The following is a 72089-nucleotide window of genomic DNA, read 5'->3' as shown; positions in this document are numbered from 1 at the left end:
GGATTTAATTGGGACTCATTTGTTGTTGCATTGAGAGGAAAGTTTTATCCTCCTTTTATAAGAAAACAAAAAGCAGAGGAATTCATAAACCTTAGGATGGGGAATATGACCATCACTGAATACTATAGCAAATTTATAGCTCTGTCGAGGTTTGCACCCGAGGTTGTAGCCATAGAGGAGCTAAAGGATCAGAGGTTTGAGCAAGGGTTGACCGATGAGATGCAGTTGGGATCAGGTGGAGAAACCTTTACATCTTTAGATATTGTGTATGGGAGAACCACCCATATTAATGGTTTGCAGTCCAGAAGGGACAAGAAAAATGTTGTTGGAGAGAAAAGAAAAGACTTTAATGCTGGTGAAAACCAATGGAATTTCAAGAGGAATATGAATGAGAATAGGAATGGGAATGGAAATAGAAGTTTTCAAGGAGGAACAATCAGGGGCACAACAATAGTAACCAATCTGAGAGAATGCATCACTGTAAGATGTGCAGTAACAACCATCCTGGTAGAAACTGCAAGGGAGAACTAGTGACCTGCAACTATTGTCCAAAAAGGGGGCATAGGGAGTATGAGTGCTTCACTAAGCAGAAAAAGGAACAAAATAACAATGGGAGTGGTAACCAAGGAAATTCAGGGTATAACCAATCCGGAAATCAGAGTTCGAAGCCCGTAGGGTCGCAGAATAACCAGGGGAACCACAATAAGTCTGCCAATGAGAACAACAACCATAATAAGGCTCCGGGCAAACTGTTCGTGATGAGTAGGAATGAAGCTGAACATTCTACAGATGTAGGTCATGGCACTCTTTCTATTAACTTCGTGCTAGTTAAAGCATTATTTGATTCGGGGGCAACTTATTCTTTCGTTTTGTCATCTGTTATTAAGAGTCTGAAGTTAGTAGATTTTGAATGATTGATTTACCTGTTAGTATACCTACTGGTGTAACCATAAGGCGTACCAAGTTGTTTAAGAACTTGCCTTTGAAGATAAAAGATTACGTTCTCCTTCTGATTTGATAGAGTTTAATCTGAAAACTTAGATGTAATTCTGGGGATGAATTGGCTAAGTTTGTACAAGGCTAAGATAGACTGGGAAATTCAGAAAGTAAGTTTAGGGAACCCTATTGGAAGGTTGACCTCATGTAGATGTTTTGAGAAGTCCAAAAACCTTTAGTTATTTCTATAATGCAAGTGAGGAAATTGATGAATAGGGAGTGTGAATATTTTTTTTGTAGTGTGCTAGAGGTGAGTAAAAAAAAGTTGGAGTGAAAATCGAGGATGTTGCCATTGTGAGTGGATTCGTTGATGTGTTTCCGAGTGAAATTGCGAGTATGTCACCAGCTAGAGCCTTTGAGTTCACTATAGATTTAAATCAACGACACATATATCCAAGGCACCTTATAGCATGGCACCTCCTGAAATGAGCGAATTAAGACACAATTGCAAGAGTTGTTTCGCTAAGGGTATATTACGCCTAGTGCATCACCGTGGGGAGCTCCTGTGTTGTTTGTTAAGAAAGAAAGATAAGAGTATGGAATTATGCATCGATTTTAGGGAACTAAACACCATCAAGAACAAGTATCCTTTTTCCTAGGATAGATGACATATTTGATCAATTGAATTGGGCGAGGGTGTTCTCGAAGACTGATTTGTGTTTGAAGTACCACCAATTGAGGATAGCTGATAAGGGCCTAAGACCTCATTAGGACTCCTTATTGTCATTGTGAGTTTATAGTAATGTCTTTTGGGTTAACTAATTCACTTGCCATATTTATGGATTTGATGAATAGGATTTTCCACGAATTCCTAGATAAGTTTGTCGTTGTATTTAATGATGGTATCATGATCTATCCAAAGAATGAGAAAGAGCATGACAAACACTTGAGGATTATATCGGAAATGCTTAGGAAGAATCTAGGTTTAAGTAAATGAAGTATACAAAACTTGAGGTCATGTGTGTAGAGTGACACCGACGAAAAGGGGTTTTAGGACTAAATTGATTGAAAACTATATTACGTAAGGGAATAATTTAAGAGAAGATTTGAATGGTCCAAGATCGTTAGAAATCATTTGTTGTCTTGAAAAGATGGGAGGAAATATATGAGATTGGTGAAAGAGTTAAAATCTAAGCCCAAAATTTATACATAAATGAAAGGCGTAATGAGGTCGGTGAAAAGGGAAATTTGACCATAAGGAGTCTCTATAGATCCTGCTAAGATTCAAGCTGTGAGTGAGTGACCTACTCCAAAGAATGTATCTGATAACGAAAGTTTCCTAGGTCTAGATGACTATTATAGGAGGTTGTGAAAGACTTTTCGAAGAAAGCAAAACAAGTGACCAACTTGTTCGAAATTCGAGTGGAGTGAGAAATGTGAGAAAGCTTTCTATATTTTAAAAGAGCGATTGACCTCCGCACCTGTTGTCGCGTCAATTGAAACCTTACAAAACCAATACCCTATCCATGACCTAGAGCTAGTTGTAATTGTGATTCGCTTTGAAGATTTGGAGACATTATCTTTATGGGGCAACATGTAAGATCCTTACCGACCATAAGAGTCTGAAACTTTGGCAAGAGGTCTAGTTGAATCTTGGGGACAACATTGAAAATGAGTATTGTTTTCCACCCTGCAACCGATTGTCAGCCTGAGAGGACTAACCAAACAATTGAAGAGATGTTGGGAGCATGTGCTATTGACTTTAAGGGTAATTGGGAAGACGAACTAGATTCGATTGAACTTCTTGCAACAATAGTTACCATGCGAGCATTAAGATGTCACATGTTGAGGCATTGTATGGAAAGAAGTGTAGAAGTCTCACTTGCTGGAATGATTTGAGTGAAAATATAGTATAGGGGGCGGAATTCGTTGAAGGGGATATATCAAGGGTTATTTTCTGAGGTGAGTTACGAGGGCGTAACTCGTTTTCTTTAAAGGGGGTAGAATGTGATAGAAATTCGCGCTTTTACCTACTTTTATGGCAATTTTATGCATTTTATGCTCATTTTTAGCAACTTATGCATGTTGATGCAAAGTATATAGATTCTCCGCACAAGAAAAATGTGTTCATGAGTAACACAAGCAACTTTAAGTTGGAAAAAGAGTGCACATGAGTGGCACAAGTACTTTTACAGTAAGAATAAGTTGAAAACTTTTGAAAAATGTGGGAATTTTGTGTCAAGTTTTGGGACGAAACTTCTTTTAAGAGGGGTAGATTGTAATCCCCCGTAAATTTATAAATTTTATTAATATATTTTAACGTATAATTATTTATATTTTAATAGAATTTATGAATTTTAGTAATAAATATATAATTAACGTATATTTATTTTATTTTATTACATTCTAAATATTTTAACGATTTATGAAATCAAAAATAATTTTAGAATTTTATGTAAAAGAATTTGAATTACGAAAACAGGTTTGAACTTGGAAAACAATCCTAACCGGTTTTGGATTAAAACAAACTCAATTCTAGTCCTAGCCGAAATTGATAAAGCCCAAAACAAATAACCCATGATTCTTCATTCTTGTTTCAATATTCACGTGAAACACAATCTCAAACTCTCCTTCAACTTCACGTGGAAAAACAACTCTCAAACCCTCCTCTTTCACGTCTGCTTCACCTCTTGTTGTTGCGCCTCCCTTGCTTGCTACTTCTTCAACTGCCGCACCAGCCTCCGCTTCGCCGCCGGCGTTGCTACGCCACCATCCTCCTCCCCTCGGTAATTTCTTCTCCTCCTCTCCCCTCTAATCTTTATTCTCTCTATTTTTTTTAATCTAATCCTTAATCCGGTTGTGTTCTGTTGCGGGTGTCAGCCACCACCACACGCACCACCGAGCTGCAACCACCACCGCCCACCGTGCAGCGCCAGCCGTGCCACCACCCACGCCCAACATCGCTGCCCAGCCGCCGGTAATTTCCCTCTTTCTCTCACCTCTTGCTTCGTCCTTCCCTTTCGTTTTACCCCTCCTTAACCGTGTTCTTGCACAGCACCACAAACAACCACCGTCCGCCGCTCAGTACTGCTTCGTGCCGCGCCGCCTGTTCTCCGCCGGCCAGCCACTCTCTTCTTCTTTTTGGTTAATTCTCAAACCCTAAACTAAATTATGTTTTAATTATGTTTTATTAATTATGTTTTAATTATGTTTTATTAATTATGTTTTAATTATGTTTTATTAATTTAATTCATGTTTCTTGAATTAAATTATAGTTTTTATTATTAAGTTATGAATTTCAGATTATATACTTTGCATAATTAATAATTTAATTTTCAGATTTATATAATTGAATTAAAATATGGGTTTTAATAATTAAAACATGAATTTTTAAGGTTTTAATAGTTTTGTAATCATGGTAGCTAGGATGATTATAAATTATTAAAGTTATTATTTTTATGATTTCAAACATGATAATTATGTTTTGGAGTAGTTGAAATTAGTTTATGTTGCTGGAAATTGCAAAAGGCGTGTGATGTTGGAGTTTATGATAAATTGTGATTATTAGTGAAGAAATCACTATGCTAGGAGGTTAGTATTTGAGTTTCGATGTTGGGAAATGTTCTAAATATGTGTAGGATGTATTTAGAATGCTTGATTATGGTTGTGAATAATTAGAAGTTGATTGGGAATCTTTATTGGTTGTTTTAGGCAGAGAATTCTCTGTAGGCGACTTTTGAATTATTAAAGTGGTCTCGCAGTTTGTTTACACAAGGTACGTATATACCTGTGTGCTTGGGGATGTGTGCTTATGTTGAAACCATGTTGTTATGTCTTTGAAACTTGGTTATGTTATGCCTTCGAACTTGGTTATGTTGAAATTTACATGTTTAATGTTGTTGGATGAACGTGTTGAACATGGATTTTATTATGAGAATTATAACATGTTAGCGTGGATGATTGATGCAAGCATGTTGGTTGGGAACAGTATATTATTTCATATATATTGGTTTAGATCGATTGATCGTTGTTCCCTTTTTAAGCATTTCACTACTTTATTAGGGCCGAGGACCTTGTTCAGTAAGTTTATCCTTTACACCTATATAGAGGTGGTTAACCATTGGTAAAGGAAAGGTTGAATTAATTGGAATGGGTTCTTGATTGATAACTTTGTGATCGCTTACCTAATTCCAAGATAAAAACAGTTGTGAATGCTTGTTTATTTTATGATTTATGTGATTGTCGAGTCATAACAAAGTATTAATTGGTAAATCATGTAAAGTGAAACTGAATAGCAATAGCTTTAGACTGTGCACGTCTGAAGTGACAGACAAACAGGAGTTGGGGTTCATGGTGGTAGCCCATGGCCTTTTCTGGGACCGGATTGATCACCGTGTTCTATTTTATTCAAAAGTTCCTCGATATCGCATGTCACTAAGGTTATGGAGTCGCGCCCGTACCTCGTCTTCCTTAGTGGAGACTTCTGGTTGGACAACTCGGTCCATTAACTATTTCAAATAAAATAATATTAATGTTATAAAAGTCTAGTCCAGTTTAGTCTAGTCTAGTCAAGTGTGGTCTTCAAGTTAATATGTTTTGGTTGTCCTTACTTAAGTTTTTTTAGTATCATGTTAGGATTGTTCGTTTAATGGTATCATGCTAGGATTGTTCGTTTGATAGAATCATGTTAGGATTACTATTGATTTAGTATGTAGTACTCAGCTTTGCTGATTACGTGCTTTGTTTGTGTATGTTGATCATGGCTATGCCTTATTGATCCTGTGATGACCCATTTTTGGTGAGCAATCTCTAAGGATCAATAAGCGTTGCCCATCTACAGGTTTGAAGATGATGCATCATTGGGATCAGGATTAGAGAGCTTATATTTATTTTGATTTGCTAAGTGACTTGGGTTTGTTAAATTGGATTTTAAACTTGTCGTACTATCTACATCACTTTATTTTCCTTAGTTGGTTTTGGAATTAACTCTGTAATTGATTATTTATAAACCTAAAGTTAGTTTTATGTTTTCCGCTGCAAAATTCTGAATAAGCCGTTACGTTTTCACACGAGCGATAATGCCTTAATAATTCTCTTTATTTATATTAAAAAGGTTATATTAGAAAAGATAGAATTGTCGGGGTGTTACATGCTACCTAGCAAATAAATGATCTACAGCTCCAAAATCTGGGAGGAAGAGAGTCTTTTTATCCACAGGGTTCCTTCACGTTGATATTGGACGAAAACGAGGGGGTGAAAATTTAATCAGTATCCAAGTAGACGGGGCATGGAATAAAGAAACACAAAGAGTAGGTATGAGTTGGGCGTTGAATCGACACGACCTTAGCAGTACGAATGTAATGGACGGCTGCGCCTAGGGGTGCAAATGAGCCGAGCCGGTCAATAAACTACTCGGGCTCGGGCTAGTTTAAAGCTCGTTCATTTTCGTTCATTTATTAAACGAGCCGAGCTTGAACAACTTTTGAAGCTCGCTTAATAAACGAGCTTGAACATGAACATAGGTACGCTCGTTCATTTAAGTTCATGAACAATCGTTCATTTATGTTCATGAACAACTCGTTCATTTATGTTCATGAACAAGTTCGTCTAGTTATGTTATGTATCATATTTTACCATATATACGTTTTTCAAATATAAATAAAAATCATGTTTTTGACTTTTGAAATCTATAATAGAATAAAAATATTTTGAAATAAAATTTTAATTGCTAAATTAGTTCTCTTTGACTCTTTCTAAATTATTAGTTTGTTTATCAAATAAAGTAATGTACTTTAATCTTTATTATTAGATATGATTATAATTTGTTAGATTTTCAAGTGGTTATACTCTAAAGCTCGTTTTAAAAAGCTCATTCATGAAAAAAGCTCGTTTATAAACTCGGCTCGATTAGTAAATGAGCCGTTCGCGAACATAAAATATTTTAAACGAACCGAGCTTGAACATATTTTTGAGCTCGATTAAATGCTCGGGCTCGGGCTCGAGCTCGCATAAGTTAAATGAACATGAACATGGTAAAGCTCGGCTCGGCTCGACTCGGCTCGTTTGCACCCCTAGATGCGCCCTAGGAATAACTTATTCAAAAATTCAAGCAGAAGATTTAGCATGTTTGAAAGCGATGGAATGGGCTAACACATGCTCACTTGCGAATATTCACATTTTCAATGACTCTGTCAACCTTATAACCAGTCTTCAGCATAGTGACTCCACAGAAACAGTCTTCAGCATAGTGACTCCACAGAAATTCTATTGTACTGGACGTTGTCTACTATTCTCCAACAAGGGAAGAGGTTTAATTACCGTGACATTCGTAAGGTGGATCCTCAACAGGTAAGCTTAGCGCATGACTTAGCTCAGATTGCGAAAACTAGAGCTGCTACCTTTGCTACTTTTTCCCTGGAGTCGTATTAGAATACCTTTTGTTTCTCTTTCCTTATATATTTTTACTGTATGTCAAAAAAAAAATTTATTCAAGTTAGGTCTATGTACAAAATAAGTTTCAAATTTTTGTTTAAAACATATATTTACCTAATCATGGAGTTATAACCAAAAATTGACTTTACAACCGTATCGACTCATGGACTACATCCATGGCCAATCGCCACATTCGCCAGGCGTATAACTTTCAATCGGTCTTGTGCGCAACAGGTGTACGCTAATATTAACGTACACCACAATTTCACACGTGCGAACTTTTTTCACCCATTTCCTTCCATTTCCACGCAACTCGAGAAGAGAAAGAAAGAAAGAAAAACACAAAAACCAGAGGAGAGGAAAGTCGCAGAGAAATCGAATTAGCGATGCAACAATGGAGGATCGAAATTCTGCAATTGTGAAGGAGAAAAGGCAAAAAAATATGTGAATTGGAGCTTCTCCTCATGCGATTGATCCTCGTGTAGGTATGCATTCAACCTCTTTGAATTTAATTCCTTTTTTTATATAGATTGAGGAATTTAGGTATATATTCAAAATCTCTGGATTTAGTTATTGTTTTTCTAGAGTGATAGGGAAAAGTTCGTTGATCTATTTGTATGCGTGGTTGATTTGATTTTGATTGATTTTCATAGCAGTTGTTGTCTTGATTATGATTATTTTATTAAATTTGTGGCTGTGAGGATCGTTGTTCCTGGTCTTACTGTTTCTTCTGTTTTGGTTTTGGTGATCTGATATTCTGTTTTGGTTTGATGATCTGATTGAGATTGCTAAATTGCATTAAGGAGATGACTGAGAAACAAGTAAGGCAACTTCACTTTGATCTCGAGTCGTTTAATGAAAGGGTGTACAGTAAATTCATTGAGGCAGCTTCACTTTGATATTCTACTCTTGTTACCAGGAGATTGCTGGTTTGTTTATTTGATAATCTGCAAATTTAAAAGATTTGTTGAGGGATTATCAACATTGGCTCTTGTTTAAAAGGCTTAAATCAGTTGTTTCCTTCAAATGGATTTCATGATGTTGGTGGCCGTGTGTAGGAGATAATGTTTTGTACACTTTGCTCCCTGTTCTGATCTATGTCTTTCTGAAAGTTACAGCAGTCCGATTTAAATTGGTGTTATCCTGCTGTTGTTAGCATTGTGGTTACTTATTCTTTGCAAGTGTTGCAAGACTGAACTCAAATTTTTATTCTGAATTGCTTAGAAATGATGCAGGTGTTGCAGTAGCTACCACTAGTGATTTCATCATTAGATGCATATATGGAAAATGGTTTACATAGGTATTGTATCTCATGATTTTTTATACCAAATTTGCAGTGAAAATTAGGGAATTTCCTTTTAAATAGGTCATTGGTTTCTAACCCTCATCTTGTTGGATTGAATGTATGCAACATTCCTCATTTAAAGACCGTGACTCGGCATCTCACAAACATGAAAAGCTCCCAGCTCAAGTCATCCTCTCAACTTAATCCCAGTCACTAAGATCCCCTTTCCCCTTGGTAACCACTAAGGAACTTAGTCTTGTATCATGCTTTAGAATTGCTTCATCACTTTTGGTTTGAAATTATGCTGTTGGGTTTGGCTTCGATATTCATACATGCCTTTTCTAATGAATCGGATTCAACTTTTCTCAAAGATTTGTCATGTATCAGCCTGTAAACTTCTAGAGCATTGATGACATTTCTTTCAAAAGTGCATCAGAAAGTTTGAAAACCTACCTAGGTGGAGAAAACAAAAGAACACTCACTTGGCTTTGCAACTTTAGACTAGCTTATGCAGTTGTCCCTGATCCTGTGTGTTTTTATTTTTATAAGCCTATTAGCTCAACTGGTCGAGCACCGTGCAACTTGCGCGGAGATGTAGGTTCAAATCCTACATAGGCTATTGGTTTTATTTAAAAAGTAAGTCGGCATTTTGGGTAACTTTTACCAATTTAAGGATAACTTTAATTATATTGTTAGTCGTTTCTCGGTATATCAAAACACAACCCAATAGTATGTAGGTTATATGGGACTTGAACCCACACCATGTACGTAAATGCACATTGCTCTACCATTTGAGCTAATAGCCTTAGTGTTCAAACATTTGCATACTGAGTAGACTGGTACAAAACTTTTCTTAACTTTTAACAATTTCCATAACTTTAACCTATAAAACTACAACTTTAACACAGAAAAGTACAATGGTGTGAAATAAAAAGAATGCATGACTCACATTAGCTGAAGAAAGGTAAAAATATAAAAGTCGGACTTTTAGCAGTTAAAGTTAAGTTATTAAAAGTAAAGGTTACATTTGAGATGACAGAAGACTGTCTTAACTTTTAGAACAATTTCCATAACTTTAACCTACAGAACTACAACTTTAACACATAAAACTACAAGGTGGTGAATAAAAAGATTGCATGACTTACATTAGCTGAATAAAGGTAAAAATGTAAAACTAAAGACTTTTAGCATTTAAAGTTAAAAGTTAAGTTTGAGATGACGGAAGACTGTCTTAACTTTTAGAATAATTTATTTAACTTTAACCTACAGAACTACAACTTTAACACAAAAAACTACAATGTCTGCAATAAATAGATTGGATGACTCAGAGTAGCCGAAGAAAGGTAGAAATATAAAAGTCAGACTTTTAGCAGTTAAAGTTAAGTTATTAAAAGTAAAAGTTAGGTTTGAGATGACGGAAGACTGTCTTAACTTTTAGAACATTTTCTTTAACTTTAACCTACAAAACTACAACTTTAACACAGAAAACTACAATGTCTGCAATAAATATATTGGATGACTCATAGTAGCTGAAGAAAGGTAGAAATATAAAAGTCAGACTTTTAGCAGTTAAAGTTAAGTTATTTAAAGTAAAAGTTAGGCTTGAGATGACGGAAGACTGTCTTAACTTTTAGAACAATTTCTTTAACTTTAACCTACTGAACTACAACTTTAACACAGAAAACTATAATGTCTGCAATATATAGATTGGATGACTCACAGTAGTTGAAGAAATGTAGAAATATAAAAGTCAGACTTTTAGCAGTTAAAGTTAAGTTATTAAAAGTAAAAGTTAGGTTTGAGATGACGGAAGACCGTCTTAACTTTTAGAACAATTTCATAACTTTAATCTAAAACACTACAACTTTAACACATAAAACTACAATGTGTGCAATCAATAGATGGGATAACTCAGAGTAGTTGAATAAATGTAGAAATATAAAAGTCAGACTTTTAGCAGTTAAAGTTAAGTTATTAAAAGTAAAAGTTAGGTTTGAGATGACGGAAGACTGTCTTAACTTTTAGAACAATTTCTTTAACCTACAGATCTACAACTTTAACACAGAAAACTACAATGTCTGCAATAAATAGATTGGATGACTCACAGTAGCTGAAGAAAGGTAGAAATATAAAAGTCGGACTTTTAGCAGTTAAAGTTGAGTTATTAAAAATAAAAGTTAGGTTTGAGACGACGGAAGACTGTCTTAACTTTTAGAACAATTTCTATAACTTTAACCTACATAACCACAAATTTAACACATAAAATTACAAAGTGTAGAATAAAACAGATTGTATGACTCACATCAGTTGAATAAAGGTAAAAATGTAAACAGATTGCATGTTCAGGTATAACATGCGAAGTTTGGCAGCCCTCAAGTGTAAAGGTGTTATAGTCGACAATACTCTATTTGTAAAATAGTTTTCATATCAGGAAGGAGAAATACTCCAAAAAAGACCTCCCATCAATAATTCAAACGTCAGCTTAGAAAACAATCACAAATTAGACAATTGAAATCCACAACTAGACAACATCGATTTGCTGCTAGGACTCCTCTTACGGATCAAATTAGTCATGAGTTTAGTTTTGTTTGCAATTGCTTCATAGTTACTCCCTAGGGCTTCGACAAAACCTTATGAAAATAATTGGATACTCCATAGCATCTACAGAGTAATTCATAAATCCAAGCTTTGTCTTCTGTTCTGGTTATAATACCATCGTGAAATCACAGTATGAAGCCCCAATGAGTACTATATCCGATGTGTTATTTAACTTCAGAACAATCAGTATTTTTAAAACAAAATTTCAACATAATCCGCAGAATAAAATCCTAAAAATCGCAACAATCGATAAAACCTACTTCCTCCATTTTTTTTTATTATTGCACCATCTACCTTGGGCACAAGAATTAAGAAAGGGGGTAAAATGTGAGAGATTGACAAAAATACCCATGTGATTAAGTACAAGTTTTTATGTAAAGAACAAGTGGGGTTTGGTCCCCACCACCCATATAAGGATACAAATGTCATTTCATGTAGGTAAACTTGCTAAAAAAGGAAATGGTGCAATTAATATGCAACTTCCATAAAAGGAAAATGGTGCAATAATAAAAAAATGGAGGAAGTATTAGAAAACCTAAATCGAAACATAACATTGAAAAATTATCCACAATGAAGAACAATCGCAAAGAATCAAGTAGAAAACCTAAAATATGAAAACATAAATATCAAAAAACGAAAAGACGAAGTAAACTAACCTTGAAGAACAATCTAGGTAAACGAAGCCAAATCGCATAAGAAATTGCGAAGAAATCGCAGAAGAATGCAAGAGATTCGATCACATAAGAGAGAGGAGAGAAAACAGGGGAACATGGTTGAAGAGAGAGAAAGAGCGAACGACAGAGAAGCGTTCTTGATTTTGCGAAATAAAAGAATTAAAAAAAAATTGACTCACGCGTGTGAGTTTATGCTGATTGTCTAAAATGGGCTTGGTGTACAATAATTTATTGTACACCCATTGTAAATAAGATTTTGTGTATAACTTTAGGCTATCCAATTTGCATATCACAAATTCACAACCCCAGATAGAATTCTGCGAATAGTCCTACTTCCTCCATCCAAATCAAAGCACAGACCCACAGTCTTACCAGTCAATAACTCCATACCAACTTCATCACCATTCACCATCATCGTCATTGGTAAGCGTGGGAGATCGACATCCATAAAATGCCTGTTCTATATCGTTCAATTCTCTCTCCTCAACTCCAGTCTTCCTTAACATGTAGACAAATAACCCATTTCACCTTCAACCAAACCAAAGTCACCTTTTCTTCTTTTCCAAATTATACCAAAATTAGCTGCTCAATGTTCTCAATTATGGAGGATAATCCTCCATTAACACCCACAATTTTGGAGTCAACGGAAGAGAAGTATTCTGCAGAATTGGATGTTGCTGTTAAAGCTGTTCAAATGGCTTGTTCTCTGTGTCAAAGGGTGCAAGAGGGTTTAATTTCTAAGTCCAATTCTCTTGTTCAATCCAAAGATGATAAATCTCTTGTCACAATTGCAGGTAATTTGATCAATTTATTTGAGTTTTCTTTCAATTTTGTGAGATGGGTTTCAATTTTTTTTGCTGCTTTTTAATGGGTTATAATGATATGTTCTTCGATTTTATTGTTGGATTTGAATTTATTGCTTTAATTTTAGAGGTAGGAGATGATTACAGAAGGAACTCTGGTGATTGTCTGGCTTAGTTTGGTTGAAATTTGTGGTTTATTATAGAAAGTGATGTAGAATTGTGGGAGGAGGAGAATATAACAAATTTAGGAGGGAAAAGAATGACCCCATGTGCAATCACCCGAGTGTAGTATACAGATTAACAGGGCACATCAATTGTCCTCCTCAGTGAATGATATCAAATGATGATTTGGGAAAAACAGAAGGACTATGTAACAATGATGATAATTGACATGTGATTGTGTTCAGAACTCCGAATTTGAGACTATTTTAGGATTTGAAATTTGATACTAGTAAATAAATCTTAGGGCTATGTTCAACAAGTCCCAAGAAACATTTAAGTGGTTCTATGTGAATTTTTCTTTGACGAAGGATGAAATTTTAGTGGGAAGTGAAAACTCTAAGGGCATGCTTGGATTGAGGGTAATACATTAAGAGGGTAATAAAAGTCAAACTAAAAAATATAAGGTAATTGAAGGTGATGATAAAAGGAATGAAGTGGTGGTAAAGAGAATAAGCTAGTGTTGGCAAGAAGAAAATAAAAGGAAAGGGGGAACAAATACCCTCGTTATGGGGGGAATAGTTACCCACTGAAGAAAATAAGATCAAAGATGTTTCAGCAAGATTGCTGTTTTCATTTCTTGTTTAGCAAGGCACAAAATTTGTGCTGCTCATTCTCTCTCAGCTGCGCTCCTCATACATCCCATATATATATGGCTAACTACATTCCCTAGGAAGATTCTAACCTAGGAAAGCAAACCAATACAAAAAGGACAGCACATACTACAAGACAACCAATAGAAGGCTGCCATACACAACCATACAGCTCACATAGTACACACACCATGTGACACTATTTTCTACACCCCCTCCTCAAGTTGGAGCTGGGGATCAGAAACAAGACCCAACTTGGAAGAGAGAAAATTGTGTTGCTGCTGAGTGAGCGACTTAGTCATTATGTCTGCAAGTTGCAAGCTTGATTCAACATGTGCTGTGTCTAGAAAACCTTCTTGCACATGATCTCTCACATAGTGACAGTCAATGTTGAGGTGTTTTGTCCTTTCATGAAAGATGGGATTTTGAGCCAAATGCTCAGCTGACTTGTTGTCACAATGAAGGATGATCGGTTTTGGGACTGTCATGTTGACAGATTTTAAAATGTCATCAACCCACACTAGTTCACTTGTAGTGTGAGACATACTTCTATACTCTGCCTCAGTGGAAGACTTGGATACTGTTTTCTGCTTCTTTGTTTTCCAAGAGATGAGGCATTTTCCAAGGAAAATGCAGTAGCCAGTGAGTGATCTTGCACTGAAAGCACAACTACCCCAGTCTGCATCTGAGTATCCTTTCACAACCAATTCTGACTTTTTTGGATAGAACAGTCCCCAATGAACTGTACCCTTAAGGTATCGTACAACATGTAAAGCAGCTTGGAGATGAGGTTTTCTAGGACATTGCATAAATTGAGAGAGCTGTTGAACTGAAAAGGAAATATCAGGTCTGGTGATATTCAAGTACAACAACCTCCCAATTATTCTTCTGTAAGTCTCTGGGTTAGCCAAGACTTCTCCACTGTCAATAGACAATTTCATTCCCTTGGGAAAAGGAAACTTTGCTACTTTGCAATTCTCCACACTACTATCCTTCAAAATGTCAATGATGTACTTCCTTTGATTCAAAAAAGTTCCTTGATCATTCCTGTCAATTTCAATTCCAAGAAAGAAACTCAGTTCCCCTAAGTCTTTAATAGTGAATTCATCATCTAAGCTTTTCTTCAATTGATCTATTGCTTCCAAATCATTTCCAGTGATAAGCAAATCATCTACATATGCTAGAATGATTGCTTGTTTTCCATTCTCTTCTTTTATGAAAAGAGAATAATCTTTCTTTGACTGCTTGTATCCTAACTTCATTAGGAAATTCTTCAAGGCTGAGTTCCAAGCCCTAGATGCTTGTTTTAGACCATAAATGCTTCTTATTAGTCTACAAACTTCTCCTGTTTTCCCTTTCTTGTATCCCTTAGGGGGCTTCATGTAAATTTCTTCCTCAATGTAACCATGCAGAAAAGCATTGTTCACATCCAGATGTTGCAGCTTCCAATCCTTGATAGTTGCAAGAGCTATCAAGATCCTTACAGTGCTAAATTTAGCTGTAGGAGAGAAAGTATCTTTGTAATCTTTCCCTTTTATCTGCTTGTCACCCCTTGCTACTATTCTTGCCTTGAGTCTTACTATTTTCCTATCCCTGTCACATTTCACTTTGTACACCCACTTGGAATCAATGGCTTTCTTTCCTTCTGGAAGGGTTACCATCTTCCAAGTTCCATTCTTCTCCATTGCTTGGAATTCCTCTTCCATTGCAGCTTCCCATCCTGGATCACCTTGAGCTTGCTCATATCTTTCTGGTTCTTTTATGCCCATCACTTTCCCTATGCAAGCCATGAAATCAGCAGAGTGATTCTTCATTTCTTTCATTGTTTGGACTGTGAATGAAGTGGACTGGTCTGATTGGGTTTCAACACCAGGAATCTTGTACACAAAATCTTTGTACTTGTTTGGAACAGTTCTTGGTCTTTCTGATCTTCTAGTTTCAAGAGGTTGTTCTGTTGGGATGATGACTTGAGTGTTCTCTTCTGAACTTACTTCTAAAGTTGGTGAATTCTCACCAGTTTCAGAAACTTGAGGAGAGCTTTCAACTGGAGTTTGTCCTGTTCCATTCAGGTTAAGAGAATCAAAATTCCCTATGCTTTCACCATTGCTTCCATCATCAAAAAAATCATTTTCTTCTATTTCATCAAACACCAAGAGAGGGAAAATTCCATGTTGTTGTGAGGTTTGTAACACAGGCTGTTTTGGATTGAGGAAAGGAAAGATGTCTTCTTTGAACACCACATCTCTACACATGTACATTTTTCTTTTCTGCAAGTCAAACAACTTGTATCCTTTCTGACCATAGGGGTACCCTAGTAACACTGATCTGATTCCCTTTTCCTCAAACTTGTCAGTTTTCCTCAATGTGGGGGAGCCATAACACAAACACCCAATTATTCTAAGATGTTCATATTCTGGCTTTCTCTTGTTTAATCTTTCAAAAGGAGTTTTCCATCCAAGAACTGAACTAGGTAAAAGGTTTATCAAATAGGTTGCTGAGAGAATACATTCTCCCCAGAAGTACTTGGGGAGACCTGCATGAAGTCTAATTGCTCTTGCAGTCTCTAAGAGGAATCTGTGTTTCCTCTCCACTCTACCATTCTGTTGAGGAACTCCTGCTATGCTTCTCTGATGCAAAATCCCCTTTTCTGCAAGCATCTTTCCACATTCTGACTGAAGAATTTCAGTACCATTATCACTTCTCAGTGTTTTCACCTTGGTATCATATTGAGTTTCAACAGAACAGAAGAAGTTGCAAAGAATGCTTCTTACCTGTTCCTTGTTAGATAATAGTTGATTCCATGTGGCTCTACTAAAATCATCTACTATGGTTAGAAAATATCTAGCACCTGTGATGTTTTTGACCTTATAAGGCCCCCACAAATCAACATGAATTAGCTCAAAAATACTATTAGCAATTGAACTGCTTGGCTTAAAAGGCAATCTGTGGTGTTTTGCCACACAACAAGTGTCACAAAAATACTCATTTAGGTTCTTACAATGACAAATACTAAAATGCTTCATCTTTGACAAAGAAACATGACCCAACCTAGCATGTAACACACTCAAGTTCTGTTTCATATTCCTAACTGCATTATTGCTACCACTAATACTGCTAATATTGCTATTCTTCTCTTCTGCTTTTCCAAAATCCAGCTTATAGAGACCTTCTTCACCTCTTCCTTCAGCAATTACATCTTTACTGATAGGGTCCTGTATTACACACCCATTTTTGTCAAAAATCACCAAGCAAAGATCATCTTCTATCAGTTTGCTTACTGACATCAAGTTATGTTTGAAATCAGGCAAAAATAACACATTTTTCAGCATCATTTTGGGGCTCAAACTTACTGAACCCATTTCTTTTACAGTTTTGATTTGACCATCAGGAAGTCCCACTTTCACATGAAATCTAAGGGGTTTGATTTCAACAAGTAAATCTCTATTTCCCACCATATGATCAGAAGCACCTGAATCTATTATCCAAGTTCCTGGATCAAAAACTTGAAAATAATGTCCTACATTTGAAGCAAGGAGATTACCTGCAAAGTTTGCTAAATGTTGTTTCTCACTGAGTGCCTTCATCACTTCCTGCACCAGAGTAGAGATAAGGTTTGGATCTGACTTTGCTCCACTTGTTTCACCATGCTCATTGCTTTTCTCAAGTGGTGTGTCACCTGCAAAGTCATTCCCTTGCTTGTTCACATTTGCTGATGTCTTGTGTGTTATCTTTCCCTTCCCAGGGTTCTTAAACCAGTCTGGATAACCCACAAGCTGGAAGCATTCTTCTTTAGTATGCCCTTTCATTGTGCAGTGATCACACTTTTTCTTCATTTTGGCTTCTTTTGATTCTCTTTTCGGCCAGGTGTTCACATATTGCTTCTTCACACTCATTGCACTCATCTCATTGTTGCTACTCATGTTTCCAGTGATTTCCTTTTGTTTCTCTTGCTGCTGAACAAGGTGGAAAGCCCTATTCACAGGAGGCAAAGGTTCCATAGCAAGAATGCTTCCCCTGATGTTCTCAAAACCCTCATTGAGAGCCATTAGAAACTGTATCAGTTTGTTCAGAGATTCTGCATCTGCCAATTTTTTCATCATGTTACAAGTGCATTTACTCATTGCTCCACATGTGCACTCAGGTATACCTTCAATAGAAGATATATGATCCCATAAATTCTTCAGCTTGCAGTAAAAATTCCCAACAGCCTGATTTTCTTGCTTCAAATCACTCAACTCTTTCTTCAGCTGATACAAGAGGGGGGCATTTGTTTGACCATACCTTTCCTTGACTTCGTCCCACAAATCCTTGGAAGTTTCAAGGTATATGAGACTCTCTGCAAGGTTTGTTGTCATTGAAGCCAAAATCCATCCTCTCACAGCATTATCATTTCTGTACCATTTACCAAAATCTGCATGCCCCTGATTTGGCTTCTTGATCTTTCCATCAATATATCCAAGCTTGTTCCTTGAGCCAAGTGCCATCCTAATGCTCCTGGTCCAGTTGAGATAATTTTCACCATTAAAAATGATGATTCCAAGCTGCTGGTTAGAACTGCTATGGTCTGAGTTGGCTAAATAATAAGGATTTGCATATGCATTCCCATTTTGATTTCCACTACTATCTCCATCATCTGGCATCTTGCTTCCTTAAAGATTGAAACTTTCAAAAGAAAATACAATTTTGTTTGAGTTTAGAGCGTTTCCTGCTCTGATACCATGAAGAAAATAAGATCAAAGATGTTTCAGCAAGATTGCTGTTTTCATTTCTTGTTTAGCAAGGCACAAAATTTGTGCTGCTCATTCTCTCTCAGCTGCGTTCCTCATACATCCCATATATATATGGCTAACTACATTCCCTAGGAAGATTCTAACCTAGGAAAGCAAACCAATACAAAAAGGACAGCACATACTACAAGACAACCAATAGAAGGCTGCCATACACAACCATACAGCTCACATAGTACACACACCATGTGACACTATTTTCTACACCCACCTTCCACTACGATGATTATTACCCTCATTTGGGGGGCAATAACTCCCCCCCTTTCTCCCTTCTCCTCACAACACCACCACTACCACAACTTCTCATCACAATACCACCACACCATCCTCCTTGAAAACACCTCAATTCACCTTCATTGTCCTTTTATTAAGGTGGTTTGACTTTTATTACCCACATAATCCGTTACACCCAATCCAAGCATGCCATAAGTATTTAAGTCAAAATTATCTACGAATTGTCTAATGCGTTAGAAGAAAGTTCTCATATCTTTTTAGTGCATTGACATAGTAATGGATTGGTTGGCAAACAAATGGATGGAACAAGAGGAGCTTATTAAGTTCTTTGAAGTCCCACCGCAAAAAGTTAGCTAGGCATATCAATAACGATGTTGTTGGAGTGGCCTTGGTGCCATAGTAGTGAAGTTTTATTTGTTTGTCAAGGCTTGTCCCTTGTTTGCAACAAAAAAAGAACATACTCCGTAGTAACTATGGAAAAAGATTGATATCACCTTTCCAACTTATTTAAAATGTTCACTTGTTAAGAAAGTTTTGGGTGTTGAGGAAAGCTTGTAGTTACCAAGAGATGCTTAGGGACCTGTTAATCTATCTTAGCTAGCCACTTATTTGGCCTTCTTTCTGTGAATTCATGAAGAATAGGATTCATACTTGACCTCACAGGTTGTTCCAAAAAAGACGAGAGATTATAAAATGAGGAATTTTGGTGATTGACTGGTGTAGATAGGTTGAAATTTGTGGTCTATTTTGGGTAGTGATGAGTTGTGGGAGAAGAGGACATAACAAATTCTGGAGAAAGAAAATTATCCTCCATCAGTTGTTCACATCAGGGTTATATTGTAACAGATTAACAGGACATCAGTTGTCCTTGTCCCCGAATAATAATAATAGATGGTTTCATTAATGAAAGAAGGAAAATGCTAAATGTAGCTCTAAGATCTCTATATAAGAGGATCTGAAGAATTCTAATCATGATTAATACTTATCATGATTTTTTCTGGAATTCTGAAGTTGATATTATTTTAGGCCTACGTGTAGCAAAAAATAAGGTAAAAGGTAGTTTCGTTTAAAATTTAAAAATCTACAAGGTGTTTCTTGGAAGAAGTCGTATAGGAGAAGTGATTCTGCATGAATTGTTTTGAAAGTAAGGACCAAGTTTGATGGGAAGATTCTAAATAATTAAGTCAAAATTTAATGCATTAGAAGAAAGTTCTCATATGTTTGTAGTGTTTTGACATATTTCTTTGAGCAATTGAAATGACCAGTCAAATGCCAATATTAACAAAGAAAATGATTGATATCCTTTTAACACATTTGGAGGGAATGCATATGTGTGTTGTAGGGATCTTCTATCCCATTCTATGTTTCATCTTATGCCCACTATCTCTGGTTTTACCACATCATCCGCATTTATCAAAAATATTGATTTTAAGTTGGTGACATGCCAAAATTAGGAAGAAGTAGATACAAGATGGAACATTACATGGACATATGATCCTACCTGAGCATTTGGGCCACCTACTTTCAAAACAAGCATATAAAATCCGTTTGGACTTGCTGTAATGTGGATAAGTTGTTGGTAGTGTGAGTTTGTAGTCATTCAGTTTTCCCTTTCAGCGATGACTAAGTAGTAGCCAAATTTCTTAAATATTGTTACCTCTCCAACTTAGGTACAATCTTTACTTGGTAAGAAAATGTTGTTGTAGTAGGGAAGAGATGCTTGAACGAATTGCAGGGACCCGATGATATAGATATCCACTTATTTGGCTTTCAATCCGTGAATTCATAAAGAAGAGGATTCATACTTAGCTGGGGTTTCCAAACTGTAATCATTGTCCGTTGTTGAACTACATATATATTCTGCTTGTAGTTTTATTTAGCTACCCTATTGGATTTCTTGAAATTTGTCACTGGAACAAACGTTTGGATGATGAAATCTTCAGTATCTTTTAACTGAAGTTATCCATTATAGGGTGGATGAAAACACATTTAAGTTGTGATGTATCCCACACATCATGAATTGAGCTTTTCTGACTTCAATTGAATTTTGACAAATCATTTTGTTCTATAACCTCACTTTCTATAACCGGCTCTTGTGTAATCTAGTTCATTGTGTTATGTAATCAGATTGGAGTGTCCAAGCTACTATCAGCTGGGTACTGTCTGAATCTTTTGCCAGTAAAAGTGTCTCTATTGTAGCTGAGGAAGATGTTGAAGCTCTTTCAAAGCCTGAGGCAACTGTCCTCTTGGATTCCGTAGTACAAACTGTCAATGAGTGTTTAGCTGAAGCACCTCAATTTGGAATTAAAAGTCCAATAAGACCCCTACAGAAAGAAGAAGTTCTTGAGGCAATTAGGCAATGCAATTCCACTGGTGGTCCTAGTGGTAGATTTTGGGTACTGGATCCTGTAGATGGCACGTTAGGTTTCGTGCGTGGGGACCAGTATGCTGTTGCTCTAGCATTGGTTGAGGATGGAGAAGTTGTGCTTGGAGTCCTAGGTTGCCCTAATTACCCGCTAAGGAAGGAATGGTTATCATATCATAACCGTTACTATAGGATCTTATCCAAGCTAACCCCACCAAGACCAGACTCTTGGGATAGAGGTTTTGTATTGTATGCTAAAAAAGGTAGTGGAAAAGCTTGGATGCAGCCTTTACTCCCACAATCTATGAAATTGGTTGAGTCAAAATCTCCCAGACCTGTCTATGTGTCTCTTGTTGAAGACCCTGCCCTGGCTACTTTCTGTGAGCCTGTTGAAAGGGCAAATTCAAGTCATTCTTTCACTGCCGGACTTGCTCACAGTGTCGGAGTTAGGTGCATCTCTCTTTTTTCTACTGAAGTTCTGTAAGCTTGTTCCTAAACCAGAATTGGGCTCTCTTGCTTTCTTGTTTTGTTTGATTGTAATTCAAGAGTTGTCCATTTAACTAAACTGCTACTTGAGCTCCTCTTGTCCAGAGCAGTAAACCTCTGCCCAGATTATTGGGAAAGGTTTTCCCTTTCTGATGTGTGAAATCTGACCTTACTAGGACCATTTCCTGAGACAAGTTCTTCACCGCTGCCTTCTAAAGATGGTTGGAATATTATTAAAGAGAAGAAATGTTAATCCTACACCAGTAGCCTCTTTGTTTTGCCTCTTAGAAGAACCTATCCTAGTGAATATTGTATCCTAAAATGTATTAATCACAAAATGCAATTCCTGATCTGAAAATTAAGTGGTCATCATTTCCCAGCATATGTAGTGAATAATTCAAGGAATATCCAGTTTCTTTTCTTCTCCCTGTCAAGTTAGAAAGAAAAGACTGTTAACCGATATGTTCTACTGTTGCAGAAAAGAACCGTTGCGTGTATACAGCATGGTAAAGTATGCTGCTGTAGCTCGTGGTGATGCAGAGATATTCATGAAGTTTGCAAGGTCTGGTTACAAGGAGAAGATATGGGATCATGCAGCTGGTACTGTTATTATACAAGAGGCTGGTGGTGTGGTCACAGATGCAGGGGGGCAGCCTTTGAACTTCTCAAACGGTATATATTTGGAAGGTCTTGACCGTGGTATAATTGCTTGTGCTGGAGTCCAGTTGCATCAGAAAATTATCCGAGCTGTGGATGCTAGCTGGGATTCTTCTTGCTTGTGATTTACTGACCAACGAAGATCAAAAGAAATTCTGAAATTTTTCCTGGGTAAGCCGTTATTTTTGCTAGTTAGCCTTAGAATGACTATTAAGAATTTTAGAGATAGAAAGGAGTAAAATGTCTGATAACGTTTCTCTTAGCATTAGAATTATGATTACGAGATAGGACTGATAGGCATTTTTATGTCTTTTAATTACAATAGGACTAAAACATAACACTTAGAATCTTAGATATGGTTTTACCAGCAAGCCTTGCTGTCTATTTGTGAAGAAAATCTGCCTATAAATTCAATTCTGAATATATGCATCAAACATATCTGTTAAATGAGGGCCTGCTATAAGCTCTGTTAAGTAATGAGGGCCTGCTATAAGCTCTGTTAAGTAATCAGCTATTAGAGGTGAGAGTAAAAATTCAAGCTAAGATAGTAGTATCCTGCATCATTGAATAGGGTAGCATGCAATATTATACCACTACCCAAGCACTAGGAATGTCATGAAGTAGAAGCCCATGAAACTGATTGTTGGTTATGATTGATTGATTGGATACTGATTGTGAATCAAGCATAAATTACTTCAGATTTGATGTTTGACTCTGTCCATCATAGTGAAAGAGGAAATCTGTTCTGTTTATGCAATTTATTATTTGAAGGGCAGAACACTGTTTGATGTTCTTGGATATTGACATCAGAGTTTTTCTTACAGGGTAAGAAGTCTGACAACAAAGCTGGGATCAACTTCGACGAGCACAACGAATTGGCATGTGGCATGCACTTTTCAGGTAATCTGGTTGCTGTTACAGGGACTTACATCAGTGTCTTCACCTCACTTATACAACTACTATGTGTTAACTGAATTTTATGCAGTTTTTTGTTTACTGCAATAATGTACAGATGCAACATAATGTGAAATGCAATTACGCAACATGTAATTATGCGTTTTGAGATCTTAGTCTTGGTTGGGTTCGATGTAACTACGCCCTACGAGTCTACGGCCCAGTTCTCATTCAACTTGGGCAATTCAGTTCCAGTTAAAATCAGTTTTGGTTAGTAAAACTCAAAACAGTATTGTTATGTAAAATGATCTTTGTTCAACAGAAAACTTTATATGAAGTACTACTTACGTGACAAAAACGTCGTTGAATTAGTATAATTTTGATTTAATTCTTAAAAAACGTTTTTTTGGTGACATAGTTTTAGTTGATATAATAAACAATCAACAAAAGTCAACCTAATTAGTAAAAGCCATTTGTATGTATTGTACATGGTAACATGATTAAGTAATGATGGCACTAGTCCGGCCCGGGCTGTGCAGAGGCACGACACGACCCATCACGAAAAAAGCACTACTCGACATTAGGGATGGGTATGGTCGGATTTGGGCTGAGATCCAGACCCATATTTTTTAGGCGGACCTTGAAGGAAATAATGCACTTGGTCCAAGTATGCATATAATATTAAGTCTAATAAATGCGGTTCAGTATTAATTAACAAGTTAATAATTCAGTGAGATCAAGTGGGCTGAATGCCTAGCTAGAGGCCGCTTCAGTTCAAGTGGAATTAATAATATTAATCCACAGCTTACTCTTGACTGAACCCGTAGGGTCACACAAATAGTACGTAAACGGATCAAGTATTTAATGGCATTAAATACTCCATCTATGGATATTCGGAATCGACGGATCTTGGTTTCAGTGGGAGCTGAGATCGTCACAAGCAAGAAATGAATACTCCGGAAAGGATGATATTGCCGGAAACGGAATTATGGACCGTATCGGAAATATAAATATTATCCAAGTCGTAGATGTTGCCGGAAACGGAAACATGGTACGTGTCGGAAAATATTATCGGAAATGGAAATATTACCGGAATCGGAAATATTGCCGGAAACGGAAATATTGTCAGAATCGGAAATATTATCGGAATCGGAAAATAATTCCGGAAACGGAAATATTAAATATTTGTTCGAAACGGAAATTAATTCCGGAATCGGAAATATTAAATATTGTTCGTATCGGAAATAAATTCCGGAATCGAGAATTTAATCGGAAGCGTATCGTACGAATTAGCATCGGACGAGGCCTGCCAGACGAAGGCCCAGCACGAAGCCGGGCCATCGCCCAGCAAGCCAGCGCGCCACAACGCACCAGCCAAGGCTGAGCCAGGCCCACCGCAAGGCAGGCCCAGCGCGCGCCAAGGCTGCGGCAGCGTGTGGGCCTCGTGGCAATGGGCTGCGAGTGCTCGCGGGCTGCGCGCGCGCGCATGGCGCCCCTCGTGGGCTGCTGTGCGTGCGTGTGTGTGTTTATGTACGAATCCTAAAGCTATCAGGATTCGATATATAATTAAATTCCTAATCCTAAAAGGATAAATTAATTAAATAAGAGTTCTACTAGGATTCTGGTTTAATTAATTCGTATCCTAGTAGGATTCCAGTTCCTTTTCCATACCTCTATAAATAGATGCCTAGGGTCATAATTTATAGAGACAATTGAAGTATTCTAAAGGTAAGATTTTGAAGAAAAAATAAGCCATACACTTGCACCTAATAGCCGAAATTCCTAAGCTACCTTAAGGGCGATTCTAGTTGGTCAAGCTTAAGGCGGGTCCGGACGTGCTGTGGACTATCTACGGAGGGACGACACTTGGAGTCCTAAAGACTTGTTTTTGTTCGGTTCGGGCGCAGCTAGGGAGGGCACGCAACAAAGTGTATGCATCTAAACTATGCTAAATGATTATGTGTAAATAATATGCTTTTCTGGCTTTATGGTTTTTCCGCATGATTTATGTTTTGTCATATGAATCATAACCTGATAGACCTATACTCGCCCCAGATCCACTGGGTCTGAAAAATTCAGACTCTTATCCAGATCCAATGAGTCTAATGAGTCTCGGGTCAAAAATGGTTCTAGTGTTATTTTTATATTTTTAACATTTTTTTCTCAGAAAATTCTCCCGCGCCATTAGTTTAACCGTTATTTACCATCACATGTTCTAATTCAATACATAAAATATCACAATTCGCAAATTAGTGCCAAAATACTAATGCAGGCATGTATCTTTTTTTTTGACGGGTAAGGGAAAATTTCATTAAAATAAAGACATACGGCATCTACAATCAAATTTTTCCCTAAACAAGAACAAGAACAAATCTAAAATACAATAACAAATTCTTTTTTCCAAATAACTAAATGAGCAAATACTGAAAAACGGTTCCGGAATCATGGTATATGTGTAGCCATGAAATAACTTCGATGTCAAAGCATCTTTTCGTTGTATGGAGGAACTCGTTATAAACGTTATAGTCATCTTGAAAATTGAATCTGCTTCATATTCCGGATTGATCTTGATCTTCAAAGTGCATACATCATAGAAACAACACAATTTCCACCATGAAATACACAAACAACACCCCTCGACTCGATACCCACACAAAAGCAGAAAACCTTTCGAAAAGAAAGGAGAAAAAACCCTGTCTTTCAAGGGAGAATCCTTCCTCTCTGGAGGAGGACGCATTATTAAACTATTTTCTAATTTTCTACCCTCGTTGCCGCCATCATCACCTAGAGTACAATACTAAATTACTAACATGTGAACTCTTTTTAAAAAAAAAATTAAAACCCATATATTTTATTATTTAAATAATTGACCGGGTCCATGGACCGGATCCAAACTGGATTTGGGTATGAGAATACTAGACCTAGACCCGCTTTTAAACACATGGATCCAGATTCGCCCCATATCCATTGGATCTCAAATAATTAGACCCAAACCCTTAAAAATGGATCCGGTCAAACCGGGTCTGGGTCGGGTCCTGGGCCCATGCACATCCCTACTCGACATGGACAAGTATTTGTGGGTCGTGGGCTGGGGTAGGGTTGCATTTTTTTTATGACAAGACGTGATACGACCCACACGACCACACGACAAAGCACGTTAAACTAAGTGAAATTAGACTTAGGCACGACACAAGGTCACATAGGTTTGGGCTATAATACCCTTTTAAAATTTTTGGCCAAACCCGTCCTGAGACAAGTGTGCTTGGCGTGCGCCGCACCTTCAGGCCCTTGGCATGCAGGTTGGGCCAAGGCCATCCTCGCCTAGCACTCCTTTCACTTTGTTTTTTACTCCCTCCGTTTCTTTTTGTTTGTTACGTTTAGACTTTTACACGTTTATTAACGTATAATAAAGATTCTTTTTTTTTTATTATTATTAAAAAAATAAACCCAAGTAAACCTCAATCCACTAATCATTACAACAACCAATAAGATTGTTTTATTTATCAAAATGAACCAATAATGGGAAAAACACAAAAATTGCTAACTTAACATACTTGGGAAATTGTAAAGAAATTTAATGAGTTGAAAAAATTGGACCAATTAAAATTAAAAGTTGGCACAAAAAATGATAATATAATAAATTTATAAAAGGAAAGATTCTCCCACGTAACAAACATTGTGAAACACCCTAAAAGGAATACGTAACAAACAAAAAGAAACAAAGGGAGTACATTTAAAAAAAAAACATTAGGGACGTCCGTGAACAAGCTCGGTCAAAGCTCGTTCATTAATAAATAAACGAGTTCGAACAAAATTTTGATGCTCATTTAATAAATGATACTAGCTCGAACAACTTGATGGTTCGGCTCGTATAAGCTCGCGAACAGCTCGTTCATGTTCGATTATAAGTCCTCATGTGTTCTTTTATAAGCTCGTCTAAAGCTCGTTCATGCTCGAATTTTAAGTTAGAACTGAATTGTAATTATTTTGTTAGACTTCAATTTTTAGAATATTTTTATTTTACGAGATTATAAAATAGCATTAAAGTATACTATGCCAAAAATTTATTTGAATGGGTTATTTTTTAGATTTTTTAAATATTATTACGTTTATTTCGTTTAAATTCGATCTTGCTCATTTATCAAGACTCGTTTATGAAAAGCTCGTTTATATTGATGTAGCTCGGCTAGGCTCAAGCTTGAATTTAAACGAGCTACTCGTGATCTAAGCTCGACCAATGAAAAACTTAAACGAGTCAAGTTCAAACATGGAAAATTAAACTTAGAAAGTAAAAAACATGCGTAAAAAACATTTATGTTGTAAACTTAGAAAGTATCTCCAAAATATTGATTCAACTATGATGGATGTCACTCGAAATGGCCTACATCCATGATGGGTATATTGAGATTGATTGTGATATTTAATTTAATTTGTGAATGTAATTCTTGAATAATTGGAAACACGATTCACAATTTCGTTATAATATTGACCCTACAAAGAAAGAAGAAAGTGGAAAATAATTGGTAAATCTATCATCGATGTGGTCCGATTATCTTATTACTTATGGGTTTTTGACAAAATTGTTCCGAAGATTAAAGTTCTAACTCATCACCCATGGCCATATTGTTGGCGATTATCCATGTGTAGGGCTAGGGTTCACGTTTATTTTTATCATGGAGAAATGACGTTGTCTACAATACCTACCATTAACTACATGTCGACTAGTTTATTCCCATGGGAATAGATAAACCCTAAATAGTGTGGAACAAACTTAGAGAGAAAGAACTTGTATCAAGACATCAAGCCGATCTTTTATTTTGGTTCGATTCATCCACTACTTCAGAATAGCGGTGAGCACAATATGGCATCTTGTGTTCCTGTTCTCAACCGGAACCTATAGTAACAGGTTCCTGAAAATGAGAACCGGAACCTGTTCTAACAGGTTATGGTTTAGGGTACCCTATCATTTTAAAATTTTAAATTGATAATTGTTAATTTATTGGGAGAAAAATGTATTTTATGGTTTGAGATTTAATTGTTTTATAGTTTGGGCTTAAGTTGTAATTGTATATTTATATTTTCTAAAATTAGCTTGGATTGTTTTATATTTTTGGGATAGGAAGCATTTTTATATGGTCCGATCCCTTATTTTTGTACTTAATATTAGAATTGATGTGTACAGGGTACCCAACAGAGTACCCATTCCGAAAAATTGAGAACCGACTGGAAGTTGTTGCAACTTGTTCCCAATTTCGTTACCGAGAACAGGAACCTGCACAACATGTTCCATTTTGAAAACTCAGGTTCCTAAAAAATTCCGGTTCCGATTCAGGGTTCCTTGACTTTTTGCTCACCCCTACTTCAGAATGACGACATAATCCTATCAATGATGTATAGGCCTAGTGCATGGTTAACACTGAGGATTCCTGTATAATAGTTTTATCTCTTAAGTTCTCATCTTCATTGTTCATTGCTAATTTCGAGTTCACAATACGAAAATTCCTATCTTGAATGATTATAGTCTATCCATTGAGTCCGGGAAAAAAAAAAATACTCCCCTGACTTTGAAATCAAAACCTATCAAACATATGTTAGGGAAAATACGCAAATTTTTAGGAATTTTTCTTTATTTGATAAATCCTTATAGTCCCCTAGAATCGATTCAATTAGTAGTTTTCCCTCCTAACTTCTCATCTTCCTTGCTCAACGCTAATTTTGAGTTCGTAGTAAGAAAATTCATGTCTTGATTATTATAGTCCATTCGTTGATAATTTTGAGTTCCTAGTAAGAAAATGCATGCCTTGATTATTATAGTACATTTATTGATAGTAGTGTATACCTAAGGGTACCTGGCCAAATGAAATCGTCCTATATACCCCATTGTAGTGTTACGTTATTGGTAGCAATTCTAGATAATTCGAGATAGGATCGGAGGCCATTGATCGATTTAAAGGTAACGATATATGTAGTGCTTAGGGTTACAACTAAATATTTAATACATTTTCTAAATTGGATTTAATTTTGGAATGCATGAAGAAACATGCGCTGGTCGGTGTAAGGGAAAGAATATTTTGCAAAGTTTTTCTAGAAAATAAAATTGTGATACTACATGCATCTTATACCATCAAATAATAAGTTCTTCTAGAGAAAAAGTAGAAGAATATTTAGCAAAATTGTGATACTACATGCATCTTATAACATCAAACAACATGATCGGTTAACCGTGTGCACTTTTAAGTCGAATCGATTTGCAACAAATAACCAACAATATAATAATGTTCTAGATAAAGAGGAAACACTTACGAAGAAGCTTTGTATCCAAATTGAGAATATGTTTCCATGACTCATTTGCGTCAATTATCTTTTATTTGAAATTCAGTTTGAGCTAATTAAAAATAAATATTATTTTAAGCCTTTTATGCTTTGATTTTTTTTTTTTTTGTAATATTGGTTGTTTCTTGATTTTGTGCGTTTATTATTTTACATAAACCGTTAATATTGTGAGGTGATACTTAATATGACATTAATTTTAATTTGAAATTTTTTGGGCGTAATTGTAAGTAAGATTGTTTTAATTGACTTTCTAGAAATTTTCCATATATGATTTTAGCGTTATGGTGACATTTATGATTTGCATAACTGTAATTTTCTTAAGTTGAGGCTTTTTTTAATACAATTTTTAGCTTCTTCATTTTTTTCCTATCCTGATTTCACCTTTCTTTACTTAAGTTTTTGTATTTTGTTGTTTTGTTGAAGTCATAATTTAATCGAGATTGAGATATGTGATCAGGATGATATGCAAAAATTGAGGTATTCTTGGGATACTTTTTTACTTTTTTGTTTTCTTTCCTAATCACTTATTATTTGATTGGAACATTTGGAGTATTTTATTACTTATAGGGAATTATAGGTGAGTTTTGGGGGTGATTAGGATAACTGATCATCATAATGGAATGAATGAATATTTGATTGGAAAAGGGTGATATAACATTTATAGCATGTTATGTTTTAGAATAAGTTTTATATTTTCTTTTAATTTAAACAACCATTAAGAGTATTGTAACTATTTCATAGTGGGGCACCACTGCAATTATAAAATTAACCTAAAAAGTTCCCTTATAAAATAGAGATTTATTTCATGTCTAATTAGATAATATATCAGCCAGTGTACTACGTTACGTAATAGGTAATACTACACTTCTTGATGAGTATATAGTAGTACGGACTACGGAGACTTTCATTGATGAATTAAAGTGTTGAAGTTACGTACATTTGATTTTCTTTATAAACTTGTAAGGGTTCGCATGTGGACATACCCTACGAGCATTTATGTGATCATAGACTAAGAATTTGCATCAAATAATAACATGGAGTGATGGGGTGGGTACAACTTAACGCGGTATTGTATAAGAAAAACATTAGTATTGTGAAAATAATTAAATGCTAGCAATTATATTTCAAATACTTTAATTTTCTCATAAATAAAATAATTAAATTTCAAATACCGCACGTCACTACAACATATGATCTTGATTTTAGTACACCAACATATATAAGGTATTACGAATCTCATGCATGCCCTAGCTTTGGCCACTTTGTCTTCCAACTAGTAGAGGAGCTAGGACTTTTTGAGGTACCAAGAGTCGGAGGAAATCCGGGGCTGGTTTTGGGTTTTGAATGTACGTACAATATAAATCAATACTCCCTCCGTCCCTTAATACTCGCACCGGTTTGACCGGTGCGGAGTTTAAGACATTTGAATTGACTTATTAATTTAATGGGTGTTTGTTGATAGTGTGGTATTTTTTTAATATAGTTAGTGGGAAATGTGTAAGGGGTTGAGAGTCGTGAGTGAGGGGTGTTGATTTTTAAATGATTTTTTGTAGTGAATAGAAGTGTAGGTGGGGTAGTAGGTAAGTGTGAGAAATAATATAATATTGGTAAAGATTTCCATTTATAGAAGCGGTGCAAGTATTAAGGGACGGACGGAGTATTTCATTTGTCTCGTCTTTTGCGTACGCGTATCAATTAGAGGAAGTATTTTCGGATATCTAATATGTGCTTGCAAACGCATATCATAGCAAAAGACAAAATAGGAAAAAGACAAAAAAAAATTGAATGATACTTTTTTAAACAAAAATGCTACTTTTTTTTTTACAAAATGATACTTTTTTTTTTTATCATGAATGATCCTTCATTTTTTCCCTACTTTATCTTTTAGCTATTTGTCTTTTACTCTGATATATGTGTTGCCACACATATCAGATATCCGAAAATACTTTCTCGTATCAATCGTTTTGCATTTGTGGATATTAGCAAGCATTATCGCCTATGATTTGATACTATGTATTAATAATTTTTAAAAAAGGAACATTTAATTAAGTCGGCAAAGCATATATGTGTTATTCACTAAAAATCACTCATAAGAGTTTGAATTTTGATCCACCAATTCGATGCGTCAATGCAACTAAAGCTTGAACCTTAGCTCAACTATAAGTGAATGGGTGGGGGACCAAATTGTCCGGTTGATCAAGTTTGAGAGAAACGGAATGGGATAGGTCATGCACGCATGCTGCATGCACCTTCACAAAAATAGAGCAAACTTGGCTAGAAAGATACAAGTATTATACTACGTACTATATACGAATTACGTAGTAAATTAAGTACCGCTTATGTATTTTTAGGCCGGACTTTGAATATGTTTCCTAAATATAATTAAGAAAATAAATTTTCAAATTATTTTTCGCTGCTTTGCACGCTATATCGATCGTGAGCTAGTTGTACTTGATCACGGGTCATCTTTAGCTTGAATGAGACAATGACCGAGACTATGTTTTGTTCACCTTATTTTCACTTATTTCAAAAAAAAAGTTAAGTTAAATTTAGATCAGTTGAGTTCAGGAAAAATAAAGAGTACCCTATACAATTTATAACTAAAATAAGTTCTAATAAGTTCTAATAAATTCGGATAAATTTAGGAAAAACAAGTGGATATTAGGTGAATAAAAAACAACCTAAATGATTTTGATCAGATATAAAAGTCAAAATCTAGTCCAAATTTCAACATGCTGTTGATTTTTTTTGTTTGAGAAAGCAATGCCTATTTTTTTAATTATAATTTTAATCTATAAACATTAAAAAAATCCTAAACAAGTTTAGGTGCCAAGTAACTCTCTCCTCATGAGTCTTCCGTATCATGTAAATGGGCACATCATGATCTAGCTAAACATGCCATAAAATCTGCTATTATCTTTTCGGATGTTTTACAGTTCTGTTGACAAAAAAGGGGCATATTTTAAAATTTAGCAAAATGAATTTTGCAAGACCCTGTGAACTTGAACATTGAGCTATGTCTTTTGTATTGAAGAGCACTAAGCTACGTTAGTAGATAACATGTGATTCTTTAAATGAAATATAAATAAATGAAAATGATTTGATGACCGTATTCAAACACAAAACTGTAAATTTGTTAATGATGCAATTACTCGGGACGTTGTCCGATCCAAAAAGAAAACTAGTTTAGTTTTGGTGCTAGCACCTGATAGAAATTTGAGGACGCACGCGGAAGTTTTGATGGAGCCGAATAATATAACAAAATTGTATTTTATCATTGATTATATTAACAAGAATTGTACAACAATATTAATATTTTTGTAGGAGCTCTCTTGATTAGCCCACTACTTATTTATAGTTTGTGTATCCTACTTTCTAGATTTTTCTACACTTATCTAATGTTACATCATTCCACATCACATGTCCTAGATGCTTCTAGATACATCATCACTTGATTTTTCATTACTCATGTAGATTTTTCTAGAGTAACCTCTAACACTCCCCCCCTTAATCTAGAAAAATCTTGTACATTAAAAATATTTCATATTTCGAAAATCTCGTTAATGCACTTGTCACCAACCACCAATCGACATGAATGCTCGAGTTTCATTAATGTTGGCACCCGTGTTACCAACCTCCATCTTCTCTATACATTTTATTAGTCTTGATCATTTTCTCGTTGGTATCCATGTTACCAGTTATCCCACTAGTGCACATGTCACCAGTCATCTCCTGAATTTTTTCTTCAATTTTTATGTTGTTATTGGTGCTCGATCATGTCACCAACCATCTCACTAATGCTCTTGTCATTAGCAAGCTTCAAAATTATCTTCTTCATTTTCTCCATTGTCATTTGTTTCTCCAAATTTTTCTCTCGTGTCATTAGCAAACTCCAAAATTCTCTTTGTGAATTTTTTTTTCACCAACCTACTTACTAATGCCCTTGTCATTAGCATCTTTCGAATACTTTCTTTTTCAAAAACCTATTTTCTTGTTCAATTTTTTTTCATTCCATCCTTTTATTTTTATTTTTATCATCAACTTTTATTTTTCTCCATTTTCTTCCATAAATTTCTCTTCTATCTTTGTTATCTACTTTAACAAAATTTAGACTTAGCACTTACCTTTTCTTCTCTTGCTATGTTCCATACTTTCTTCAAATCTTGTAACCCTTCATGTCTTGGGTCTTCGCTCTTCAGTTTTGTCGTAATCACTTTTCCGGCTCTAATACCATGATAGAAATTTGCGGAAGTTTTGATGGAGCCGAATAATATAACAAAATTGTATTTTATCATTGATTATATTAACAAGAATTGTACAACAATGGTTCATCCTTAGGGTTAATCCGGATTCGAGGCGAGTTATGGGTGGTTAAGTTTCAATCGCCTCTCAATTGTTGTTGCTCATGGGGGATCGAACACGGGTTCTTTCTATCAAGTCCAGCCCCAATCACCACTAAACCAACAAGCAATTAGTACCTCTAAATAAAAGATGTTCCGATCTAAGCCGATATTTAAGCAAGATTTTAGCCGGGGGTAAGGGCCTAGTCACTACAAGAATCAGTATCAACGAGGGCGATTATTTTGTAAATGGAAAGGCGCGAAAAAAGTCGTCCTTGTATAAAAGGGCAAACACGGCAAAATAATGTCGTCGTCTTTGATAAAAACAAAGAGGGCGAAATGTTATTTTGCCTTCTTTGAGAAGTAATAGAAGGGCGACTTTTCTGTTTCGCCCTCTTTGATCAATTATTTTTTAAAAAATAAACAAAACAAAAGAATTAACTCCAGGAACGCACCAGTGCTCCACCCTAACTTCAAACACTCTGCCAAAACTTCTCCTAGTTTCTATTCGCAAGAATCCCAAAATGAAATTTGATTTCCCTATCTTCAGCTTTCTCTCTCCCTAAATCTGCAATTTAGAAGCTCTTTCTCTCCCCCAAAATCTCTAATTTAGCTTTCTCAATCCTTCTCAATCTTCAATTCGCTGGTCATAAACCCTAATATTATGCATTTTGGTTCGCTTGAAATTTGGTAGAGTTTGCCTGAAATTTTGTTGAGGTCGCCTATCTGAAGTTCCCCTGAAGTTCGTCTGGTATCGTATTTGTTCAACCTCTTCTCTGTTTGCGTTTTTTTTTTTGTGAGCTGGTATTTGAATTTTAAACCTAAGTGACGAATTAGGATTTGTACAGTAACTGGTGTCATATTGTTTATGATTTGTTGTTGTATGTAGTAGAGAAAAAACGAAGAAGAAGAAGGAATAGGGCGTCGGAAACTATTTTTGAGTGCTCTCCTTCTGGTCCTTGCGTTCCCTGTCAGTACTCTGAGAAGGTTTTTACTCTCTCCAAAATCATCAATTTCATGTTTTAATTTTGTTTATATTTCTGTTACTTCAGTTTGATTCAATTGAATTTGATTAAATTGAATCCATGGGAAATTTAATTTGTTCGGAATTAGGCTTTGATCTTGCTTTTGAATTTGAGAAAGGTAATGCTATTTAAATGGATATCCCTTTTATTGTTCTCCTTTCATTTTACCTGTAATTATGTTAAACTAATGGAAGAGTTATAACATTTGTTTGTTAAATAATCAAATAGTTAATCAGCTAAGTGGGAGAATTAATCTTTCTTCTGTAATGTTATAAGATCCTGACAGATTATGACGTTATGTACTTATAAATGTAATTGAAGTTTTAGTTGTTTATGATAACATTTTGTCTATGACTGCATTATTAGGTTATGTGTTATGTTTGAGTTCTTCACGGTCCCAGATGATGTGAATACCTCAAAAGAGTTAGAAGTTTGAGGGGTTTCTCTTCTTTAATTATGACTGTCATTATGATTTGAGGTATTTGCTTCACCAACAACCAAACAGATCAGAGTTATCGCTACTTTCAGAATGCTAGGAACCCATGACTTTAAGAATTAAAGGTTAGCTCCCTTGTGGACAGGAACTTGTGAATAGGAATTTGAATTAACGGTGGCGTAAATTATCTGTTAGAGTACTTCTGTAGCTGTCAGTATTCAATATGATTAGTGACAACGTCCAACAGAAGAAATGTCCCATAAAAACAATATGAGATTCAATACAGTGTTCATATCTTTTAATTTTCAGTATGCCTGATGTATATCAGTTTTTTTTATAGTAGTTGACCTGATAAATAGTAGTTTTTGTCAATTGCTAATAAGTGCAGTTTAGTTTTTTAATTTATTATTTTCATGGTTTTAGGATTTAGAGTGTAGTATAATGATCAAATATGGTTTTACTCTGCTCTATAGTATGTCCAACTTTGCTAATGTAGGTAATATGCAGACTTTGCTAACTCCAGAAGTTCAAGCTAAAATTAGGTTCTATTGTCGGTCCCCCGCTTCTTTTTTTTGTGGTTGGTGTTTGGGTCTGACACTCTGATCTGCATCCCAATTATAACATTTAAAACTTTGTGTTCCTTTATTAAGGGAAAGACTAGCTGTCTGTATTTTCCTGTATTGTAGTGCAAACATTTTTTCCTTATAGCTTTGCCAGTGAATCATGGCATTCTGGCATTCCTGATGAACATGTGTTTGGATTTGGTTGATTTTGTTTTCTGGTAACGTTAATACTTGGATCAAATCATATGTCTTGACTCTTGAGACCCTATTTCTCAAAATTTAGCAAACAATTCAGATCAGCTAAAGTTTCTGAATCTAGTGATAAAAAATTTAGCAAACAATTCAGATTTTTTTATAATATGCGATCTTATTATACACATGCTTCCAGTTTTTTTCATTAACTAGTGATAAAAAATATTTTATCACTAGTTAATGAAAATTGAAGTGGATAGGTGAAAATGATTGTGCCTCCCCACCCCTATAATTATTTCCAATCTTTTGCTAGATAGCATGGATAATGATAGGAGTTGGATGCATATTCAAGGGTTGAGCAATCGGCTACAACCAACTTACCGAAATGGTGTTAAAAGTTTTCTCGAATTTGCTTTCAAGGACACAATCCCTAATACTGGGGCTAAGAAAAGGTGTCCTTGTTTGAAGTGTCGAAATTATATCGACCATGATAGAGAGACAATGCGTGCCCATCTTTTCCGAGTAGGAATAGAGCCTGACTACAATCCTTGGATATTCCATGGAGAAGAACAATCCCTAGACATGGGAAACATGAAAATGTCCGAGGAGGAAGGCGATTGGTTTGATGATGAAGATCCTCTCGTATCAGAGGAGATGGCAGCTTTGGTGCATGATGCCACAAATGTAGTGCCCGAGAATTTGAATGAGGAAGAAGAAGAGGATCGTGCTGAGATTCCTGATAAATTTCATAGGTTGATGAAAGATGCAGAAGAAGAATTATTCTCGGGTTGTAAAACCTTTTCAAGGTTGGAGTTCATCGTAACTCTCTTACATATTAAGGTTAGTGGACATTGGCCTGAGAAGTCATTTAGTCTGCTCCTTAATGCATTACAAAAGGCCTTCAATTATGATCCAAAATTTCCAAAGAGCTCCCGTGAAGCCCAGAAGTACACAAAAGATCTTGGGTTGAATTATGTGAAGATCCATGCTTGTGTGAATCATTGCATTCTTTATAGAAAGGAGTATGAAAATGCCGATTCATGCCCTATTTGTGAGGAGTCCAGATGGAAAGAAGGCAGTGGTGAATTTGATGATAGTGTCACATTTTCGGAATCTCAAGGGACCTCACAACGGCTTCCTAGAATACCTCGTCTAGTTCTTCGCCATTTTCCTTTAGTGCCTAGGCTTCAAAGGCTTTTTATGTCTTCAAAAATTGCTAAGCATATGAGATGGCATAAGGATAGGAAAAGAGTTGATAAGGACATATTAAGGCATCCATCTGATTCAAAGGCATGGGAGAAGCTTGATGATTCATTTCCTGATTTTGCAGCCGATCCACGTAATGTGAGATTAGGTCTTTCAACTGATGGTTTCAATCCTGGTGCACATTTAGGCACTAAGTACAGCATATGGCCAGTCTTTCTAGTGCCATATAATCTCCCACCATGGATGTGTATGGCAAGTCCATACATCATGCTATCACTCTTAATTCCTGGTCCAAAGTCCCCTGGAAATGATATAGATGTGTTCTTGGAGCCGTTGATTGATGAGCTTCAAGATTTGTGGGAAGTTGGGGTGAAAACTTATGATTCACATAGTCGCCAAAATTTTAATATGAAGGCAGCGCTATTGTGGACTATGAGTGATTTTCCGGCATATGGAAATCTGTCTGGTTGGAGTACTTGTGGTAAACTTGCTTGCCCATCATGTCATAAGAATACTTGGCACAAGCGGTTAAAGTATGGATCGAAGGAATGCTTTAAAGGTACTCGTATGTTCTTGGAACCCGATCATAGGTGGAGAAATGACAAGAAATCTTTTGATGGGGAAAAGGAGAGACGACCACCTCCGATTCCTTTGTCAGGGGATGAGATATTAGAGGCATTTGATGGTGTCCCCAATGTGATTTTTGGGAAGAAGCGAAAGAGAATTGATAGATACTTGTTTGACCAATGGAAGAAGTTGAGCATCTTCTTTAGACTTCCTTATTGGAGTAAGCTTTTGATAAGACACAACTTAGATGTCATGCATATTGAAAAGAACATTTGTGACAGTATATTAGGAACAATACTTGACATTCCTAATAAGACAAAAGACACCTTGAAAGCTCGAAAGGATTTGAAGGAGATGAATGTGCATCATAATTTAATTCCTATTAAGATAGGTGATAAATATGCCATCCCTAGAGCACCATATCAGTTGACATCTATAGAGAGGCGTAAAGTTTTGGAGTTCTTGTCCAAGGTTAAAGTGCCAGATGGTTACTCTTCTAACATAGCTCGATGTGCAAGTATGGAAGATGGAAAAATCTCAAACATGAAAAGCCATGATTGTCATGTGTTCTTGCAAGATTTGCTTAAGCCGGCATTTCAAGGCATCTTACCTAAGGAGGTGCTAGAACCTTTGGTTGAGCTAAGCTTATTTTTTAAGCAATTGTGTTCTAAAACTCTAAAAATTGATGTGTTGGAGAAGATGGAAAAGAGTATTGCAGTTACTCTTTGCAAGCTTGAAAAGGTATTTGTTCCGGCTTTCTTTGATATTATGGTCCACCTTCCAATCCATTTGGCCGGTGAGGCTAAGATAGCTGGCCCAGTGCAATATCGTTGGCAATATCGGTTTGAAAGGTAACAAGCTATTCCTTTTATATTAACATGTGAAGTTATTTTTTTATTGTAACATGTTATATAATGGTTACCGCTTGTAGGGAAATGCACACGATGAAACCTACTGTGAGTAACAAAGCACAACCAGAAGGCTCGATAGCTAATGCACGCATAATGGAAGAATGTCTTGCCTTTATATCAAGATATCTAAATGGGATTGAGACTAAGTTCAATCGCATGAGTAGAAATGACATGGATATGCAAGAATCTCTGTTGTTTAAGTTATCAGTTTTCCAAAAGAAGGGGAATCCATTAGGCAAAAGAACATTTAAGCAATTGAGCTTTTTGGACTGGAAGCAAGCTCAATTGTATGTTCTAATGAATTGTCAAGAAGTACAACCATTTATAGGGTAAGATATCATCTTTTCTTTAACTATCTTATTAGAAGTATCAAGAAGTGCACTAACACTTATATGTTGTACAGAGAGTACACCACTATACATGGGCCAAAACCAAGTCTAGTTGATTGGTTTCAATCTCAGGTAAGTGAACCGAGTGTTGTTGATTAATTTCCACTTCATATATTTTGATTTAAGATACTTGATTTTTTTTAATAAATTCATTTTCATAGATTTGGAAGCTTTACAAGGAGAGAGATCCAAGAGTAACAGCTGAGTTATTGTCATTGTCACGAGGCCCGAGTAAGAGTGTGAAAAGTTATCAAGGATACTATGTAAATGGGTATCGCTTTCACACTAAGAAGCGCCAAAGAAGGCGAAAGACACAAAATAGTGGAGTAGTTGTCAAAGGAGATGAAGAGAGCGGAGAAAAAGACTTCTTTGGGGTTTTGAAAGAAGTCATAGAACTTGAATATGATGCTCCAAACAATGGGGACAAAGAACCTATTGTGGTGTTGTTTAGATGCGTTTGGTTTGATGTCTATAGGGAGGGGCGAGGGATAAAAAGGGACAAGTTTGGTGGCATAAGCCTAAATTTCAAAAAGTTTTTAGGGACCAATGAGCCATTTGCTATGGCATCTCAAGTAGGGCAAGTTTATTATGTTAGGGTACATAATGAGCCGGATTGGAGAACTCCTATTAAGACGGTCCCTCGTAATTTCTATAATTTTCCAATAGTTGAGGCATATGACTCTGATGATGAGCAAGATGATGTGGATGTTGGAATACCAAACGCAGTGGGAGATGATGGAGATGATGATGTGATCTTACCTAGAAATGATGTTTCTCCGGAATTAGTGAATGCAACTGAATTTGAGTCGGGGGAGGACGAGATTTTGAATGAGGAAGAAGAAGAAGACAGTGAGCAAGATGAGGAAAGTGAGCTAGAGGATGACGAAGAAGAAGATATTCCAGAGGGTTTATATGACTTGGACTCAAGCAGCGAATGATCAGATAGGTGTAGCTAGGATCTGTTTTTGGGAATTGTAGTTCAAATATCTTTATGTTGTCAAATGTTTACATTAGGAGACCCTCTTTAAACTGTTTGGTTTGTGTCATTCATTGTTAATTGTTAAATGGTTTTGGTTGAGAAGATTCACCTTCTTAGTTTGCATATTTCAAATGAGCTTTCTTTATTAAAGTTATTGTGATTGAGAAGACGCAAAGAGATTGATTTCACTATTATACGGAGTAGCCACCATTATCGAATCTGTGTGTAGAAGCTGTTGGGAGAATGTTATGAACTTATGAATATGAACATAGGAATATGACTGGCTGGTTAGTGCCTTACTGAGGTGATGCTGGAGTTGAGAAATAGGTAAATTCTGCAGTTGTTTACTTTGCATGCTATTTTTTTTGCTGAGAATTTTAGCTGCAGTAGATCTGTGAGTTTACTTATCATCTTACCTAGGGCTAAATGTGGCTTCCTATTTCCTAAGCTGTTTCACTTAGTTATGCTCTTGCTGGATTATAGTCTGACGTTTTATCCCATGTTCTCACAGGGGGTACATGTGATTTACAGAACAAAAGAATTAGAGGAACAGCAAGCTAAGAGGTTAGTTTTGATTTAAATCAGATAGGTAAATATTGTAGTTTGATCATTTTACAACTTTTTTCGTTTTCAAGTCTGGGAGTGTGTTGTCTGGTAGACCAAAGTGCTCTTTTCTGTTAACGTTTCCTTCTTTATCCTCGTGTTCTCTGGTTCAATACTATGTTCCATGAATTTGGTCCAAACTGAAGTGTTAATTGGCCATAGCGATCCTGGAGTATCATGTCTTGGTGCTTGAGGGGAAAAGAAGAGTCTGATACCATAGGAGAAATTACTAGTCCATGTTCTTCACTGTTATGTATCAAGTACGAGAAATTCAGATGCTTACACTGCTTTTATTCTTGGTTATCAGCCGAATATGGAGTAAGACATGGCTTTCAAGCTTCTTCTACAAACCGTGAAACAAACCCTTAACATGGAAATGGCTATTGTCATGGTTAACAGGAATCGTGTTCATCACTCTGATTTTTTTGATGGTGCTGACTGTTGACAGCTGATCGAGTTGCAGCAGTTTTTGTAACTTTTTGTTGTCAAATTAAGTACACAAGAAAATGTTGTGAACTTTACTTGTGCATATGATAAATGGAGAAGAAATGGAACTGCTAACGGCTAACTTCTGTGCTGCTGCTAACTACTAACTGTTGTTGTATTAATTGCTAAGGCATATTCTAAGAAATGTCTTCTGATTTTGTAGGAGAAAGAACAATGAATCCGGAGACTCAATCATCGTTATCGCAATTAGAATCTAACAACAGTAATCACCTCGTAGAGTCTACCACTCAACAACCAAAGAAAAAAAGACAAGGTAGAAATACTTCAGCAAAATCAAGCAATTTTCTATATCTGTTATAACAACTTGCAATATTCTACTCTAGAATTCCCAATTGTTAGTACAAATACTAAACTAGAAATTTTCTATATAGCATCACTTTCTATATCTGTTTTGTTTATATTCTTTTGTTTTCAGGTCCCTTTCGAGGTCCAAGCAGAGCACTTAAATATAAAAAGTTGAGAAGTGTGCAACCAGGAAAGGTCAAAGTTCGTATTCCAGCAGCTTTGGGAGCTATTGTGGGCGATCGTGCAAATCAATTTGTGGCCGAATGTGCTGATTGGGTGAAAGAAATATGCCCTCTTAATGTTACAAGTTGGAATGACATGCCTGAAGAAGCAACAGATCGATTGTATAGTAGGATTAAGGTATGGCTTACTAATTCAAGGCTGCTACCAGTAATTTATTATTCACAGACTCTACATCATAACAAGCCTGGATAAGAATACTTCACTTCCTTCCTAAATAACCAAATGGCTGCTCAAAACTCCAAAATCATCTTCTTTTCGATAGGCACCAAATGCTTCTGTATATGATCCTAAAGTCCCTGCTCGCCTCCTTCGTATGTTCTTCCATGACTGTTATTGGGGAATTCGTAAAAAAATTCAAGTTCCTTTGATTTCAGGTTACATTTGACAGTTAGTCAGATCTTTTGCTACGAATCAGTTGCATTCCTTGGCCAAATCAGTGAAAACACAAACAAAAAACAAACAATGAATATAGGGGTTGCTAATTAACTATTATTAGAAATTAGAGTAATCAACTAACTGTTATCCACCATTAGAGTTGTGGAATCCTATCTTTGCTGTGACCAGCAGCAGCAAGCTGAACTTCTCTTTTATAACAAGCTGTCGTCTTCAACTTTTTGTAGGCTAAGTATGACTTCAGTGAAGCTGACGGTACACACATTGATAAAGCATTAAGGATTCAATGTTCTACCCTTTACAGACATCGGAGAGAAAGGCTGAAGGCGGCCTATTTTTCAAAGAGCAGAAATTTGAAAGAGGTGGAGCGTGCCTGCCCAGCAACAATTGATCTTGCTCAATGGAGGTGGCTTATATATAGCTATTGGAACCTTCCTAAACAGAGGGCAAGTATTAATTACGATATATATATTTATTTGCATTGTCATCGTTTTAGTAATCTAATATACAGTTTTGTAAATAATAGGAAAGAAGTGAAAAGAATAGGGCGAATGCTCTTTCAAAGAAGATCCGGTCAGCTTGTGGTGCCAAATCAATAGCTAGGACAATTTATGAATTGGTGAGCTTCTTGTCAAACTTCTTGTCAAACTTTACTGTTTATAATTAATGAAAACAACTTTACTGTATATATTATCAGCTTGCTCTAGGTTAGTTATCTACCCTACACCGACCGAGTCTACTGACTACTGATGTTCCAAATCTCCGTATAAACTTTACTGTATATATTTCCTAGGAACTTGAGGCAGAGGCAGGTAGTAATGAGCGTGAAGAGGAGAACGAGGCCACAAATGCATCTAGTTCAAATGCAACTACATCAACAACACAAGCTAATGGCGACCCTATGTATTTGAAGCTATGGGAGAAGACAAAGAGGTATTAATTTGTCAATGCAAGGATAGTCTGGTTGCATATAGTTTAACTCCTCACTCATCACTTTCTCTCTTCTTACTTTTATATTATCGATAGGCACAAAAATGGAAAGTTTGATGACGAGGCTGAAATTAAGTACAACGAGTTTAAAAAGTTGCATGAGAAAGAAGTTGGAGAGACAGGTGCAGACAATGTTTCCGTAGATGTGGCCTATGAAAAAGTTCTTGGATATCGTTCAGGTTATGCACGGGGGTTAGGTAAAGGTCACCCGGTGTTGTCCAAGGACGAGAAGAAAGGAAGGGCTGAGTTGGAAGTAACTGTAGTGCAACTCCAGAATGAGAACAACACGATGCGAGCTGAATTTGAGCATCATAAAGCTGAAACTTTGAGAAAGGAAAATGAAGCTAAGAAGAAACAAGAAGAACTGGAACAGAAGCTTAAGTTAATCATGGAGAAAATTGGCCTTGAATCCTTGACATAAAGAGGTAATATTTGATACTTGAAATGAAATCGAAATTATTGTGAATATATACTTGTGGGGGTTGGGGTAAATACAAGTATTTTATGGGGAGATGCTGCCAAAATTAATTTACAGATCGTTAGCTGAAAAGTGATATCATATTTACATGAGTAGATATAAATTTATTGAGAGATCTGAGCTTTTATAAACTGTTCTAGACATAGGAAAAACAATGAGAGACCGGCCATGATGCGGTAGGAGCTTCATCTAAGAACAGGTTCTGGTGACTAGAAACTGTTGTCGAAACTGCTATTTGGCTTGTTGGTGCTTGGTATATATGGTAATAGTATACTTAATTTCATGCCAAAGCTTAGCTAGCTTCAGAATAATACTCCTATTTAAATTAATTGTTTTGAAATTTCACACATGGTAGGTGGGGGGGGGGGGGGGGGACTGGGGAGGATGGAGCAGTATTGCCAAGTAGAACCTAGGTAGTAGGCAGTTAGACACTCGACAATCTAGACTAAACAGGCAAGGGGAAGGAGGATATTGGAGAGTGGTAAACCTCCTTAACATCTACACTAAGAACAAACAAGGGAAGGAGGATATGGAGAGTAGTAAACCTCCTTACAATCTAGTCTAAGATTATTCTAGTGAACTTAATAGCACTTATCAGTTATCATTGTTGGCCTTGAGTTTTGAACTGAGCTTGTTATTCTTGAACATAACTTATCTTAACTTTTAACCCCTAATTAGATCCTATATGAACTTATTAGACTTGAACTATTCTGAACTAATTAGCCCTTAATTAACTCAACTTATCTAATGTTATTAGTTTTAAATCTAAACGTATCCAATATTGGCCCCAAAGTCCAAGAAGGAAAAATTGCATTGCGTGCAAACAAGTGCTGTATGCACAGCATAACTGATAGTAAGATTAACATAGACAGCAATAAATTATCAAACAATGGTCACCCCAACAAATGAGTATGACACTAGTGGTGTGCAGCCAACAAAGAGGTTTTTTCTTTTCTTTCTCTTTTTTTTTGGTCTTTTGGGGAAAGGGCATTAGCAGAAGTGCTAATAAGAAGTTCAAGAAAAGGCATGAAATTAAAGAAGCAATGAGGAAAATTAATGATTATTACTTAATGGGTTGCTCCTAACTGTAGGCTATCTAATTCTCCTATACGGCTATACCCCGGCATACCACATGTTAGGTTCTCTGTACCGAACACAGAGAACACAGCATGAAGTTTGAGATTACTCACACCAAAAACACTTTAAGCTACAGATTCAGTTATTTAACTTGGTGCAATATGACTAAGATCATAGACAAAGTTTGAAGGAGATGTTTCAATATAAAAGTACAATTCAAGATAAATTCTGATATAGCTTTCAATCCTTCGGTTTCAGTCAACCTATAATACATACCTGTGAATCAACCAAGGAATGAAGGGTGAACTCCCATTAACAAAACAAAGCTTAAGTTGAAAAATAAACAACCAGAATGAAAGCAGAAAAATATACATACAAAAAGAACACAAGTGTTAACAAAATAAGAGACAAAGTGAATCATTCTTATCAAACCTCACCTTGACTCTCTGAGAAAATACTCATGGGAACAAAGTTTCTTGTAGGCTTTCTAATACTGAATAGTAGGAGTCTGGACGTATGAAGTGATATCATGATTAATTGGTTTGCATTTTCTGAGCAGGATTTGGTTGTAATTTCTAAACATAGATTGGTGCTTGTTTCTCTAAAGATCTTCCATGTATTGTATCACCCTCCTGCTGTACATGCGTAGTTTCGAGACCATGTGTAATGGTCACACAGGAAGAAATCTCACTGCAATGAACGTTGTGGGCTGGTTTTGTCAGTGAGAAATGCAGTGATTAAGTTTGCTACTTCTATTTCAGAAATCAGAAATTAAACTAGAGAATATATATAGGATCGGAGTAGGGTGTTCGATTTTCAATCATTCTAATTATCACTAGGTCGGCTATGGGAATCAACCACTGGTTATTGCATTTACTCAATCCCATTCAATTCAATTCTACCATCTTCTTGAGTATTGGAGTAGTTATATTACCAGTACATATAATATGCCTCTTTTTCATCATTTCTTCAACTGATCACTGTGTATAAGACTGACATTGTTATGCTAACGGATAACTACTTGCTTGTGCAGGTTCAAATTCTTTATGCCTGTAAGCTGACATTGTTATGCTGCCTGTAAGATGTTAACAAGATAGCCAAGGATCAGAGAAAGAAGGGAGTCTAGCCTTAGACACCAAGTCTTGTCTTGTGAAACTATATACTCCATTACTCCGTACTTTACTTCTCATGCAAAATGCTTGTGACAGTAGTATATTATAAACTTTACAGTTCACAGTGTCGTTTTCTTGATCAAATATTTTATATTTTGTTTGGACAAGTTGATTTGAATCCTTCATCCATCAAATTTGTAATATACGCCTGAGCTTAGGAAGGTAATCCATCTTCCTCGTCACCAGTGTGTTACTGAGTGTACTGAGCGTATCAGCTTTCTCGTTCACTTTTAAGTAGCTGATTTATTTTTTTTAAAAATAAAAAATAGAACAAAGAGGGCGACTTTATCAAGTTGCCCTCTTTGATTTTGAACAAAAAAGACGCAGGAAATTGCCCTATTTAAACTGTTTTAGAGGGCGAAATAAAAGCAAAGAGGGCGAGATTTAAGTTGCCCTACTTGTTTTCAAACAAAGAAGGCGAAAATTATTTGCCCTCTTTGATTTTGATCAAAAAGGGCGAATATATAATGTTGCCCTGGAAAGCTAATAGGACGAACCTAACAGGGCGAGTTGAGGGCGATTTTTATTTCGCCCTTAAAAGATAAAAGGGCGATATTTTGATCAAAGAGGGCGACATTTTTCGCCCTCTTTGATCCTGTTTGTTGTAGTGAGTATAGCCAACCCACATTAATCAATCGACCAAGAATGTTGTGTATACAGCAAAATTTGACAAACAAGATCTAGTCTTGACTTTAAGCACAACATTTGATGATAACATCAATAAATTAATGATTTTAACAAGAGGGCCATTTGGGTAGTTTAATGTTTAGCTTAGGACTGCCAGAAGTAATTAATGACCTCTCATCAGCCAACATATATCCTACTATCTACCTTGCCTACCATTTATTATCGATATTGATCCAGTCCACCGTAGGTACGGACGGATGTTCATGGGTGTTTAACTGTCTTTCAACACGCTTTGACTTTCAGACAAATCGACATTTTTGTGAACCGTAATTGTACTGGTTAACCGGCTAATCGGAAATTGGTACTCAAAATTAAAAAATCTATATACACAAGTGATGATTACCATGTCTATATAAGCATATATTTGGTCGCTAGAAAGAAAAATTATGCCGATTTTTTTTTCCATCATTAACTGTACCATGTTAAGGGTATAATTCACATGTGAGTATTAGATTAGTTATCCCATATTGGAGAAATAGAGAGATATATAGACTAACATATAAAATTAGTGTGCTACTTCACCTATCACCAATTAGTTGTAGAATGGAATCCCAACAACACCGTGAGACTTATATGCAGTCAATATCTTCTTAATTATGGGATTGTGTTAGGCACGAAGAGTTTATCATACCATAGTCCATACAGACAATAACATGCATGCATGTGATTAAGATGAACGTACAAAACAAAAGCTTTTCACCTAATAACTGAATTAGTATTCACAAGTTTGACTTCGATCAGTTATTTGGCTATCATGTGAAAGTGGATTAGTGTGGATACTAATCTAGAAAAACAAAGAAAAGGTTAAAAGTGATGTTTTCAACTGTGGTGCCATATATTATATAGGGAAGTTTGGTACACCCATTTTGTTTGGTTCGATCCTTAGAAGCTACATTTTCTACTACTATATGTTATAGACGTAGCGCGTGCGTGGGTGGAACTAGGGGGACTATCTAAGCCATGGCTCAACCTATGTATATTGATGAAATCGACTGTTTAAAAATCGTTCAAGCATGGCCGGCTTTACTACACAAAATTAGCCTAATAATTTATGCACTATAGATCTCAGTTTTAAATTTCTGACCCATTTATTTTTTGTATTGCTCATATAACTCATTTACAACCATAATAATAGTGATGTTAAAAAGGGTTTTGTGTTCACTTCTTTGCTTCTCTTGCATCAACGGATCAACCCATGCATCAATAGATTCTGTACGGCCTCGTGCTAGCTTGATGGCATATCTCAATGCCTTGCCATAGACTTTATTTATTGATATGCTTGGCACGTGACATCACACGTGCATGTCATGACTTTATTTATTGATATGCTTGGCACGTGACATCACACGTGCATGTCATGCCGTGTGCGATGGAGTATTGTGATTAGGGATGGCAATGGGTAGGGTCTGGGTAGGGTCTAGTAATATCCGGACCCGGACCCTAACTTTTTGACATATATCCATACCATACCCTTACCCTATAGGGTCTAAAATTATAAGACCCTAACCCGGACCCTATGGGTCCGACAGGGTATGGGTAGGGTCTAGGGTCTTATGCGGGTCCGCGTTAAACTATAACTTTTATTTCTTTTTTTGTATGCAATTATATGTAATATGCAAAAATAATACAAGAACAACGAGTAATAAGACATTTTAAAACAAATAAATAGCTAGTCTTCAAAAATTATCCTTGTCTTTCCTTAAACACAATACATTTTAAAGTACAAAGCTCATAAGTTACAAAATCCCACATTCTTAACTACACAACATTAATGTTAATAAATAGGCATCCATTCAGTACTTTAGTAGTAGTTATCGTCCAAATCATCATCTACTTCATCATCAAGATCTTACAAAAAAAGTGAAGTACATAAAAATAACAAAATTTAAGCGGGTCTAAATATAGGGTATGGGTAGGGTACGGGTCTGAAAAATTAAGACCCTTACCCTACCCTAAAAAAAACAGCATATGCCCATACCCTACCCTTACCCTATAGGGTCTAAAAAATAAAGACCCATACCCTACTTTTAGGATAGGGTCCGACAGGGTCCGAGTAGGGTCCTAGACCCGCTGCCATCCCTAATTGTGATCGTCAAAATCCTAGCTACCTTCTACGCAGTGCTCCGTACAAGATAAGCTCGCGCCCGCATACACACTCCATAAAATATGGAAAGAATTCCTATTTTTCCTAACACAATTACACAAAAATGAAAAAAAATTCTATATACAAAAACTTGATAACCATTAATTAATATGAAATTACCAACTTCCTATACTACATTGAGTCATTGACCAAAGAGCAAAGAATCAATTACTGAAGTATCGACCTAACGATTAAGATTGAAAGTTTATGTACAATAGATCTCAGTTCAAATCCCCTTACCTCATTTACTATTTGTATTGTCCTTATGACCCATTCCCAACCATACCCATGGAGCAAAGAGGCTCCAATCTACAAGTGCATGTACCACCAACGAACAAAAAAGTCCATTAATTTGGGTTTTCCACCAATTTTCCAAATTTAGAGGATCAATCAATTTAGCAACTTTATTTATCCACCAATTAAGTAGACCCCACACTTGAAATTTTGACACGCTTCTGTCTGCTAAAATTAGCAGAATAGCAAGTGCTCTTTACTACTAACCATGAGTCATGATTAATGTCATCCAACCTACTCCTTTTTAATTTACGGAGTACTTCACACCCCCCATAACCTTAAGTTTTCCATGTGCTCTACTTATTAGACCTTAACTACTAAATTGTCTAAACTAGTGGAGTACTAATTAATTAAGTAATTAACCCCTTTTAATCATTATAGGAATTGTGTTTAATAATTTAACTAATATTTCTATCTATAATCACTTAAGTAATTATGAAATAATCTAATTATAAATAACTGTCGTTTTTATATTTCAAGATTTAATTTTGGAGGAAGATTATTTTTCCTTTTAATTTTTTTTAGTATTTCTTTATTTGTTCTCCCATTTTTATTTTTTTTTCTTTCTTCTATTTTTGGGAATGTTTCCCTAGTTTTACCCTCGAAACCCTACCATGACTATGTGGACCAATAATATGTTTAAAAGTGTAAGGATTGTAACATGAAAATTTATTAGCAAAAGCATTTATGTAGATTTGCTTTATAAAAGGGACAAGATAATAATTTTAAGATCAAGATAATAATAATGGATGCTTATCATTTTCCCTTGTTATATGGAGTAGTTTTCTAGATACAAAATTACTGGGAAGTGATAAATCCAAGGAAAATTTTACTTCTTCCAAGGAAATCCACATTTTTTTAAAGGTGATTTCCTTGGAAGAAGTGAAATTCTTCCTTGGATTTATCATTTCCCAAAATTACTAGCTATTGTTAAATACGGAGTAAAGGAGAATACTAGCTACTCCCTCCGTCCCGGAATACTCGACCCGATTTGACCGGCACAGAGTTTAAGGGACTTGAATTGACTTATTTAATTTAATAGGTAGTAGTTGATAGTGGGGTATTATTTTAATGTAGTTAGTGGGAAATGTGTAAAGGGGTGGGGTTGGGGGAGAGTAGGGATTGAATTTTTAATTATTTTTTGTATGGAGTAGGGGGTAGGTGGGTTAATAGAGGTGGAGTGAGAAATAATATAATATTATTAGAATATTTCCATTTTTAAAAACAGATCAAGTATTAAGGGACGGCCCGATAAGGAAAACAGGTCAAGTATTCCGGGACGGAGAAAGTAGTAAATTAAAGTCAACCAAATCCATGCTCATATAAATTTTTTTACCCATAGAGGTGTTGCCGTGTTGGCCTATTGACCAAGACCAATGACTTGTATGGATTGACTAAATTAAGATCAGAGAGCGTTCATTTTAAAACACTAAGACCCTGTTCTTTTTGGCTTAATTTCAGCTTCAGGACTTATTTAGCAGTTCAGTTCAGTTCAGTTCAGTTCAGGAGCATTCAGTTCATTTCAGTTCAGTTCAGTTCAGTTCAGTTCAGTTTAATTCAATTCAATTCAATTTAATAATAATAATAATAAAATTTATTATTATTATTATTATTAATATTACTTTATTATTATTTATATTTATATTATTATATTATTATATTACTTATTACTTATTATTTATATTTATATTATTATATTACTTATTATTATTCTTTATAACTAATTATTTATTAATAATTAATATTATTTATTATTATTCATTAAAACGAATTATTAGTTATTAATTATTTAGTTATTAGTAGACCTGTCAAACGGGTCGGTCGGGTCGGGTTGTAAAAAATTATTTTCGGGTTCGGGTTGAATCGGGTCGGTCACTTTCGGGTTCGGGTTTATAAATGCTTGTTCAAGACCCAGAACTTTCGGGTTCGGGTCGACCCAACGGGTTGAGAGATTTTAAAACGCGCATTATATTTTCATTAATTTAGGTAATAAATATACAAAATATGAGCAAAAATTAACAAATTTTCCTACACAAGTTTATATTTAGTCAAATTCAACCATATAATGGCGTATAATTCAAATTAAAATTATATTACACACAACAATAGTAAAAACAACCTGTTTATTATGCTTTAATTTTCTCATAATCTCATTTTTTAGTATAAATACAATGATTTTCAATCAGTCGGGTCCTAAACGGGTTCGGTCGGGTTTTGACCCATTACATTTCGGGTTGCTCGGGTTCGGATAAAATCGGGTTACGGGTCACAAAATCTTGTTCAGGACCCATTATTTCCGGGTCGGGTTCGGGTCGGTTTTCGGGTCGGGTCGATTTTTGACAGGTCTAGTTATTAGTTATTAAAAATGAATTATTATTATTATTATTATTAATATTTATCATTTATTGTAATTATTGAGTAATCAATTACAGATAATTATTATTATTTATTATATAGTTATTAATTAATAATTATTATTATTTAGTTATTAGTTAACATTTTTTATTATTTTTTAATTATTAATTATTAATTATTAATTATTAATTATTAATTATTAATTATTAATTATTAATTATTAATTATTAATTATCAGTTCAGTTCAGTTCAGTTCTAAAGAACAGGGCCTAACAATCTGAACGTATTGATAGAATTTTTTTATGTTATTGGCAAATTTTGTGTTTTTATTAGTCCTACCAATACACTATTAATCAATACGAAAAAGATATTATGCCTTATCGATACTCATAAAAATTTTATTGGCACTACTGCTCACTACCAATGAAAAACTAATCACTATCCATAAAGTCATAAAGATAATTAACGTCCAATAGACACCCACGGTTATTGTCCATGACTTCCCCGGCTTGTGTAGCCCTAGGTTCCAATTCCCACTTACATGCATTGTTTTATCTTATATGCCAAACTTTCAATAATCAATATTAGTTAAACTGATAAATAAATAATGTAGGATATATATGAAAGTTTAAAACAATATTTTGTTTCTCAAACACTCAATTACAAGTGACTCAACTGTCCCTCACCCATTAAATGCTCTCCCTTTATAAATAGATGTACATCTTCACACAATTCTCTCACCTACACATATCACTAACTTCACAACAAAAATCAACAAAAATGATGAACATCAAAGCAACAAAAGTCACCTTCCTTCTTACACTTCTCATCATCACAACAATCTCTTCCTTAACCGGGGCAACCCGGTCCAACCCGAACTCTAAGGGCACCAAGTCCAAGTCCAAGGGTGGAGGTGCTGGTTTTGGTGGTGGTAGCGGCGATAGCGGTGACGACTTCTTCGGGCCGGGTGGTGGGTTTGGAATACCCGGGTACAATGACCCGGGAATGTTCGGAGGCGGATACGGATACGGATACGGCTCCCCTAGCGGAGGCCACGGAAAGAGTGGGACTGTAAGACCAAGTGTGGTTTGTAAGGAAACAGGTCCTTGTTATATGAAGAAACTCCGGTGCCCGGCAAAGTGCTTTTACTCCTTTAGTAGGGCCGGTAAGGGTTACGGTGGCGGAGGTGGTGGTGGTGGGTGCACCATGGATTGCAAGAAGAATTGTATTGCTTATTGTTGAACTTTTTAGGAGAGGGGAAATTCAATGCATCTTCTAAATATATAAATATATGGTATGTGATCTTATTTTGAGGTTTTATTATATGGTATTATTATAAGCTCCTATCATATGTTGCTTTTAAATTAAGTAAATTGTAGGACTTCTATCATGTAGTTATAATGTTATGTATTGTGTTGTGGACCTGTGGGCTGTGGTCATATTATTAGTATAGGCTATTTTCTCTTGCTTTTGGTTTGTTTTACTTTTGTGGGATGTAATATATACCACGGAGTATACTACTAATTAATATGGTTTTGGTGGAATAAAGAGAGGCACTTTTGTTCTTGCCTTATATATATGAATCGAACCAGCGTGGCCTGGTATAATTGGGGTCATAAATCTCATATTAGGACGTCTATCATGTAGCCGTTATAAGGTCATGTATTGGTTATATTATTAGTATAGGCTATTTTCTCTTGCTTTGCTTTAATTTTGTGGATGTATATACGTAGTATATATGGTATTAATATGGTTTTGGTGGAATAAAGAGAAGCACTTTTGTTCTTGCCTTATGTTTTTTTGGGTGTACTAGAGTTGAACATGGGTTGGATCAGTGTGGCCCAGTAAAACTGGAGTCATAGATCTCATAATAGCCAGAAGGCGAGGTTAAATATGATTAAGAGAGTAGTTAGTTCTTAAAATTTGGGGTTTTTTATTCGATGTCATATTTCGCTAAAATTGCATTCGTATTAATGGTGGAAATACCTTAATGTCCTTCTGAAAAATCACCCCCTACCTCCCTTTCACCTCTCCAGTTGACCCTTCACCTCTCCTTTGCCGCCAACACCACCACCCTGTCAACCACCGCTTCACGCCCACAACCACCTATCGAAATTCAGATCTAGAACGGACTATTGTCAAGCTTTCCCCATCGAACGGAAATTTCTGGAAGGATGCTTGTGGGGAGGTTGCGGTTTTGCCATGGCCATTTCTGGTGCCTATTTCTCTCTACTCGTTCGTTCTCTGTTTTTCTCTACTAGAATGTGATGGTATTGGAATTGAAATTGATAATATTTGATGTTATTGGAATTGATAATAGTTGAGTAATGCTGAGCTAGTGTGTATTGATTTGAATCTCGATTGAAGATTTGGGTTTTAGCTGGGTTAATGACAGGCACAATAACGAGATTTTAAATGATTTTTTAAAAAAAATAAGAACTGCCGCTCAGAATTGGCGGCACCCAACCATGCTGTGCCGCTCGGAATTGGCGGCCACCACCAAGGTTCAACCTCCCATCTTGGGCGGCTAAGCCACGCTGGCGGCCGCCAATTCTGGGCGGCACACCATGGTTGAGTGCCGCCAATTCTAGGCGGCTGTTGTGAATCGGATTCTATAAAAAAATATGTGGTGGTGCGTGAAGGTCACATGTGCATGAAGGTGATGTTACGTGAAGGTGGTGGTGCGTGAAGGTCACATGTGCATGAAGGTGATGTTACGTGAAGGTGGTGGTGCATGAATGATTAAGAAGGTGAAGGCGGTGGTGCGTGAAGAAGTGGGTAGTGGTGTGTTAAGAAGAAAGTTGTCGGAATGTTGCCTGATTTTGGAGTAGACTGCCTGAGATAGAGGGTTAAAAGTTGGAGGTGAGAAGTGAAGGGAGGGGGCATAGAATTATAAGGGTAAAATCGTATTTTTACTTAAAATACGTGGGTGGTTTTAGCGTTTGTGGATGTCAAATAGTGATACACTAAAATTTGGGTTCAAGTTTTACTACTGCCTCCATATTTTATTAAAGGATATACTTATCATAAACGGTTGTATTTTATTAAAGGATACATTTTCTCTTTTTAGTATGTCATGGTCCCCACTTCCAATTATATTAATATTTCTCTCCTGTTTGAAGTCTCCACATTTACTTACATTATTTTACTACAATAAATAATTTATCCACTACCCTACACTCATCTTATTTTAATAAATTCAACCCAATCTCTTAAAATTACGTGTTAATTAAAGTGTATCCTTTAATAAAATAAAGAGGGAGTAATAAATTTGTGATACATTTTGTATAGACTTCAACATATGGAAGGGTTTTGCTAAAAGTTCCCAAAGAAAAATTGCATGAGACTTTTTGGTTTAATTTTATTAGATCTTGAGGTGCCAAGAAAATAAAGTACACCGATATGACTACTTATCGAAGAGAGTGGTTATATTAAAGCTGGCGATACCAATTGTTTGTAGATTTAGTGGTGATTGGGGCTGAATTTGATAGGGAGAACTCGTGTTCGATCCCCCGCAATCATAATTGGGAGGAAATTGGAACTTATCCACCCAAAACTCGTCCCGAATCTGGATTAACCCTAAGGGTGAATCGAGTGCTAACACTAAAAAATATTAAAGCTAGCAATTTCTTTTGTACAACTGATTAATATTCCTGCTGTAACACCCTAATATTTCCTTGCCTTTATAAAATCATTTTCCAACTTAAAATAAAGGAATTATTAACGTATTAACGCCACCGTGATATCGGTTAAGGATATTACCAGAATTACGCAGCGAAAATAACTAACTTTAAAACATTAAATAGTAGTTCATGGCCTCCATACAAATTGGAACCGTAACGTCCCAAAACCAAAACATTTAAGTAACGAAATCCATTAACTAGCAGTTTAAATAGTTTAAGTAGTCTAGACGAATAAAATAATAGAGTATAATCAATGCAGGAGAAAAACTACGCTCAATCGACATCCCCATGCTAGATACATTCTCAACCAAGTTATCTCTACAAACCTGTTATTTAAAATCTACTCCCCAAAAACGCAAATGCAATGGTGAATCATAATAGGGTCATTAAGGCAAAGGCCATGACCAAAAGACATGAAGCACGAAGTCAGCGAAAGTTGAGTACGAACAAGCTAGAATGAAATCCTAGTCTTACATGCTTCGCTCAATATAATTAATCCACATGCAAAAGCCATATAAATAAACATTTAATCATGGAGACAAGACTCGACTCTTGACACGAATCTTGACTCATAGATTAATTAAGAATAAGTTTCGAACGGGCCTAAAGGAAATATCCATTAAAGGAAAGGTGTTGGGAGCCCACCAAACACCAAAATATAAAAATAAACCCCTTGTCGGACCATGCCGATGAAATTCCAGCGCATAAAAGAAATAAAACAACGTCTTGTATCATTAATGGGAGTAAAAGTTTTCCGGCAAGACTCCCCCCATTGTTCATACTCGAGGTATATACGTTGCAAGAGTTTTGAAGCTGGTTTTGGTTGCACTTTACGTGTATTAATACTTTCTAACCAAGTGAACTCAAGACACACCACAAGGCATATAACAACAAGCAACGAAACAACACTCCCTTTTTAATCCATTAGAACTTGTGATCAAACATACAAGACTCAATTAATATTACTCCCATTGTTCCTTCTCAATATACTATTGAGATACCACGAAATTCCCATTAACATGCCGGTTGTGCACTAGGCACGAAAAGTCCTTAATTCAATTCACATAGACTTCCCAAACATACCCTACAAATGGAGTACAATAAATGGTGCAACGCGATGAAGGAAATAATGCCCTTGGTCCAAGTATGCATTTAATGGTAAGTCTAATAAATGCGGTTCAGTATTAATTATGCAAGTTAATAATTCAGTGAGATCAAGTGAACTGTATGCCTAGCTAGAGGCCGCTTCAGTTCAAGTGGATTAATGATATTAATCCACAGCTTACTCTTGACTGAACCCGTAGGGTCACACAAATAGTACGTAAACGGATCAAGTATTTAATGGCATTAAATACTCCATCTATGAATATTCGGAATCGACGGATCTTGGTTTCAGTGGGAGCTGAGATCGTCAAAGGCAAATAAATGAATACTCCGGAAACGATAATATTGCCGAAAACGGAAATATGGATCGTTTCGGAAATATAAATATTATCCAAGTCGTAGATGTTGCCGGAAATGGAAATATTGTCGGAAACGGAAATATTGTCGGAATCGGAAATATTATCAGAATCGGAAAATAATTCCGGAAACGGAAATATTAAATACTCGTTCGAAACGGAAATCAATTACGGAATCGGAAATGTTAAATATTGTTCGTATCGGAAATGAATTCCGGAATCGGGAAATTAATCCGAAGCGCGTCGTACGAATTAGCATCGGACGAGCTTGCTAGACGAAGGCCCAGCACGAAGCCAGACCCGCGTCCAGCAAGCCCGCGCACCACACAAACAGCCAAGGCTACGGCAGGCCCACCGCAAGGCCAGGCCCAGCAGGCCGTGGCTGCGAGCATAGCTGCGAGCAATGGGCTGCGAGGCTCGCGTGGGCTTCGTAGCTCGCATGGGGTGAGCGGCCCTGTGGGCTGTGCGCGGGCATGGCCTGCACGCATGCGGGTCATGCTCGTGTAGTGTTTGTGCTTCCGTACGAAACCTAAATCATGTAGGATTCGTTTAATGATTAAATTCCTATTCCTAATGGATAAATTAATTATTAGAGTTCTAATTAGATTCTAGTTAATTAATTCGTATCCTAGTAGGATTCGATTACTCTTTCCATAGCCTATAAATATGTGATTAAAGCTCACAATTTATAACGAGTTTAAGTATTCTAAAAGTAAGAATTTTGAGCAAAAATTCAGTCATATACTTTGCCCATATTGTAGAAAATCATACTACCTTAAGGGCGATTCTAGTTAGTCAATCTTAAGGCGGATCCGGACGTGCTGTGGACTTTCTATGGAGGGACGACACTTGGAGTCCTAAAGACTTATTCTTGTTCGGTTCGGGCGCAACAAGGGAGGGCACGCTACAAAGAGTATGCATCCTAATTATGCTAATTGTTATATGGCAATTAATTTGAAATCCTGGCTTTTATGGTTTTTCCGCATGATTTATATTCAATTATATGTATCATAACCTAACAGTGGTATCACGAGCCTCTAATTAATTCCATAATAATTGCTTAACATGGTTAAATTTTATAAATTTGCAAGGAATTAAAGGGGTGATTAATTTTCGTAATTGTAATTAATTGCAAATTTGCGTTTATTTAATTATATGTACGCAGTTTTTCGGCAGTTTCTTCGTTACTCAACGAAATCGAGAGATATTTGTGTCAATTCCGCATGTAAAAGGCATTCTAAAATTTTGACAAAAACATATTTTTCGGCCGAACCCAGAATTCCCAAATTCGAAGCCTAACTATGACTTTTCTGAGGTTTTAGTTTTTCGAATGCAAAGTTTGTAAATTTAAGATGTTAAATTTAAATATTTGTGATTCTTGTTGTTAAATCTTGAATTTTTGATTGATCTACTGTATATGTTTAACAAATTTGAATGCCTAAGCTTGTTAAATATACAACCTAATTTGTAATTGTAATTAATTTGTTGAAATTCGAATAATTTAGAATTGATTTGATTTTCATAATTAATTAACGATTTAATTAGGTATCCATGATTAAAAACCACCATAAAAATTGTTAATTTATGATAAATTTTAAATTTTTATGACCTAGATTTGAATCCATGATAATCGGAAATTAATTGATTAATAAATTTTCGATTTTTCGCCCTAAAATTATGAAATTAATATGATTTATTAATTTGTCATTAATTTTGAATTAAAAGTTTTAATTTTTATTAAATACGCTCATAATTGTTGCACGCACAAAGCAAAGGACGCTACGTGTTACCCTTAAGGGGTGTTGTATAGTGCGGACACGCGACGACGAGCAAGGGAGCTCGTCGCCCGTGCGGTACGAATGCAACGAGCAACTAGCAAGGGGCACGCACGCAAAGCAAGGGATCTGGTCGTGTGTGGCTCGATGGGCGATGGGGCGAGGGGCAAGGCATGTGCAGCGAGCAAGGCAAGCACGCGTGGGCAGCGATGGATACTGCGCCACAACGTGCGTTGCCTCGCCCAGCAAGCACGCCAAGGCAAGCAGCCAAGGCAACAACAAGCACAACACAACATGCACGCGGGCAGTGTTGGCTGGCCTGTCCAGCAGCGTTGCCCAGCAGCGTGCCAGTGCGGTGGGCGAGTGGGCTGCGCGCAAGCGTGGCTCGCTGGGCCTGCTGCATTGTGAAGGAAATAATGCCCTTGGTCCAAGTATGCATTCTATGTTAAGTCTAATAAATGCGGTTCAGTATTAATTAACAAGTTAATAATTCAGTGAGATCAAGTGAGCTGAATGCCTAGCTAGAGGCCGCTTCAGTTCAAGTGGAATTAATGATATTAATCCACAGCTTACTCTTGACTGAACCCGTAGGGTCACACAAATAGTACGTAAACGGATCAAGTATTTAATGGCATTAAATACTCCATCTATGAATATTCGGAACCGACGGATCTTGGTTTCAGTGGGAGCTAAGATCGTCACAGGCAAGAAATGAATACTCCGGAAACGATGATATTGCCGGAAACGGAAATATGGATCGTATCGGAAATATGAATATTATCCAAGTCGTAGATGTTGCCGGAAACGGAAACATGGTACGTATCGGAAAATATTATTGGAAATGGAAATATTACCAGAATCGGAAATATTGCCGGAAACGGAAATATTGTCAGAATCGGAAATATTGCCGGAATCGGAAAATAATTCCGGAAACGGAAATATTAAATATTTGTTCGAAACGGAAATTAATTCCGGAATCGGAAATATTAAATATTGTTCGTATCGGAAATAGATTCCGGAAATGGAAATTTAATCGGAAGCGTATCGTACGAATTAGCATCGGACGAGGCCTGCCGGACGAAGGCCCAGCACGAAGCCAGGCCGTCGCCCAGCAAGCACGCACGCCACAAGCCCAGCGCGCGCCAAGGCCACGGATGCGTGGGCCTTGCTGCGTGGGCTGCAGCTCGCACGCATGGGCAGTCCTTGTGGCTGCCGTGTGTGTGTGAGTTTGTGCTCATGCGTGATTCCTGAATCTGCAAGAGTCAGTGTATGATTAAATGTCTATTCCTAATTGGATAAATTAATTAAATAGAATTCATGTAGGATTCTAATTCCAATTAATTCACATCCTACTAGGATTACGATTCCTTTTCCATAACTCTATAAATAAAGGCCTAGGGGTCATAATTTATATACAAGTTTCAAAGTATTCAAAAGTGAGTTTTTTGAGAGAAAATTAAAACACATCTTGCTCATAAAAGTGCCGAATTTTCTAGTACCTTAAGGGCGATTCTAGTTGGTCAATCTTAAGGCGGATCCGGACGTGCTGTGGACTATCTACGGAGGGACGACATTTGGAGTCCTAAAAGACTTGTTCTTGTTCGGTTCGGGCGCAGCTAGGGAGGGCACGCAACAAAGAGTATGCATCTAATTATGCTATATGATTATGTGTAAATAATATGATTCCTGGGTTAATGGTTGTTTCCGCATGATTTATGTAAATGTCATATGTATCATAACCTAACAGTGGTATCACGAGCCCCTTATTATTTTCATAATCTAAATTGCATGAACATGGTTAAATATTACAAATTTGCAAGAATTAAAAGGGGTGATTAATTTTCGTAATTGTTAATTAATTGCAAATTGCGTTTATTTAATTATATGTACGCAGTTTTTCGGCAGTTTCTTCATTACTCATCCGAATTGAGTGATTTTTGTGTCAATTCCGCATGTAAAAGGCATTCTAAAATTTTGACAAAAATAGTATTTTTCTGCCGAACCCAGAATTCTCAAATTCGAAGCCTAACTATGACTTTTCGAAGGTTTTAGTTTTTCGAATGCAAAATTTTGTAAATTTAAGATGTTAAATTAAATATTTGCGATTCCTGTTGATAAATCTTGAATTTTTGATTGACCTACTGCATATGTTTAACAAGTTTGAATGCCTAGTCTTGTTAATTATGCAATCTAATTTGTAATTATGATTAATTTGTTGAAAATTAGAATAATTTAGAATTAATTTGATTTTCATAATTAATTGTAATTTAATTAGAAACCTATGATTAAAAACCACCATAAAAGTTGTAAATTTACGATAAATTTTAAATTTTTATGACCTAGACTTGAATCCATATCAATCGGAAATCAATTGGATAATAAATTTTCGATTTTTCGCCCTAAAATTATGAAATTAATAATATTTATTAATTTGTCATTAATTTTAAATATAAATTTTAAAATTTTATGCGATTCGTTCAAATAACTTGCACGCACGAAGCAATGGACGCTTCGTGTTACCCTTAAGGGGTGTTGTATAATGCGGGCATGCGACGACGAGCAAGGGAGCTCGTCGCCCGTGCGGCACGAATGCAATGAGCAAGGGCGTAGTGCACGAGCACAAGGCAGCAGCCCTGCCTTGTGTCGTGTGCCACGAGCAATGAACGAATGGGCATGGGCGAAGGGCGAGCCAAGGCAGTCGCGTGTGGGCAGCAAGCGAGCTGCGCCACAACGCGCGCTGCCTCGCACAAGAGCGCGCAGCCTCGCGCGCAGCGAGCGCAAGCTCGCGTGCCACGAGCGCTGCGCCCAGCACTGCTCGCGCGCGCAGCGCGCGATGTCGCTCGCCCAGCGAGCGATGTCGCGCACCAGCGAGCGATGGCTCGCGCCAGCGAGCGATGGCTCGCGCGCGCAGCGCGCGATGTCGCTCGCCCAGCGAGCGATGTCGCGCCCCAGCGAGCGATGGCTCGCGCGCACAGCGAGCGAGCCAGCGTGCCCAGCGAGCGATCTCGCGCGCGCGCACTGCGAGCGATAGCTCGCGTGCGATGGGGCGCTGTGCGGAGGCTTGCGATAGGACAGCAGCAGCTATGCGATGAGCGCATGGGCTGCGCGCACATGGCCAGCAATGGCTGTGTGCGTACGGTCCATGGGCGTGCAACGCGTAGGGTGTTTGCGTTACGATTAGATCGTTTTGAATGTTTAATTTGAAAATTTCAGTTCACGTAATTTTAATTAATTTTAAAATTAATAATTTGAATTAATTTCTTGGATTTTAATTTTGAATATTATAATTATAATAAATGGAATTTATTCTAATTATTTTACTAAAATTAAAATCATGAATTAATTTAAATGCGACTGAAATTAAATTAAATTTTTGGATTCAATTATAAATTTATATGAGCTTTAAATTTTAATTAAATTTGTATGTTTCCGGTTAGACTAGAAATACAATTTTATGTTTAAAATTAGTAAAGCATATGAATTTATTGGTTTAAGTGGGAGCGCTTTTTAGTCATAAACTCTTGATTAGGTCTACAAATCCTTAAGGTTAAAACAACTTGATTAGAATTAATAAGGACTGAATAATTGGTAGATTATTGGTGCCCTTGATTAATTGCTGCAAATGTTTACGTGATGCATAATGTGTTTTACTAACCAGCTATGTGGGCCATTCATGATAATGAATGGGTGAATGGTATATATTGTATATGTACTGTTTTGCAGGTTATGAAGTGACTAGTATGGCCCAAATAGGATAGAAAATATGGTCTGCGTACCATTAATTTGAATGTAATTGGTCTAAAGTACCAAAGTTATTTTTCAATTCAAATATGGTCTGCGAACCATCAAATAGTTGTAATTAGTTATAGCTTATCCTATTTGAAGAAAATGGTGCCTCCCACGGAGATTTTCAAGACGGACTTTGAAGTCAAAGCTTCAAGATGAAGTCGGGCCATACTAGATCACAAATATCTTATGCATGTTTTAAGTTATTTATTGCTTTTAAATATGTCTTAAAATGCATGAGATCAAAAGCTTGATTATGTTGCATGATTAAGGATTTTAGTTCACTTAAAATCTAACCAACATAGTAAGAGCTTAAGTTCCAAGCTTAAAAATTGAGTTAAAAGGTGCCATGCCAAAATATACACTTGCTTGGATATCCTTTACATCAATCTAGTAATAGTTTTCGCTCAGCGAGGTGTTACTTATTGGTCCTAAAGGGGCAAGGTACACAAATAATTGTGAGTACATGTTAGTTTTGGTGAAACTCAACGATATAAGTAAGGAGTCCTTTTATGTCGTGGCAAATTCGATAGGTTTTCCTAATAAGTTCTTAGACGTACCTATCAACCAAGAATAGTTTCTAGACTATTAGCAAAAGGCTTTTGCTTACCTAAGATGTTCTAGGATTAAGTCGACAAACTGTGCTTAGTTCTTCAATGATTTTAGGATCTTGGAATCATTTTATTCACACCTGCCGGAACACATAATTCGAATAAAATGCTAATGACTTGTTTAAATTGCATGATTGCTTTTATTTTCAAGTTATTATTCATGATAAATGTTTAGACTTTGCATGCTTCAATGTATGTTTTAATTATTGTTTATAATTAAATATCTTGCACTGCAATAAATCCTTTTAGAAAGGTAACAGTAAATTTCCTCGATTGGTAGTGAATCCAAGAACGATTCACGGAAAAGAGAGAAAGTGAGCAATTTAAAATGTACGTTTCTTATAGCGACTTTTATGGTTGTTTTCGAATATCAAAATCGAATGGCAAACCAATTGGTGCTTGTGAATTCAAAATACACTGTAGTTTTGAGATCATGAAGCATTGAGTTTAACACGCTCAGCTTTACCAATGGTTAACAACCTAATATCTTTTTCCATTTAATTCTCGAATGAGTCTAGTCCCTAGACATTCGAATAGATCGATGCTTAGAGAACTTTAGAAGCTTCTGGTAAGATCATCTAGTTGAAACAAAATATTCAACATAAATGGTAAAGAACCTTGTTGGGGTGACATTGGACATGTCTAACAAAGTATAAAAGTCAACACTAAAGAATTCAATTCTTAAGACTATAAGAAAGGGTACAAGAAATAGGAAAACAAAGGAACAAATGAAAGGAATTTACGATTCCGGTTCTACCTATAAGTTTAAAGAGAAGTGACCTAGCAATCAAACTTCCTTGGTATCATATACCGCTTGAGGTTCTTACTTCGGTAATAACTCAAACAATGGAAGCTAGGATACACTAATGACCTACAAGTGGGAAATGAAGCATGGCAATGCTACATTAGTTGTAGGGTCATCTAGTTTGTTTTAAGTCCTTTCAAAGGCTGGAACTTAATGGCTATTTTGTTCCATAATCAGCATACCTAAATTTCTGCTTCAAACACAGAAAGACTCACATTCAGAAGAACAAAAACAATGCTTGTTTGTTTGTTTATTTGAATGAAATGGTCAATTACTGGTTGAGTCAATATGCTTGATTAAAACAAACAACTCTTTAAAGAACTTTACTAGGTTCAAATCAAACCCTTGATTTGAGTTCCATTAAATCTTTGGCATTGTTGCTTAGACCATATCAACAAGTTAACATTCATAAGCTCTATTTTGATGGACTTTTGAAAGTTGGTTGATTTCTAGATCAACTTAAGACAAGCTAGTCTTACTTGTTGAAAGTAACAAAGAATATGAACTATTGTTAGAACGCCTAGACGATAGAGTTCAAAGCTAAAGAAAGGTTTTATGACTTTATTATTTCACATGGATTTGAGTGAATATAGGTTTATTTACTCAAATGTGATATAAGTTGAATCTGTTTGGCTAGTTCAAAGATTCAGAAGTATAAAATCCACTCGGCAAGAAATCATAAAGATCTAGGTTAGATCATGTTGATGATTACTTGAGACCAAATATGATCATCAATGATTGTGTGTTGTAATTTCACAATCTAGCACCATAAGATATGGCATATCTACGTTGGAATGATCGAAGTCAATTAGTACTTGATTCGGTCAATGATGAATCATAAAGACTTTTCCTATAATTTCTAAAACAAAATGCTCAACTACCACCAAACTAAACCAAATTCGTCAAAGCTATTGAAAAGTAATTTCAGAATATCTTTTCATAATATATCTAAAGAGTTCCTAAACTCAGTGGGAGCTTAGTGTTTGTTATTCAACAAACCAAGGTCCAAGTATAGATATATGTTTCATTGTGATTTATTCAAATGAGACACAAGGGTATTGTTTCTACCACGAATTTTTGAGAACATAATGTTTGTTTGCTCGAAATGATGTCCTTTTGGAGATTCGTTTCCAAAATGACAAGTGGGAGAAAATAGACCTCGAAAGTCTTCGAGACGAACAACAAACATAAACGGACATTCCGGAGGCTTTTCGAAGTGCTTCAGAAAATCCGAACTAATTCTTTAAGGACTTTAGAAGTGGCTTTAAAGAATAGATATCTCTTAGAAGACTTTACAAGTGCTTCAAAGAGAACAGAATATTCAAAGGACTTTCAAGTGGCTATTGATATTCTAATGTTTGATGTTCTATACCCAAGTAGGCATAGAATTCAAGTCACTGAAACTATGAGATTCTTCTATTAGATAGTAAAGAAACATAGAGATCAGGTCAATGAAACTATGAGATTCTTCTATTAAATAGTGAAGAAACCTACAACTTGCAGTCAAACTATTATCATGTAGATTAATGAGTTTGTGATTTGTAAGAAAGCTATGACGAAACCTAGATTCCCTAAAATGGTTAGAGGCCATATATAGACTCAAATGTTTTAAATGGTTAGAGGCCATAAAACATACTCAATGTTTTGATGACAAAATTGAAATTTTGTTGATTTGCAAGAATGGGTTCACACCTATTGGTTGCAAGTTTGTTTTAAGGATAAAAACCATCAAACATGGAATTGTGTTCACACACAAAGCTAGATTAGTTGCTAAAGGTTACAAGCAAATTCATGGTGTAAATTGTGTTGAAACCTCATGCATAATCGTAATGCTCAAGTCTATAATTCAAGCAATGATTGCATATTGGTACATATAGCAATTGGATGACAAAAACGTATTCCTCAATCAAATGTTGGAATAAACTATGTACATGGTATGTCATAGGATTTGTGGATTCAAATAAATGCTTGAAAGAGAAAGCTAGCTTATAAAATCTAAGTACAGATTTAAGCAAGCAATTGGGAGTTGGAACTGTATTTTAGTGAAGCTAATAAGTATTTTAGTTTCATAAAATGTACATGATTCTTATAGATGTATAAGAAGTTTAGTGGGAGTACATAAAAACTTATTTGGTCCTATGTGTATCACACACATATCTCTCTATTGTGAAATAACATTCAAATGCTAATGACTTAGATTTGAAATTATTCATCAATGATGGACCATGGCGAAACTTAGTACATATTGGGTATTAAGATCTATTTACAAAGATCTTATAATATTGTTTTAGATTAAGTAATGGCATTTACTAAATCAAACACGAAAGTCTCCATTGGAGATATTCGACCCATGTGAATAAATCTAAGTAAAGGATGTTTGAACTATGTATAAGCATTTACTAAGTTAAACATCAAAGAGTCTAAATGAGATTCTTAACCTATATTATATGTCAAAGAATTTAGCTGGATTCAGTATCTGCTGAAATTGAATAAGCTAAAGTTACATGAATAGAATTCAATTGGGAATTATTCTGCAAAAGAATTTATCATGTATGATATAATATGAGGATCGCCAAAAACGTATCGTATGACTTTAGCCATGACGAACATATACCAATCTCTATTGATCTAAGTGAAGATCAACTAGATTAAGATCAAGAATACTTATGGTACTTGAAAAGGTACATAGGAATAGTTCTTGATTCAAGGAAATAAAGATACGCTAAATATTGATGCTACACGCATAAACACTGGCAAAGGATCAAGCAAGACCCTTTGGAGTTAACCATTGATAAGGACGAGCTATAGAGCATCGTGTTTTAAAATGGCAACATGGATTGGAGACCATGAGTTGTTGCGTGGGAAATTAAAATAATAATTTCTATGTTCTAAGATATAGTTGGAGAGTCTTCCACATATCTATGAACTGCTTGGATAGGCAAATCCAAACAAAGCATCACTAGCAACCTATACAGTTGAAGCAAAAGTACTTATTGCCTAAGAAGCAATAAAACAGGGTTGTTTGTTTATGTTAAAGAGTTCTTCACTGAACTTGGATGGATCATATGTCTTCTGACTTGATGGTTCTTCATTGCAAGATGCGTAGAACTACTCTTGTAGCTAGAAGGAATAGATCACAAAACAAACACACTCAAAAGATCTTATCATCATATCTCGAAGAACATTCGATGAAAAGATATTAAGATTGGCAAAGCATGATAACTAAACCTATGCAACAAGTGAGAAGCAACACTCACGTTGTAGCACTGGAAATCAAGCATAGCTTTGAATTCCATGAACTGTTTTAAAGATGGGTTTGAGGCCCATGGTTGTAAAACATTGGGGTTGAACATTTATCATATATGAAATGTATTTTCATATTCCATTTAATCTTGGTTTAGTATTAAATGATGAGTCCCTTCAAATTTGACGATATATTCAAGATAGACTGTCAGGACCAGTCCTGTGACTAAGAAATGTCTATCAAGTGAACTTGAATGTCAAAGGTTGAAAATGGTCCCTAATCGGAGTTTTCTATAAAATTGGACGCATAGAAAACGTTAGACGATTAGAATGCAAGATGACTAGTAGTTCTGTTTCTTGAACTATGTGGACATGGCAATGTCATAATCATTTGCATAGATACTTACTTTGGGAAGACTAGTATCGGACAAGACCTATGAAACTTTACTGTAAGAGATGAAAGTCTGTCATAAGTAAATTTCATTAAATTATTAGACACTAAATCCTCAATACCTGAGTGATTTGAGATTACTTGTTTGAGATTTGGTTGCTTTGACGTTGACCAACCGTCGCACCGTAAAAGGAGGCTATAAAGGCAACGCTCAGGTAATCACCTATCAAACGAAGTCTAATCTCAAGATCGCAAGATTGGGATTGTCCTCCCATAAATCGGGATGAGATGCTTAAAAGTTGTACAAGGCCACTCGGAGAGCTAGAAACTGTGAAATGCATGGCCGTGCTCGGATGAATCATAGGCTATGATTATCTGTTTATTTGATCAGTTGAACTCTGAAACCGAGGAACACCTCTGGACATAATAAGGATGACAACTCTTACCTTATGTTCAAGAGCAAGCATCGAGCGACAAAGGAATTAGGAAATGCACACTTGTCCCTAAGGACAAGTGGGAGACTGAAGGAAATAATGCCCTTGGTCCAAGTATGCATTCTATGTTAAGTCTAATAAATGCGGTTCAGTATTAATTAACAAGTTAATAATTCAGTGAGATCAAGTGAGCTGAATGCCTAGCTAGAGGCCGCTTCAGTTCAAGTGGAATTAATGATATTAATCCACAGCTTACTCTTGACTAAACCCGTAGGGTCACACAAATAGTACGTAAACGGATCAAGTATTTAATGGCATTAAATACTCCATCTATGAATATTCGGAACCGACGGATCTTGGTTTCAGTGGGAGCTAAGATCGTCACAGGCAAGAAATGAATACTCCGGAAACGATGATATTGCCGGAAACGGAAATATGGATCGTATCGGAAATATGAATATTATCCAAGTCGTAGATGTTGCCGGAAACGGAAACATGGTACGTATCGGAAAATATTATTGGAAATGGAAATATTACCAGAATCGGAAATATTGCCGGAAACGGAAATATTGTCAGAATCGGAAATATTGCCGGAATCGGAAAATAATTCCGGAAACGGAAATATTAAATATTTGTTCGAAACGGAAATTAATTCCGGAATCGGAAATATTAAATATTGTTCGTATCGGAAATAGATTCCGGAAATGGAAATTTAATCGGAAGCGTATCGTACGAATTAGCATCGGACGAGGCCTGCCGGACGAAGGCCCAGCACGAAGCCAGGCCGTCGCCCAGCAAGCACGCACGCCACAAGCCCAGCGCGCGCCAAGGCCACGGATGCGTGGGCCTTGCTGCGTGGGCTGCAGCTCGCACGCATGGGCAGTCCTTGTGGCTGCCGTGTGTGTGTGAGTTTGTGCTCATGCGTGATTCCTGAATCTGCAAGAGTCAGTGTATGATTAAATGTCTATTCCTAATTGGATAAATTAATTAAATAGAATTCATGTAGGATTCTAATTCCAATTAATTCACATCCTACTAGGATTACGATTCCTTTTCCATAACTCTATAAATAAAGGCCTAGGGGTCATAATTTATATACAAGTTTCAAAGTATTCAAAAGTGAGTTTTTTGAGAGAAAATTAAAACACATCTTGCTCATAAAAGTGCCGAATTTTCTAGTACCTTAAGGGCGATTCTAGTTGGTCAATCTTAAGGCGGATCCGGACGTGCTGTGGACTATCTACGGAGGGACGACATTTGGAGTCCTAAAAGACTTGTTCTTGTTCGGTTCGGGCGCAGCTAGGGAGGGCACGCAACAAAGAGTATGCATCTAATTATGCTATATGATTATGTGTAAATAATATGATTCCTGGGTTAATGGTTGTTTCCGCATGATTTATGTAAATGTCATATGTATCATAACCTAACACATTGGTGTGTTGTTGCTTGAGCTTTGCGGTACGATCAATCGAGTGACAAGGGGTTTGTTGCTTGTTGGACTTGACGAGGCATGGGCACAAGCCCATGGCCTTGTCTTGACCCGATTGGTTCATTTTAATTTTAATTTTGAATTTTCAGTTCGGAAACGATTTTAATTAATTTTAAAAATTCGTAATTTAAATTGTTTTCTCGGAATTTAATTTTGAATAATCTAATTATTATAAATTCTAATTTATACTAATTATTTTACTAAAATTAAAACCATGAATTAATTTAAATTCATTCATTTAATTCAACTGAAAATAAATTAAAAGGATTCAATTATAAATTTATATGAGCTTTAAATTTTAATTAAATTTGAATGTTTCCGGTTAGACTAGGAAATACATTTTTATGTTTAAAATTAATAAAGCATGTAAATTTATTGGTTTAAGTGGGAGCGTTTTAGTCATAAACTCTTGATTAGGTCTACATTCCTTTAAGGTTAAAACAACTTGATTAGAATTAATGATTGAATAATTGGTAGATTATTGGAAGCCTTGATTAATTGCTGCAAATATTTATGTGATGCATAACATGTTCTACTAACCAGCTATGTGGGCCATTCATTGTAATGAATGGGTGAATGGTATATATTGTATATGTATTGTTTTGCAGGTTATTGAAAAGTGACTAGTATGGCCCAAATAGGATAGAAAATATGGTCTGCGTACCATTATTTTGAATGTAATATTGGTCTAAAGTACCAAATTTTATTGCTTTTAAATATGGTCTGCGTACCATCAAATAGTTGTAATTAGTTTAATTATAGCTTATCCTATTTGAATAAAATGGCGCCTCCCATGGAGAATTCAAGACGAAGTTTCCAATCCATTTTCAAGACGGACTTTGAAGTTGAAGCTTCAAGATGAAGTCGGGCCATACTAGATCACATTTATATCTTATGCATGTTTTAAGTTATTTATTGCATTAAATATGTCTTAATTATGCATGAGATTATGGCTTGATTATGTTGCATGATTAAGGATTTTAGTTCACTTAAAATCTAACCAACATAGTAAGAGCCTTCAGTTCCAAACTTAAAAATTGAGTTAAAAGGTGCCATGCCAAAATAACACTTACTTAGTTGACCTTTACATCAATCATAGTAATAGTTTTCCGCCATAGTGAGGTGTTACTTATTGATTCTAAAGGGGTAAGGTACACAAATAATTGTGAGTACATGTTAGTTTTGGTGAAACTCAACGATATAAGTAAGGAGTCCTTTTATATCGTGGCAAATGGGATAGGTTTACCTAATAAGTTCTTAGACGTACCTATCAACCAAGAGTAGTTTCTAGACTATTAGCAAAGGCTTTGCTTACCTAAAATATTTTAGAATTGAGTCTAAATACATAATATGCTTAATTCTTCAATGATTTAAGTGAAGGAAATAATGCCCTTGGTCCAAGTATGCATTCTATGTTAAGTCTAATAAATGCGGTTCAGTATTAATTAACAAGTTAATAATTCAGTGAGATCAAGTGAGCTGAATGCCTAGCTAGAGGCCGCTTCAGTTCAAGTGGAATTAATGATATTAATCCACAGCTTACTCTTGACTGAACCCGTAGGGTCACACAAATAGTACGTAAACGGATCAAGTATTTAATGGCATTAAATACTCCATCTATGAATATTCGGAACCGACGGATCTTGGTTTCAGTGGGAGCTAAGATCGTCACAGGCAAGAAATGAATACTCCGGAAACGATGATATTGCCGGAAACGGAAATATGGATCGTATCGGAAATATGAATATTATCCAAGTCGTAGATGTTGCCGGAAACGGAAACATGGTACGTATCGGAAGATATTATTGGAAATGGAAATATTACCAGAATCGGAAATATTGCCGGAAACGTAAATATTTGTTCGAAACGGAAATTAATTCCGGAATCGGAAATATTAAATATTGTTCGTATCGGAAATAAATTCCGGAACTGGAAATTTAATCGGAAGCGTATCGTACGAATTAGCATCGGACGAGGCCTGCCGGACGAAGGCCCAGCACGAAGCCGGGCCATCGCCCAGCAAGCACGCGCGCAGCCAAGGCAGCGCCCAGGCCTACCGCAAGGCAGGCCCAGCGCGCGCCAAGGCCACGGATGCGTGGGCCGCGCTGCGTGGGCTGCTGCTCGCACGCGCATGGGCAGCCCTTGTGGCTGCCGTGTGTGTGTGAGTTTGTGCTCATGCGTGATTCCTAAATCTACAAGAGTCAGTGTATGATTAAATTTCTATTCCTATTGGATAAATTAATTAAATAGAATTCATGTAGGATTCTAATTTCAATTAATTCGTATCCTACTAGGATTACGATTCCTTTTCCATAACTCTATAAATAAAGGCCTAGGGGTCATTATTTATACAACAAGTTTTAAGTATTCAAAACTAAGATTTTTAAGCAGAAAAATCAGCCAATATTCTTGCCTACCTAACCGAAAATATTAGAACCTTAAGGGCGATTCTAGTTGGTCAATCTTAAGGCGGATCCGGACGTGCTGTGGACTATCTACGGAGGGACAACACTTGGAGTCCTAAAGACTTGTTCTTGTTCGGTTCGGGCGCAGCTAGGGAAGGCACGCAACAAAGAGTATGCATCTAAACTATGCTAAATGATTATGTGTAAATAATATGTTTCCTGGCTTTATGGTTTTTCCGCATGATTTATGAACTGTCATATGAATCATAACCTAACAGTGGTATCACGAGCCCCTTATTATTTTCATAATCTAAATTGCATGAACATGGTTAAATATTACAAATTTGCAAGAATTAAAAGGGGTGATTAATTTTCGTAATTGTTAATTAATTGCAAATTGCGTTTATTTAATTATACGTACGCAGTTTTTCGGCAGTTTCTTCGTTACTCATCCGAATTGAGTGATTTTTGTGTCAATTCCGCATGTAAAAGGCATTCTAAAATTTTGACAAAAATAGTATTTTTCTGCCGAACCCAGAATTCTCAAATTCGAAGCCTAACTATGACTTTTCGAAGGTTTTAGTTTTTCGAATGCAAAATTTCGTAAATTTAAGATGTTAAATTAAATATTTGCGATTCTTGTTGATAAATCTTGAATTTTTGATTGACCTACTGCATATGTTTAACAAGTTTGAATGCCTAGTCTTGTTAATTATGCAATCTAATTTGTAATTATGATTAATTTGTTGAAAATTAGAATAATTTAGAATTAATTTGATTTTCATAATTAATTGTAATTTAATTAGAAACCTATGATTAAAAACCACCATAAAAATTGTAAATTTACGATAAATTTTAAATTTTTATGACCTAGAC

The 72089-nt window shown here is 36.1% G+C and overlaps 5 protein-coding genes across 6 annotated transcripts; 4 read left to right on the top strand and 1 right to left on the bottom strand.

Annotated features, from left to right (window-relative positions):
• The first annotated feature begins 12209 nt into the window (after positions 1–12209).
• LOC110795956 (PAP-specific phosphatase HAL2-like) lies at positions 12210–23321 on the top strand. Of its 2 annotated transcripts, XM_022000992.2 has the most exons (4): positions 12215–12719; positions 20689–21376; positions 21891–22240; positions 22894–23321. In XM_022000992.2, exons 1-3 carry the CDS (start codon positions 12377–12379, stop codon positions 22192–22194), a joined length of 1335 nt encoding a protein of 444 aa, XP_021856684.1. In that variant the 5' UTR covers positions 12215–12376; the 3' UTR covers positions 22195–22240; positions 22894–23321. The 2 variants fall into 2 exon arrangements, with proteins under 2 accessions (XP_056687725.1, XP_021856684.1); XM_056831747.1 differs by lacking the exon at positions 22894–23321 and having other exon boundaries at positions 12210–12719; positions 20689–21371; positions 21891–22099.
• LOC130462822 (uncharacterized) lies at positions 16564–17379 on the bottom strand. Its single transcript, XM_056831748.1, has 2 exons — positions 17082–17379; positions 16564–16752 (listed from the first exon to the last, which is right to left on the bottom strand). Exons 1-2 carry the CDS (start codon positions 17371–17373, stop codon positions 16739–16741), a joined length of 306 nt encoding a protein of 101 aa, XP_056687726.1. The 5' UTR covers positions 17374–17379; the 3' UTR covers positions 16564–16738.
• Positions 23322–36170: 12849 nt separating the features above from the next.
• Positions 36171–39863, top strand: LOC130463149 (uncharacterized). The gene is made up of 4 exons (XM_056832196.1): positions 36171–38476; positions 38557–38823; positions 38940–38997; positions 39087–39863. Exons 1-4 carry the CDS (start codon positions 36171–36173, stop codon positions 39861–39863), a joined length of 3408 nt encoding a protein of 1135 aa, XP_056688174.1.
• A 1259-nt stretch (positions 39864–41122) lies between these two features.
• LOC110795962 (uncharacterized) lies at positions 41123–45606 on the top strand. Its single transcript, XM_056833786.1, has 7 exons — positions 41123–41267; positions 41430–41659; positions 42163–42381; positions 42462–42554; positions 42729–42868; positions 42962–43350; positions 45514–45606. Exons 1-6 carry the CDS (start codon positions 41138–41140, stop codon positions 43344–43346), a joined length of 1197 nt encoding a protein of 398 aa, XP_056689764.1. The 5' UTR covers positions 41123–41137; the 3' UTR covers positions 43347–43350; positions 45514–45606.
• A 6180-nt stretch (positions 45607–51786) lies between these two features.
• Positions 51787–52704, top strand: LOC110795957 (uncharacterized). The gene has a single exon (XM_022000993.2). It carries the CDS (start codon positions 51846–51848, stop codon positions 52371–52373), a length of 528 nt encoding a protein of 175 aa, XP_021856685.1. The 5' UTR covers positions 51787–51845; the 3' UTR covers positions 52374–52704.
• The last annotated feature ends 19385 nt before the right edge of the window (positions 52705–72089 follow it).

This window comes from Spinacia oleracea, chromosome 6 (assembly GCF_020520425.1).
Source record: "Spinacia oleracea cultivar Varoflay chromosome 6, BTI_SOV_V1, whole genome shotgun sequence".
Classification (NCBI taxonomy): Eukaryota; Viridiplantae; Streptophyta; class Magnoliopsida; order Caryophyllales; family Amaranthaceae; genus Spinacia; species Spinacia oleracea.
Note: the sequence above shows the minus strand (reverse complement) of the source record. Positions and strands in the feature narration are given on the sequence as shown.

Bases quoted from the DNA above. Each gene is read 5' to 3' on its own strand.
- LOC110795956 (XM_022000992.2), top strand. From the start codon at position 12,377: ATGCCTGTTCTATATCGTTCAATTCTCTCTCCTCAACTCCAGTCTTCC. The intron at 12,720-20,688 runs GTAATTTGATCA...TTATGTAATCAG, and splicing joins ATCTCTTGTCACAATTGCAG to ATTGGAGTGTCCAAGCTACT. The intron at 21,377-21,890 runs GTGCATCTCTCT...CTACTGTTGCAG, and splicing joins GCTCACAGTGTCGGAGTTAG to AAAAGAACCGTTGCGTGTAT.
- LOC130462822 (XM_056831748.1), bottom strand. From the start codon at position 17,373: ATGAAGAAAAAGTGTGATCACTGCACAATGAAAGGGCATACTAAAGAA.
- LOC130463149 (XM_056832196.1), top strand. From the start codon at position 36,171: ATGGATAATGATAGGAGTTGGATGCATATTCAAGGGTTGAGCAATCGG. The intron at 38,477-38,556 runs GTAACAAGCTAT...TACCGCTTGTAG, and splicing joins TGGCAATATCGGTTTGAAAG to GGAAATGCACACGATGAAAC. The intron at 38,824-38,939 runs GTATGTTCTAAT...TATGTTGTACAG, and splicing joins GACTGGAAGCAAGCTCAATT to AGAGTACACCACTATACATG.
- LOC110795962 (XM_056833786.1), top strand. From the start codon at position 41,138: ATGTCTTCTGATTTTGTAGGAGAAAGAACAATGAATCCGGAGACTCAA. The intron at 41,660-42,162 runs GTATGGCTTACT...AACTTTTTGTAG, and splicing joins GATTGTATAGTAGGATTAAG to GCTAAGTATGACTTCAGTGA. The intron at 42,382-42,461 runs GCAAGTATTAAT...TGTAAATAATAG, and splicing joins GGAACCTTCCTAAACAGAGG to GAAAGAAGTGAAAAGAATAG.
- LOC110795957 (XM_022000993.2), top strand. From the start codon at position 51,846: ATGTACATCTTCACACAATTCTCTCACCTACACATATCACTAACTTCA.